The sequence below is a fragment of the Glycine max genome, chromosome 5 (assembly GCF_000004515.6).
Source record: "Glycine max cultivar Williams 82 chromosome 5, Glycine_max_v4.0, whole genome shotgun sequence".
NCBI classification, from domain to species: domain Eukaryota; kingdom Viridiplantae; phylum Streptophyta; class Magnoliopsida; order Fabales; family Fabaceae; genus Glycine; species Glycine max.
The window spans coordinates 33130980-33192206 of NC_038241.2; the positions used below are offsets into that span (position 1 = coordinate 33130980).

Below are 61227 nucleotides of genomic sequence, written 5' to 3' on the forward strand. Positions count from 1 at the left end.
AGAACCAAAAGTTCTACCTCCTTCCCTTGTTCTCCCCTGCAGTATAGTGATATCTCGTGTTGCCGCGCTTTACATTTGCTTCAAACTCAAGTCAAGTTCACCGCCTATCGTGTTCGTGTGATAAGCTTTTCCTCTCTTTTCTCTCTTTATCTCTGTAATTATGGTACAGCTCAATGACATGGTGCAGCTTTGTCATTGCTATCTTGCCGTGTCTCTAGAGCTGGTTCAACTTGAGTTCCATCAGCCGCATGCCCATTGCATTCTTGCTTTTGCACTTTTCCTTTTGGTGAAGCACTTGTACTATTATGATTAGTTTTCCCATTTTCCTTCTCCAGCATGGTTGGAGTTTCCGTGCTTGGGTTCACTTCAGCCAAAGTACCCGCTGGTAACTGTTGAGATGAATTACCTGAGCCCGGCGGAGGTAGGAAGACTCCTGTCCCAGGAGCAGGGACTCGAGGAGGGGGATGCCTTGGAGGAGGTGCTCCTGTCCATCCAGTAGAACCGGGTGGGAATGCCACAGGTGCAGGAAATGGCATGGGAGGTACAACTGGCGCAGTAACAAACAATGGTTGCATGCCAACTGGAGCTGCCATTTGTGGTCGAATGGGTGGAGATGGCAGTACTCCAGTTGTTGGAAGTGTAGCATAATGCTTGGAGCCTACGTGATGACGGACATGATTGGGGGATCGGCTTGGCAATGGACCCCAATGAGAAGATGTTGCTGTCGAGGCAAGCCGTTGAGCATCACTTGATAGTGACTTTCTTGGTTGGGACTTTGTGAAGGTAACAAGTATGCGTTGTTTGCGTACGGAAGGAAGAGCATGCTTAGCAAAATCACTGGATTTACCTTCCATAACCAGAAGGGACCTATAATAGCCAAAGCCAAAAATCATATCAGATATCAAGTATAGAATCAGTATAGCAGGTAGACGGTTTGCAGATTGCAGTACTAGTGTAACACATTAAAACAAGTAGCTCTCCCTTAACAATGAATTCTGCACACCCAGAATGCAGAATGCACATAATGCTGCTAGAGTCTACTCCCAAAATTAATAGCAGCAACAAGCAAGTAAGCATGCCCTACAAAGGTTTTCCAACTTAATAATCACCTCCAAGAACAGAATGACCCAAAACATTCAAGTCCCACAAACTCCCGCTTAACAAACAATGAGGACACCTTGTGATAAGATTAAGTAATAGTGGAAAACCTTTTAATTGTAAGGTTACAAATAATGACAAAAGACCAATATTGTCACCCGTATAAAATGGAGAATTCTCTTGTGCATTACACACATATATAATCACGGTCACCAGAGCCAAATTACACTCATTAATTGTAATTTCTCAAAAAACAATATTATAGAACAAATATCAGGTGCATTATCATAGTGAAAGACAAGGTTAACAAGCATTACCCAGGAACTAGAGAAAGCTTGATACCACCCCTATAATCCCCAGGATGCTCTGAGGCAATTACTCTTCCAAAAGTCATTTCACATTCAGTCAGAAAAAGGATATAAACAGGCCTTCCATACCATGATGGCCAACTGTGGGGTTGTGAGTGATCACCCTACAGGCAATAGTCAATTGTGATGCCAGGTTAGGTTAGCAAATCCGATACCAATAAATAAAAATTTAGAATGCTAGCAATACACTGTTTACCATTCTCTTTTCAACACACCATTAATTATTAGATAAAATCCATGTGGAACCTACTAAATAGGGTTTTGAAAGTAGGACTCATGAATTTCACCCAATAATAGTTATGAAAAAATGTGTTAACTAGTGTTGCTAGCTTTTCTCATAAAAAGTAGAATAGAAAAATCAACCTCATTATAGAAATCCACAATGCAACAATCAGGCTTCACAGTCATTACTTGCGAGGAAACCATACGCTCAATAATATCTTGAAACAAGGAAGGAATAGGTTCTACATTCATATCTGCCAGATTCAATCAGTAAAAGTTGAAAAAACCATTATTGCAAGGGTGCTATAAAAGACTGCAAATAAGAAACTTTTGTGAACTATAGTAGATTGGTATCTAAAGAAAATCACATAATAATAATAATAATAATAATAATAATAACAATACAACTTGCCTTTGGAGGCTCCTGTCATATTTTCCCCTTCTGCTGGGGCATCAGCAATTGGAACACCCAACTGAATCATCTCCCTTCCATGCCCTTTCATGGGCCTTCTTGAAACTATATATGCCTGACTTCCTGCTTATAAAAGATATTCAGCAACTAATAATACATTTTTTAAAAATAAAAACAAAAACTTGAATGATCTATGGTGACAACAAAAGCAAAAATCCTTTCCCCACAGGAGAACATAAAATACAATAATCAATCTGAACATCAGCTTATATGTATTGCAAGTGCCCAATTATCAAATTGAGCATCAACCAACAGGCGGATGTCGGGAAAAAAAACAGTAATAGGGTGATATGCATTCTTTTGGCTCCTTTTCTCGTTGTCTGTCCCTAGCATACCTCATTAAGCATTCTCTTGGGTCTTCAAAAAAATTTAATCATTAACAGACATAAAACTAATAGTAGCAATAGTAAGGAAAAAGACGAATATCAGGAAATGCACTGTTCTGGGACTAGGGCTCAACACAATAATTAGGGTACCAATGAACACATTAGTGACTAAGACTAAGGATAAGGAAGGAAGTTACGAAAAGGGCCTAAACATAGCCACCTCAAGGTTTGCTGCTATCTCTCTATCCCTCACCTCTTGAATCTGATCCTCACGTACAAATACCATTGGAGAACCAGCTTACTCCCCTGACTGCAAGTTATCAGATCACTCCCCTTTTGGGCTTGGGATACTATGATTCATATTACTTACCATGAGCAAATTATATATTAGAACTCATGACTCATACACTGCTCATTGTTATTAACCGAGAATAGTGCAAGCTGATTCTATGTCCATGACTGTTCAAATACTGAGATGAACCAAAGAAAAATAGATACAAGTCAAACACCTTTTTACACAAAAACCTCGAGCTTTAAGAACATGGGCAAAGGGCCTGCCATGCATATGTCCACATCTATTTGCTATGAATCAAGTACTATTAAAAAGGGAAGCAGTAACAATCTTCCAGTCTGAAGATAGAACGCAGATAGTACATTTACCTTGTAACTGTCCTTTTTTTCCAGAAACCCTTAGATCATTGACCAATGAAACAAGATTTGCAATTTCAGTGCTATCAAATAAATCTTCATACAACTTCAGTCCATCAACCACATTCACCTAAAAGTAAAAAAATACAAAGGTACATCTTAAAATATAGAATATAAAAGATAGACGAAAAATAAAAGAAAACTTATGAGAAGGCATATACCCATCCTGAAATAATGACATCAAGAAAATTGAAGAAACATTTTAAAGGACCCTACCATCTTCCCATCAAACATTTCATTGCCAATAAAAGTTTTTGCTTTGGTAGAAAGACTTTGGCTCTGATGTTGATTTTGCACAGAATGTGAATCGTCCCCTGTAAACACATTTCACAAGAGTTAAGTGTCATTTAACTAAAAAGTATGGATCTAAAACAAAAATATTTAGAGAAAGCGAGCAAATTTAAAAAATAAAAATAAAAAGAATCAATTTCAAAGTAAAAGAAAATTAATATATAAAAATTTAAAAGTAATTATAGCTAAGATTTGAGAAGTTGAATTTAATGTAACAGGATAGTTTACATAAAAAATAAATATCAATATAAAAGAACATTTTAAAATTAATAATAATTTCAAAATGTTCAAAAATATAAAAATAAGTGCTAAATAATGGTAAGGTCATGTGTCAGTGTGTTACACAGAGCAAGAGAATATAATAAAAATAAAAATGTTTTCACATCCAAGATTGAAGACTGATTTATAAATATAAGGATTGATATAAACAAATACTAGTACTAAACAAAAAATCAGCACAGAAAACTATGATTATAAACTGCATAAGATTTGACTCTCAGTGTATGTCTAAATCATACAAGAGTCAGTACCTACATTTTTGTTATTTCACACCCAAACTTTAACTACATTTTCTAGATTCCTAAACTTCATGAATGCAATGCAACTAGCATTAGTCTGCTGCCCTAAACTCTTTTAAGTTAAACAAGATCTATAATATATCTTCACTATCATCATTGTCAGGAGGAAGAAGACCTTTAGAATTAGATATACATTCATCATTTACAACAGCTTCAGATTCTAAGTTGGACAAAGATCCTTCAGTACTCCTTGTGCTCTTCAAGCTGCCATCAGTTTGATGCTTTGTTATAGCATCTGCTCACACAAGCAAGAGAGCAAAGAAGTTAATAGACTGCAGGAATTTCTTGTGTATTAATGATCAGTGAACTTATCCTATATCTTTCCATTAATTGGATAGCAGAAGGCACCAGATCATAAGAAACAAACAAAAAAACAGCCTTAATTTAAACATTTGACGATTTGAATTTTTAGTCAGCAACAATTCCATAAATTGTCCTTTGCATGTATTCTAGTTTGACACTAAGTTAAGTAATAATAGCATGGTATTGTGAATTCCATATGCAAATTTTTGTTCTGCTAGTACCTGGCCTTTCCACAATGATTCTTACATAAGAGATTTTTTACTTTCCTCATCAAAATTGTATTTTTATATGCAAACACATGCATAAAATGATCTGATTATCTCCACTGACTTTTCTATAAATTGTTGCTCTCATTTCACTACTACTTGGATTATAATGAACACAAAACACTGTTAATATCGACAGTCACTCAGTACAAGATTCACCATGTTGTAGCATAATCAAATAAATGCATAATACAGACTGATTGACCCATTATTTACCTTTCTTGTCTTCAGCAGATGCTAAACCCTTATCCCCCACTTTCTCAACCTTTCCACCAGATTTATGTTCTTCACTCTTCTCAACAACTGGAGTCCCTTTCTCCGTGCCTCCAGTAACCGTGACATTTGCATCATATTGATTATAAGACTCTACACTAGAATTATAACCTTCCTTTACAGGCTCAAACCTCTGCCCATGCCGGTATCCCGAACCGGATTTCCTAAATTCCTTTGCACCCACTTTCACTGGATCCAGAGGCCTCTGCTGCCTCCTCCACGCCACTTGCTGCAGCGCATGCGCCACATCAGCCACAGAAAAGTATTGCTGCATCATCAGCACCTGGTTCCAATTACACCTCCTTTGCTGAATGGCCCCAATGACCATATCATACTCCCCAGGGTCACCGACAACGCGTAAATGGTGACAAAGGGAGTCTATGATGGCATTGGCAGCTGCAAATTCGCTTCGCAGCCAGCCAATAAGCCCATCCCTCTCATCAACAAACCATTGCTGGCAGTAGTGGGGCTGGTGGATCTCTCCGCCAGCACCACCGGCACCGGCACCGCCACTTGGAAACTGCATTTTGTCCTGTATTACCACATTTCCCGATGGCATTGCCATGAGAACTCACTTGCAACAATACACTACAACCGCATATAAAGCATACCCAAACACAACTAGATCTAAGCAAAGAAACAACGAGTTTATAACAAAAACAGAGCAATTCAAGAGGGCCCCACTAAAAGAAACGCAGAATTGAGAGCAAATAAAGCAAAAAGCAGCAATTTTGTTTAGAAACAAGGCCACCCCAGAAGTGATTAAGGCCAAAAAAGAGTTGAAAAACGGATAATATGAAATGGGTATGGCGTTGAAATCAATAAGAGCGAGAATTGGAGAGATCTGGGGTTTGAAAAGGGTGAGTGATGGAATGAGGGTGAAGCGGTGGTTGAGTTGGGATGACGCAAAGGGAGGGGCTTGAAGAGGAAGATCTAGGGTTGGGATTAATGAAGAATGTGGAACAAAGGGTATGGCTTACTGATCACGCATGTGTTGTAGTCTTAAATGGTGGCTCATATTCACAAGTCACCACACAACACACTCTTTCTCTATATATATTTGTTGCTGTGCATCTGAGGACTGGTGGGTGCTGATTTTGGATTTTACAGAGAATATTCTGGAAGAAAATGGGGGCTTTTGGTCATTCCCCTTTCTATATTTAGCCATGTTAGTTTGAGATTAAGCCTTTAAAACAACTACTATAGTTATTTTTAAACTTTCTTTCTTTGAATTTCTTTCAGAATAGTAATTGACTTTACAATTAAAAAATTAATACTACCATGTATATTTCTTAATTCTCTACTCTTTAAAGTCATCTTCAATAAAAATGCATTTATGAGTTATTCTTCAATGGAAGTCTTTATTAAAAAAATTATTAAATCACATTTAGGAGTTGTTATTACTCTTATGGAGATGCGGTAAAAAAAAAAATACTTTTATTGGGATACATGCTATTTTCCTAATATCATGTATTATACAATTTTTCTCTATATATTTCTGGATTTAAATTTTAAATTTTATTTTATTTAACACTGACTCAAACAATTTTTATAGACTACCTCAATGCCCAAATCCTTTTTCCATTATCTTCATCTATATATTTAATTTTCTTAATCATTTATCTTTTTCAAATTATCCTTTTCATCTTTTATTTTTAAATTGAATCTCAATATTTTTTAAAAAAATACAAGTATCAAATAGTTAAAAATAACCTTATATCATAATATAAATTATTTATTGTGAATCCAAAATATAATTTATATGCTAAAAATATTTATTTATTATAAATTTTAATTTTATTGTAAAATTTAGTTTTGCAAAGATAAATATTGATCTTTTGAATTGCATAAACTATTTTTTTATATAAAAAAACTTAACACGGATTTTAAAACGAGAATTTTGATTTTTGAGGATATTTGATAGGGAAGCAATTTTTAATTTTCTAAAAATCTTAGATTGAAAATATTAATTTTTCATGTTGATATTTATTTTAAAAATAATATTTCCTAAAAAAAATTAGAATCTTTTTATAGAGGTAAAAATCTAACTTTTCCTATCTCGGAGAAAAAAATTAATTATATAATAAAAAAACTACATTACTTCCTTTTCAAATGCAAAATATCCTAAGTTGAGATTTATCTTTATCCAAAAGTTTCAATTATCATTGTTGTTGTTGTGCTCATTCACATGATTCTGTCTTTCCTTAATTTTGAAATTTGTAAATATATATATATATATATATATATATATATATATATATATATATATATATATATATTCAGACCAAAAAGAAATTATTCAAATTTTGTAAGTAAATTAGCTAAATATCTTATTTGTAATGAACTTTGAGTAAAAAAACATTTTAATAAAGAATATTCTTGTAAAAAAAAATCTTATACATGCAGTTCTACTGTAACCAAACATTAAAAAATTTAAATTCTCAGGAAATGAGACCAATTAAATGTATTTTAACCATTCCTATTTATATATAAATTCAAATTATCATAAAATCATTTATTAGTTATTTATATGATAATTTGAATTTATATATAGATAAATTTGTACGGATTTTCTTAGGTCTATTTTATATTGCAGGTTTAGAATGTTGCCAAAACAAATAAACAATTTAAAAAAAATACTGAAATCATGATCGATTTAGAATATTATTTTTTATATAGGTTATTGTCTTAACCGATATAAAAAATTGTCATATTTTACATAATATTAATTATGGGTTACACTATTTGAGATACTCACACATAAATAGAGATTATGAGTTTATTTTATTTTCTTTGCCTTTTTATTAATGGAGACATGAGTTGACGTTGAGATGCTACTATTACTTCTACTATTGTCTCCACCAAAATCATCACTACTATCTTGTCACCACCACACTCCACCGCTATCACCTCCACCAACACCACTATTGTTGTCACCTCCACCACCACTACTATTGCTTCCACCATTCCATCATCATTATCGTTGTCACCTCCATCTTCATTTTCATTGTTGCTACTATTATTTCATTCTATCATTAAATTCATCGTCATTACCACTAGTATTATTATTATCACTGTTATCACCAACATTGTTCCCACCATCACCACACTATCGCCACCATTGTCACTATACCACCCCGCCGCCACCCATAATTTTAAAAATCAAATTGATGATGGACTCGATTAAAGAATTTGGTCAATGGTCAAAGCAACGGATCATTAATTGATTTGCATGACCCAATCTTTATTAGAAAAATCTAAAATTTTATATCAAATTTTAATTGACATGCATGAACTAGCGTGTTTCCTTTATTGAGCATGACCTGATCCAGTGAATCACCAATTTAATTACAAACCTAACTGAGTTGTACTAGGTTGCACTAGGATCAATGCATGATAGATCCAACAGGCAACTCGACTCAATCAGACCTCCAATCGATCCGGTTTGACCAACTGGGTCAGTTTGAATTTTAAAATACTAACATCCTCATTCCATTGCTACTACCATTAGCATCTTCATTCTACCACCATTGTCATCATCGTTGTCACTACTATTTCATCATGTCAATGTTATCATCGCCATTATTGTCACTCCCACACTGTTATCTTTGTGACTACCATTATTTCATAGTAGAGTGAGATGAAATAAAATAATTGACTTAATTTATTTATCTTTAATTTGTAACCGAAACTCAAAACTAAAAATAAAAAATAAATAAAAACTAAAACTGATTTTTATTTTTAAAATAAGAAAACGAAAAACCACCCGAACTGGACTTATGTTTTTGTTGAGACAAGTTTTGATGTCCAACATGACGTATAGAATGGAGAAGTTAGGGTATGGCATTATCAAGGTGCGGTTCTTCTGGTTTTGGATTCCGCAAATTCGTTATGCGCCACAAATCAAGGAGAAAAATGAAGTACTTGAGAAATGAGAAAATTGGTATGCTTTGACAGAGACAGAAACGTATGGTTGAAGAAGGGAACGCATTGTGTTTAAAATAAATATACATATGAATTATATACTTTTTTTTCTTTTATACCATGTAGGTGTGAACTATAATCGATTTTATTAATCACTATATTTTTACTGCCATTCTAGCTAACAATCAGTAAGATATTTTCTATCAACCACCCTAAGAATCCAAACTCAGCCGCAACAAGTCGTTGGTAAATTATATACACTTTATTTTATTGTATTTATCAAAAAAATTATCCTTTCGGTTTTACATTAAAACATCACTTTGATTATGTAATCACATGTACTTACTTTTGCTGCAATACAAACAATTAGTGAGTTATTTTAAAGATTTAAAATAAAGAACGGTGTTAAGATAGAATAGTTATATATGAACGTCCCAACAATGTAAACATCTTATTCATATTAACTATTTTTTACAAGCTATTTCTTTCTTTTATCATATTATAGTATCATATCCTTTATTATTATTATTATTATTATTATTATTATTATTATTATTTCTTTTTCTATCTATTTCTTTCCTAGATGTTTACAAGGCCACGCATCATTTTCCAACAGTCAAAGATCAAAAAAGGTTTATCAATAGCATTTTACATTAGAACGTATATTTTTTTTAGACGGATATAATGAGTGTTTTTTAGCATGATAATTACACCAAAACTTGTGAGTGCTCATTTAATTATGAATTGACTTTGATAAGAAAATCCACTTTGACCAGATTCAGCTTCGTTTTTTTTTTTTCATGCTTTTCAAGAGTGGAGTTGGGTTTGTATATAAATACACACCTCACCCTCATCCCTAATGAGTTTAATAACCTCACATTTGTAAATAGTTTCTTGAACAATCCTCCTTTAAATGCTTACAATCCAAAACTCAACCTTCTTAAGTGCATGACCAAAACTACACCATATTTGAGCAATTCATCTTTGAAATCACTTAACCTCATTATGGCTATCACCCTAATTGTGATTTTTTTATTAGTTGATATATAAAACTTTCCACACTAACATCTTAAGAGCATTAAACTAAAATAATTTATAGTTTATGGATGAAATTCTTCAAAAAGAGAGAGTGATATTTATATTAAGAGTACTCACAATCTATTTTATTTCACTAATCTAACTCGGCTTAAATTTAATCTTACCATATTTGAATTAAAAAATAAATAAACCAATATATTTTGAGAATAAGTTTTAGTTATATTTTGAGTCATTCCACATTTCCACTAGACCTATTGATCTATATTTTTATTAAATGTGTATTAATAATTGCATACTAATAATAAAATATATTCACTTAAAAATAATATTTGACATAACACGATAAAATGTTTATATAAATTTTATTTATTTTTAAATATATGCTAATTTTAGTTTTATATTTTTTTAATTTGTGATTTATTAACAATAATATTAGTATCAATATATTATGTCAATAAATAAAATTGAGCCTATCTTATCTTATATATTATCAAATATTAATCCAGTTAAATTTAAATTTAAATAATTATAAATGTAAACTAAAATCACAAACACTCCTAATTTGTACTAGTATATAATTTGAATTGGAATATTAATTGTGGCTACTCTACGTGATTGAGCAAATTATAAAGGGAATAACTGGTGTGCTTATGACGCTTATTCATTCATACCGTGTTGAGAATAATAGTAAATTAATTAGCCGTACCTTATTGAGCTCTTCTGCAGGAACTTCTTTGGAAACAACCTTCTCAGTGCATGCTTGATTTTCAATAAAATAAAAAAAGTTATTTTTGAAACAAAAATAATTTTATCAAACTCTTACTTTTTATTTTTATTCATTAAATTTACATTAAAACGTGCATACAATATTTTAAATTTCAATTCAAACATTTACTTAATACTTAACGGTTTAAATAATCAATTGCGATTTTTTAGGACACTCTTTTAAATAAGACTTACTGTACATTATACTCCCTTATAAATTTTTTTAATATTTAATAAACAAGTACGAAATTAAATATTAAAATAATTTTCATTACTACTTAATACTTTTTTTGGCGAAAAAAAAAACTAAGCTAAGACGAATGGTTAACGTGATTCCAATCAGGTTGAGACCACCATAAAGTTGTTTGCTGCATAGCCCGAATCCAATTACTACTTAATAATCATATGACATACATCTAATTATATTACTTAAATCATTACAAGTGTACTGATACAAGTAAATGCATACTGCATACTATCTCATCACTAAAAAGGCAAAGTATATTTTTTTAAAAGAAAATATTTACAAGAACCAAAGTTATTTAAAAAAAAATAATGATCGAAATCAAATTATTAAAACCTTATTTGATAGTTATTAAAAGTATATTCAAATAAGAATAAAAAAATATCACATTAGTGTATTCATTTCCTCGTGTACAAACCTATGCATTTATCCTAGGCCCACAAAATCTCTTAACAGTGAAAGTTTATAATTCAATTGTGTTTGTGTACCAGTTAATTCGAATGGAGAAACTCGAAACAGAGCTTCATTTCATTAAAATATATGTATAATAATTTATGAAAATAATAATAATAATAATAATTGATTTTCCTTCATTAGGATAGTTATTGATTTTATAATCATTATGCTAATCTTAAATATTTTTATTTCTCTTTCTTCCTACTTTTTTCCAGTTTTTTTCCATTAAAAAAAGAAATCAAACATTAACAACCTATACATTAACCTAATGAAAACGTGTTAAAACTTAAAAGCATCTCTAACATGCATGTGTTTAAACTACTTTAGTAAATAATTGTACCAAAAAGGGTTTTTTCTTTTTCTTTTTTAGCTGATAGTACCAAAAAGGGTTATTACATCGTTAGCGTTAGTTAGTATAACAAAACGCATTACACATATATAAATAGAAAGGGTTACTTATATAAGTAACACTTGCTTAACTTAATTAAAGTAGTATTTGGCTAATAAAATAAAAAAATAAAAGTAGTGTGTGGAGCCATTTGCGTTATTTATTAGATTTTTTTTTGCTTAAATTACATGAAATTAGAAAAGCCAATATACCATAGTTGGACCCATTTAAAAATCATTAAAATATTAAAATTATGCAACTTCAATATATAGATTACTGCATTGAAAATACTGGCATTGTCCTGTATATCATAAAAAATGTGATGCATTCGCATGTGGCTTGTAATCTTGTATATAGCAAGTTTAAGCAAAAGAACCAATAAAAAATAATTTTTAAGAAATATATAGATTACTAATTTTAAAAATTTTAATCACTTAACGTTATAATTATCCTATTTTTAATATTTACTGTTTCTCTTTAGAATTTATTTAGAGTAATATTATTTATATAACAATTTTTTGTAATTATTTATTTTACATTTTTTGTCTTTATTTATTTTCATCACATTACTTTCATATCAATCTCTTTCTTTCTTTTTCCTTACATAGAAATATTGTTATTATAAAATTTTATTATTAAATAATTATCCTTAGTCTCTTGTAAATAAGACATACAGCAACGGTTTTATTATATAAAAAAAAATTATTGCTATATAAAAATATTCTTTAGGGTGGTTCACATTCAATTCAAATAATCCAAAGAAAAATCATAAAATAGTTAAAAAAATATTAATAAACTGATAGAAACTGATTTGTTTTTAAATTTTGTACACCGTGTATAACTGATCGGTTCAGTTGGATTTTCAGTTAATATTTTCAAAACATAACCAATAATATTAATACTTGTGTGTTTTACATATACAACTATGTGTTCTATACTTTTATGAGTATAAAAAAATTACAATGTTTAAGTAAAAATAATAATTTGTTGTTTTATACTATACATTATTAGCTCAAGAATTCATGTAGCTAGCAGAATTTTTCTAATAAGAGGAATGCTAGCTATCTACATTCTAGTTGGTATTTTCTTTTTAATATTTTAAATCTAAGTGATTAAAATTTATTATAAATAATTAATTTTGATAGATCTCACTCTTAAATCAAAAGAGAAAAATATTAAATTAAAAATTAGATTCATCACACAATTAATTATTTTCAATAAATTTTAGCTAATAAAAATGTTAAAAAAAGAATATCAAAAGAGAGAATTACTATTATTCATCTTTCTATCACTGCTCATAGTATTACATGTTGATTTAAGTTTATGAACAAGTATAGATGATTTAAATGAAACAAGGAAGACATTTTAGGATCACATACTTGAGTTAGAAACATTAAATATAAAATGTAACTGTGATCATGCTATAAAATATAACAATTATTAAAGCTAAAGACATCTAATAATAGGTAATTAAATTGTCGGTAAGGATGTATCAGGAAAAACCAAATCATCATCCTATTAATCTAAGCAACATTTTATAGGATTGGATCAGTTTTTTTTTTGTTATTATTTTATTTTAAGAAAGCAATACAAAACGAATCAAATCACAAATTTTTTTAATATTTTGATTCAAAGACTTTTTGGCTCAAAACTGATCTAAACCAATACCTCTATTATTCATATTCTATTATAAAATTGTCATGATTCAATTTTATGAAACGTGACCAATTAGAAATTAGGTACACCTAACAAGTCATGTGTTAAAATCAATACCGTTTACAACTAAGGTACCCACATGACCACATCACTTAAATATAACAACCTAATTAAAATCTTAGTTAAGTCTTCTCAAACGATGTGAGATTTCCCATTCAACATATTCTGTGCAGGACTGATCATATCATATAATCGTGACCCAAACGCAACCCGAAAAATAGGTTATTGGTTGACTGCACAATCTTCATGTCTCCTTCATTTTTAGCTTCTTTTTTTTTTTTTTTACTGTGCTGGTCAATCAGTAGGCATTTATTGCTTCTAATTCTAATTTTCAAGAATAGACTAAACATATTGACAAAGACTGTCACACTGTTTTGGAGAAACTTCAGTCAAAGTTTGTTTTCATTCTTCTCAAGCAATCAACTTGCCAACTTCACTAAGCCATTGGATTCGACCCTTCACTCTTTCTTTGCACATTTCCTTGCTAAGTTGAGCGTGTTAAAAAATACACCCTGAAGCTTGTGCGGGGTATTGGGAAATGAATAACGGTGTTTTTGTTATTTTTTGTTGACCATTAGTTTCTTTATGGTCAGAATTAGTTACACCAGCTAGATTCAATTGCCTTACTCTACGAGAGTTGTGCCTGCATATACACGTACATGAGCCATGCATGTATTATGAACTCAGTCAATTCAATCATAGAATTCCTTCTCCCAAATCTTAATAGCTTCACTACAATTATACGACTGTGTGTGTGACACATCAAATGACAAGAGCATTTGTATGAGAGGCTAAAAAGAGTAAATATGATTTTATAGATAAGATTAAAAGTTATTTAATGATTACATGACCACTTAAGAAATTTACATGACTATTTTTTAATCTGAACTTTTCATGATTTGATATATCTAATGATTATGATTGGCCTCTATTCTCACTCTCTCATAATGAAGGTTAACTATAAATTTCATTGTCTTTGTGTTCTTTGTTTTCTAAAAGTAAATTTTAGAAAAAGTAATCTTTATTTCCTTTTCATTTTAATCACTATCTTTCCTTAAACAATATAAATCCAAAATTTTCTGTGGTACTTATAAATATTAGAATAGTCTTTGCAATGACCCGTACACAAGCCATTGCATACGGTTGTGGAACTTAGGCCAAATATACCTTTGTTAATTTGTTTGGTGTGTGCATGGGTTTGAAGTGCATTGGCAACTTTTGGAGGTGATCCTTCTAGGATTCAGCTAAGCCTTTTAGTCATTGACATATTTGGTGCATATAAGTTGAGTGTAATATTTTCTTGATATATTTGTGTGTTGTTCATCATTACATTTTACTGGTGTGTTAGAGTATGCCATTATGAAGATATAAGGTGGATTGAATGTTAAGGGAGAAGGAAAGAGAGAAAAGGTCACGAATCAGGTTTTATCTGTTAATAAAACTAACATTCTCACAACTAACAGTTTGTCGATAAAAAAAAATGTCATTCTCTCTTGTCATGGTTAGTTTATCAACCTACGAGTAGAAAGTTAATCAGTTATATAGCTTATACGTATTCCCGTTGAACTACGATGAACGTGAATTCAATGAGACACAAGGATTCACCTAAAACAAACACACCATTACTCGTTTTCGGCTTTACAGTATACTTCCAACGCGAATCCATGTCTCTGCGGACTGTGGTCATTCAGATTCAACTGAACTGAAGGCCAATTCAAACATATCTTTACTAGTTAAGACTGGTGATATATACAACTGTAGACAATTGTCATAAATCATAATACTATGAGTTGGCTTTGTGACTAGCTAGCATAACTACTGACTCTGTGGTTTAGTTGAATCAATAATCAGTTTTCAATTGCCTAATTTCTTTCCCTCTTTTTCTCTCTTCTACCCTGTTTCTATTATGGTTTATTGTGGTTTCTCACAGGTGGAAACTTGGGTTTCATTTTTCAGCAGCAAGCATATCCTGCATTTTAACCTTTATCATTTTTTCGGGCTCATTTTCTGTTGGGTCAACCCTTACATTCTCCTTTTGATGTCATGCATGGAAAAAAATTCTTTGGTGTATTATGATGAGAATGGAGAAGATGGATTATTTGCTGGATCAATATTATCAAAGTAGGGTCTTATTTGAGGTTTGTATTATGATATTATTTGTTGCTTGTAATTTTTAGATATGTTGTCATATAATTGGTTGTTGGATATTTATTCAGCTACTACATTCTCTTCAGTCTATTCTATTCCTTAGTTCTGACATTGTTTGGCCTCATTGTCTCGATGTCATTTTCAGTGCTTTCTTGCCTCACAGCCTTGTCATTGAAAAGGAGACATTTCCTGATGAAGAACAAGAGCCTAGAGGTAACAGCTTGGGTAGAGGATGTTCTTATATTATAATACCAGAAACATAGGCATCTACAGGTACCTTCTTGTAGTTCCTGGAGGCTGCTCCATTAATTGTCTTATTCTGCACTAAGATCAACCAACATCTTATATATCAACTATAATATTCTACTATTTGTATCAGCATAAGTATACAACGAATCTTGAACTGAATGATGGGATGTTTTAGCTTTCAATACATAGATCGAACATAAAAGAATATCCTCCTACAAAGAATAAATTAGCTTTGAGTATTGTTACTTGATGATTAATTTATCAGTTTGAAGCATACATATAATGGCTAAACTTACCAAAAATGGTGTGGTGTCAATAATATAGGAGAGGATAAATTATCATCATGCTATATATAAAAACCTGAAGTATTTTTGTCAGCTAGCCTAATAAAGTAACTTATTCTCTGTATAACTTCTGTTACTTGCTAGTAATTTTTCTAGACGGAACAGATTTTGGCAAATAACTTTATTAAGTGGTATTCAATACGAACTTATCACATTAGAGCTTGATCTTAAGTTTAACTGTGAAATTTATTGAAATAAGTTTCAAAGAGCTTACATTCGTAAGCCTAAATAAACTCTTATAAGTGTAATTCCCCCTAGTTTAACCTATTTGGTTACCTGTTTTGTCAAATTAAATCTCTTCCAGGAAATAAATCATTATTATAGTTAATAGACCCTTTTTTTTTCCGAGAGGGCAAGTCTTTGGACCTAGAAGTGAAAAATTCAAATCATAGAAACTTTCTTTGCACTAGGGGGTAAGGTTGCATATCCACCATCTCTTAAACCTTTTCAGGTAAGTCATGCTTTGCGCAATTAATAGGCCTTTTTTATTTCAGATCTTTCCAACCCTATTTATCTTGTCCTCCTTAATTCCCTTGTTACTTGTTAGTGTATATAGGTTGAACTCTTAGTATATGTGCTTTGGGTTAAAAAATAAAGAATAGGACGTTTGGTTACTTTGATGGTTTAATTAAGATCACATTAAATAAAATATTCACCTGAAAGTCTGAAACAGTCCTAGCTAGCTGTAAAGAGTTACTCCACATGATTTAAAGTTCATTCATTTTTTTTAACCTGCCTTTATCTTAAATTCTTAATTTTACATATTACTGTAATCAATTATCGCTTAAGTTTCACTGGTCTTTCAAAATTACATGGAGTACAATTTCATCCTAATAGCATTATATAACAAATAAAAAACGAAGGCAAGGCAATTGTCCATAAGCTTATAGAATGAGAGGAAGCTAGTGGTTCATTGTAGAATATTGTGGCCTTGGGTAACATTACATACAAGCCATAAGGGAATAGTTTAGTCTAACTCAACCATAATAGCACTGTATTAACTAATGCCTGCTGTAGAATAAAACCTCAAGCTGAAATGTATGTAAATTCTACAAAAACAAGAGAGAGAAAAAAGTTACTGTACAGTTTGAGACGAAGAAATTCATCATACTGTGATGTCTTATACAAACGAATGTTATTTAGGATGACAAAACTTTTAGGAAGCCAATTACGAAAAAACTGGGGAAAGAAATAAATATTGGAAATATTGTGAAAGAAAAGAAAAGATTTAGAAATGGATTGAATGCAACAATTTAAAAGGCGGGTAGAAACAAAATATAAATCAGATATTCTTTTTTAAGTTTTAACTGATGTTATAAGAATATGCTTCTTTGAACGAAGGCTTCACTGATGAATGCAATGCAATATCACTAGAACGGAATTGAGTATTATAGTCACAAGTTTAAAGGTCCAAATCTTTGTGGAGGCCATGGAATTGATTCCGTGATAAAACTTTCAAGTTGGCAGTAGTAGTTGAAGAGATTTTGATTTCGTCCCAGTATGGAAATATGCAGTAGTAGTATTTGGCACTGCAAGGATTTCAGTGACAATAATATATGATGAGTGATTCATATGTGGCTCATGAGGGATGAATATGACGGAAGTTGACTATTGCCTTTGCCTCCTCCAGTTCAAACCTGGTTGGCAAACAATAGGATTGAGGTTTACAAATGGATTCATTGCAACTATTAAAACTCCACTTGTCTATAAACTTTTCACAAATTGCATTCATTTGTAATCAATTTAATAATTAATGATAAATCATGAATAATTTTAAAAGTAAAAAACCTGCATAAAGTGTTATCAATATAATCGAGCTATAATTTCTATTAAGAAATTATTTATTAACTCCTCAATTAGTAGTACTTTTTATTTCATTTATTTAAAGTAGGTGTTATTTAAATATTTAATTAGTCACACATATATATTAAGCTTTAAAAAAAACTTATAGGGAAACTTATTTCAATAATAACTCTTATAATTTTTCAAAATTATTTCAATAAATTTTGTAGTGTACTATCTCTTGTCTCAAATATAAGAAAAAAAATGTGTCACTAATTAAGAAAGTTAGCTAATCCTATTTAATTTACAAATTTTAATTAATTTTTTTTTCAACTTATTTTTCATTGAAACTTGATATCAAGAATAAAAAATAATCATTAAAACTAGCACATTAAATAGATATTTTACATAGTATTAAATAAAATAAAGTTAATTAAAATTTTCTTATATTTGAATCAAGAAAATGATGTTTTTTTTATATTTAAGATTAGAGGGAGTAGCTTATCAAAATGATTTTTTCTTAGCTTATTTCAATAAATTCCATGCTCAAATTAATAGCAAACCCTTATGTGATATGTGATGAAGATTTAATGAATAAATATTTAGTTGAGTATTTTGCCAGAATGCATTATTAATTAAAAATAATTTGAGATGCAATAATTTAATAGTAATTAGTAATGCATAATACAAGAAAGAAAGAAAGAGAAAATTTTGATTGTTACCTTTATCTTACATCGTATCCGCTTGTACTTCATACCTACCCGCGGAATTGACTATGCAGAACTAAGCAACATATTTTTTATTCATTATATGATATGAATGATGTCTTTCAAATTTTTTAATGCTTTGACGAAAATATTTCTTTTGTTACATTAAAAAAAAATCTGCTTACGAAACTTTTATATGGTGTTAATGAAGACACGTTGAGGTTGTGTCAGAGTTATGTTTCCTATTCAGTATACTATATAATTTAAGGTTAGATTTATCAAATAACAAAACATGCACTCAAGTCACAATTAAAATCTTTATCCAAAAAAAAATAGTCAAAATTAAAATGGTCGGTTCAGAATTTCGGTTCGGTTTGTCGTCTTTCGGTAATTATTAGATTCTCTCCCAATAATAAATTCATACGACTTAAATACTACCAAATCAAGTGGATTGATAAATTGGTATTGGACTGTTTCTAGTAATTTTTTAGTTTGAATTTAAATATATTATTATATTAAATATTTTAAAAAAATGATTATAATAATTTTATCCAACTTAATCAAAATTATTTTAAATAAAAAATATTTGAGGTCTTTACAAAAGTATAATGCAAAAGCTTGCATGTAAGTGAACATGAGTTTTGTCGATTACCGAGGCTAATGAGTTAGTATTTTTTCTAGAAGGATATTTAATTGTTTAAGCATAGGTAAATACTAACCAGTAGTATCGTAAGAATATTGATTAAAAAATTTAAAGTAAAAATATTTTTAGTAGGAAGTGAAAAATTATGTTGTTCATGATCTTTTTTATATTCTTTTATGATTTACACAAAATAAATTTTTCTCTTTTAATTTCTTAACCAATATGTTTAGGACACTAGTTAACACAAGACATTTTAAACTTATTATGGAAGTAGAGCTGTCAATTTCATGTGAATCAAAATATTAAAAAAAAAAACTCACTTAAAAAAGCCTACAATGTCCCATGGGCCAATGGCAACCCAAATTAAGTTTTAATAATTTTATATTTGTTTTTATGTTATCGTATATAAGTGTCTTGTAGATAAATCATGTACATACATTATGAGAGTTAAGATAGACACATCTTTGGGTTGAATCAATAACTTGAAAATGTCTTGATTGAGACTTGATAGGAGAAGCCTTAGTTGAGATTAAGTAGAGATACTTGATTGAAAGATGTTTTGTCCAAGGTTAGGCTAAAAATGTTTTGATTGAGACTAGGCCAAAGATGTCATGATTAAGGTCAAGCCAAGATGTCGGGATTGAGGATGTGTTGGTTGAGGCTGGGCTCAAGATTCCCTTATTAAGGTTGAGCCAAAAATGTTTTGACTAGAATCAAGTTAAAAAAGTCTTTCCTGAGATCAAGTTGAAGATGCGAGAGAAATTAACCAAAAATTATTTTGTCCAAAGACGTTGTCAAAGATGTTAAAATAAAATTAGATAATAAACATAAGTCACTTGATAATATTATATATTAAAATAATGAAAGTAAAAAACATAAGAGGTGAAAATACTAATATAAAATAAATAAATAAATAAATTTAAAGTGTAAAGTAGTACTTGAGTGATTAGGTAAGAAAATATTTTATATATATATATATATATATATATATATAACATGTGACAAAGAATTGAACAATTTTTATATTATTAATATAATGAAAGGGGAAAAAAGGTAAGTAAATCATTAAATTTCTCTCTCATTTTCCTAAGAAAAGCGTAAAAGAATGTCTACAAGGTAAAGCACAAGATGCCGGGATAATATTTGCTTCAGTATGAATCAATCTCATTAAAGCAATTGAGCAATGTTGCTTTTCAAGGAAAACCTTAGATAAAATCGCCTTATTATGAATTTTTTGGATATTCTACAGACAGGTCTAATCGCTTTTCCAAATTGCTTTAAAAAGAGGAGCGGATCACCTTTTAGTTACTTGTCCCAAAATTTTTTATCATTTACTAAGATATCTAACAAATTGATATTTGATAGTGATGAATCACAAATATTTTGGCAGGCCAAAAAATGCTTAACATTAAGTAACCTGCATTGATAACCTAAGGACGCAAAAAACTTATATTGAATTTACCATATGTTCTTGAAATTCATAACTCGTTTCCCCCGTTTCATAGTTCAGTCTATTATAATTAACTTTCTACTTGATAAAAATTATTGTTGTGAAATCTCAATTAGTAATTACCAAGATGCAGTGAGATCAGAGATGCCAAGAACAATTGTTAAAAAGTGGAAAATAAATGTTTTTTTTAAAACACAAAAGACACACAAGTCAACAAAAACCAGCCTTAATGTTTCCATAATCTCAACTACCGAATTCAATCCATCATAATACACCAGAACGTTACAAAAGTACCAAAACACATGGAAGAAAAAAAAGTGAAGACATAAACTGGTCAAAATTAAGTGGAGGACCTGCAGCAACACTTCATTCTTCAGCTTGACCTTGGATTCTCATTAAGATTGATTATAAATAACTGTCATGTCCAAGTCCAACATACAAATATGACCACATAAACTATCAGACAGGTGTGTGTATATTGGACAATTGTGGACGAGAGAAAATTAAAAAAAATTAGGTTGCACCAACATTTTATATACTTGATGATTAGCAGTTAAAAGAAATAATTCATACCTAACATTCCATAGATAACTGATGCTAAATAATTTATTGAAACACTGAGGTGTGGTCTAACTACAAAAATCAACGGATTCAATTTGTAAACCATAAGACATGAATAACAAAAACAAATTACCTGGGAGAACCTACAGGTATGAACTATACACATACCCCACCACCAGCAATAACCACCATATCAAAACTATCATCATATTCAAGAATAGAATTGTATGCTCCTCCTCTCTATACACCAAAGTTAAAATTAGAAAATATAAACCCCAGGTAGTGAAACTAAATCAAGGATGAATGGAAGTTATGGAACCCTCTTAAAATGATGAAGCAGAAGTTTCTGTCTGGCTTCCTCTGCTGCGACGGTGTCGTTTTCCATGGTGACGGCGGCCACCACCGAACGTGACGGGATCAAACCTCCTCAGCCTCTCAGCTTCTTGGGAATTGATGACACACTCTGAAGGAGGGACTTTGTATCTGACTTTGTCATAGCAGTAGGAGTATGTCATGTGCTTCTTCCTGAAATTCTCCATTTTGATTCTTTGTGCTGGTGTAACACCAGAAGGAGGAATTGTTGCCTCAGAGCTTTGAGCATTGTCACACGTGGCCACGTGCTGCTCAATTGGATCCACTGCACAACCGTGCAGGACAAGGTCAGAGAATTCAGCAACATAGGGTGCATACTTGTAGTTAACCCTGTATTTGCCTCCATTGGTAGCCCAATCAGATGCATCCCATATTGTTGCATACAAAGTCATTGGCTTAGAAGGGAAATCTCCTCCCATAGATTCTGTTCGCGTCACTTCTCTAATAGGAACATTGTCCACATAAAATCTGCACATGGATAAACAAGAACGCAATTATGAAAATAAGTAAGCAACAAGTGACATCCAAAAGTAGAAATTAGCATAGTTGAATAAGAAAAACAAAAATCCATGCAAGGAACATATTTGGTTACAGCCTTATGAGTTTAGGTAGACAAAACAAATTATTCTGAGTGCTAAAAGGATATATACCATTTAAAATTGAAAATATTAGTTACCTTAGTATCTGGTTTTATTCATTATTCATAACCAAGTAGCCAAAGCATCACATATAATACAAAATACCATTACAGGAGGGGGGGAAAACAGGTTGTTTGATCCAACAGGGGATTTAGGTAAAGGGAACAAGAAAACTAGAGGAAATTTTTTGAATATAACATCACCAATGAAAACAATAAAATCTATCAAATTACTGACATGCAAAATGAGAATAAGAGGTAATAGTAAAGTAACATAACAAATAAGAATGACGGAAAAAAGTTACTATAACAGAGAAGATGTAGATACAATAGTCAAGTGTATAACATGCAAAATAGAACCAAATATAGTATATGTAGATAGAGATAGAGACTCACATGATCTGAGAGTCTGTCCAGACAATAGTGTACTGATGGAAATCATCTGCAGGGTCAAACCAGAGACCATATCTTTCCTCTCTGCCAATGTTGGTGCTACCATTGCCATAAACATTGGTCTGAATCCTCCAGTCTTTGCCTCTAATGTTCCCCAAAAACTCAAAGTCGATTTCATCATGGTTATTCTGGAACATGTCACCATTTGACATCTGCAAATAGATAATGTGATGAAATAAATTAATTACTCTTTTCCCATTTGCCGGATATGCAACTTAGACTTCAACCCAAAACCAGAAACAATGACCCTTTTGGTTCAAACAAACAAAACTGCACACTTTTGCCAAGTAAGAAGTCCTTAAATTTTGTTTTGAAAAATGTCTGAAAACCCCTAAATTTCATTCTACATTAGTAAAAATGAAAGTGAAAACTGAGAACTACGTGATTTATTATCAAATCACACATACAAAAAAAAAAACTACTAGTTAATTGAAGTATACTGGCAGTGATTTAAAATACACAAAGTAAAAAATGGTAAAAAAAGACAAAAAAAGCTAGGTGATTGAGGTGAAGGAGAAATCTTTGTTGAACACACAAATACGTATGCTGGTGATGACGATGGGTGATTGAGTTTTTTTAAAATGGGACATAAAAAAGAAAAAAGGGGTATCACTTTCATATAACCACCGAATTGAGGCAAAAATACTCACATAGAAGGCAACAACAACTCCTGCAGTGTAATCAGAAGGCAACTTAATAGAAGCGCTGAAATACCCGTGAAGGTAAAGATCATGCGACACAAATCCTGAACCTGCAAACACACCCCAGAAATGGAAAGGAAAAAAAAAAGGTGAAGACTTTAGCCACAGAAATCGCCATCTCAACTAAAAAACAAACAACCCCACATAGATTGTCAAACCAAAAACAAACGATGGCCAAAAAAAATGGAAAAAAGAAAAGAAAAAAAAAACCTGTTCTCTCATCGAGTGAAAGATGGACCGATTTGCCATCCCTATGGATGACCAAGTTGCTGTCCCCAAACAAGGGCGCGTAGCCTTCATCAAAGGGTATGACGGGCAAGTTTCTGGAGGAGGCAGAAGGGAAGGCAGCAAAAAGCATGGAAGAAAAGAAGAGCAACAACCCCATGTGAGACCCCTCCATGATTGATTATAGTGTTTCTCCTCAGAGTGATTTTTATGAGATAATATAAGGAGTGGTGCAAGGAGGAGGAAGAAGAAGAAGAAGAAAAAGAAGGAAAAGGGGGATGATGAGAGAAAGAGAGAGGGTTGGAAAAATAGTAATCTCTACAGCTAGAAGCGATAGAGAGAGGCGAAAGGGGCTTGGTTAGAGAGAAAGACACAGCCAAACGAAGCTTATTTGTATTCGTGAGACTGTGTTGAGCCGTGTCCAAATCTAGACAAATACTACAGTATTTATTTATTTTAAATGAAGTTCCTTTAAGAGAAACTCTCATTTTCATTGATGAATATTAAATGGATGTGGAAAATGAGAAATACGTTACAAATTGTACAACAAGCTCTCAGCTGTATGATTTATTGGAATTATTCTCTCTCTCTTTTTCTTTGTTGGTGGGTAATGTATTTTTCTGGTTTGTTTTCGATGAGTACAAAGACTTGTTGACAAAGGCTTCGACACGCGGCTCTGTTTCTAATGTTAACATATCCTCTCTGTCCCCTTCTGCCTTAAGCCACGCTCATTTCTTTTGACCCTGTTTATCTTTCTGCAAAAAATAAATTTATCAACTGAAACAGAAAATGAATCTGGACAGGGAAAATTGTTCTTCTGCAGTTTTTTTATGTTTCATTTTTTCTCAAATTAATTACTAAACGTTAACTTAACTCATGCATGTCAAAAAAGATAATTACTAATTCTTAGTTAGCCATGTGTACATTTGTTTGTAAGTAATGTTTTAGATTTTATATTATGTAAAATATTTTTTATATAATCATAAACATTTTCTTATCCTCTCATTTCGTCACCGGAACATTTTTTAATAATTAAAACTCAAAATAAATAAGTATTTTTAAATTACATCTTAAAGTTATAGTGAATAAATTTAGATTGTGATATAAATATTTTTAGTTATTGATAATTTAACTTTAAACGTTATTTAAATTCAATATAAAGTTGATATAAAAGAGGATAAATTGAGAGAGACAAATGTTTAAGAAGATAAAGTGTATTTAAAGATGAATATTAGAGAAAGTAATTTGAGATGATTAAGAAAAAATTTATTTTGTTGTTTGTAGAGAAAATATATGAAATGTACATTAAATGAAAGAAGAAAGTGACTAAGAGAATGTAAATTGAGGAGAGAAAAAAAACAAAATCTCATTCTATAAGTGATGTATTTCAATTTATAATTAATATACTAAAGCAAATAGTTTTTCCAAAATTAGTTTTAGAAATGAGGCTAAAACTAGTTATAGCAATTAGCAAAAATATTTAATTGACACTTGAATATTTGGAAAAGAATTTCAAGTTTAATAGTATACAGTAAGGACTGATGTTCAAATAAATAAATGTGATTTATGACTTGTGAGTTCAACGTAGAATGTGAATAAGTCTTGAAAAAAAAAAGATGACGTAATACCCGGAGTCTTGTATTTAAATATGAATAAATAAATCCTTTATGATCTATAGAAAGACTAAGACCAATTAACCTAGTACCTTGAATTTTTGGATTTATTTAGACAAAAATTCAATAATGTACACCATCAAGTTTATATTTGTCTACTGTCTAGTAACATACTCATTCAATTCTTTGTTTAATAAAACTAGCTTTTTTTTATGCAAGTGGTTAAAATAACATGCTAGTTGACTTAAAGTATTAAGTATAAATAATCATTTTACTTTTCAATTTTATTTTTTTCAAAATTTGAACGAACTACTATTTTCATAATTCATTGAACGGATGAATACACTTGTATTTTAGCCCCTCCAAAGATTTCTTTTAGAGAAAATGATTAATTAGAGCATTTGTGAATGTGATTTATGATGCTTTAAAATAAATAAAAACTACTGAAAGCTTGGAATTTAAATTTTGAAGGCTTGGGGGTGGGATAAAGTGGCAAAACCCATGATAATAATAATAATAATACAAAAGTACTAAAAAGGAACAAATGAAGTAGAGGACAACAGATCCATACGAATGATTATAGAGAAAATAATAATATTCTAAAAGCTTTTGGCTCTCAAAAAGGAGAACCACTTTATACATTACATTTTTTTAATTCTTAGCATATTTAAAGATCAAATTAGAATATTATAATTTTGATAATTATTATATTATTTTATAATTTTTAATTGAATAATAATTTTTAAAAATTTATGAATTAAATTTTTTTCACATAAATTATATATATAAAATTTCATATAATTTAAAATCATTTACTATCTCATTTATATAAATTTAAATTGATATTTATATATATATGCATATTTTAAAATATATTAAAATATAAGTTGTTTAATTTTTTTATAGTTTAATTATAATAAAATTTAACACGAATCATTTTAATAATATATATATAATTTAATGATTTGATAAATTAAAATTATATTTTATATTAAATTATAAAAAAATATAATAATTATTAAAATTCGATTGATATGATATAATGTGAAATCTCATTCTTATGATTAACTAATAGTATCTTTATAAGGCTAAATTTGGAATTAGTGCATGTGGGTGCACTCTGGATGAGGCAATCAGAACCGACCCTGAGGTCCTGTCTCCTAGCGTGCCACAGTTGAATTCAAAGTAGAAAGACATTAATGACCCGTGGCAAATGCGTGAATAGGAATGATAGGGAGGGCATTAAATGGAAGGAAAACTTGAAGGCTCCGAAGGAATGAGAATTGCGTGGGCCAGCGTTCAAAATTCGGCGCCTCAGTGAGCTCGCCACGCGCCACCCAATCAAAATGCATGATTCATATACATGTCAGTTAAGCATAAGCTTAGCTCTAAGCATTATGATTTTATGGAGTATGAAGTTCATGATCAAAATAATTTTAAGTCCTCTTATTATATCTTATTACAGTAATTCTTTTTACCAAATTAAAGAATATTAAATAAGTAGCCTCTATACAAATTTATAAATTATAAATTATTACTGCTTAATTAGTTCAATTATAAAGTTATTGCATGTAAGAAAATGAACCAATAGTTCATTTTTAATTAAGAGATATGTTTATATTTAACGTCTAATTATATTTAACAAAATATTTCTTTTGAAACAATATACACATTTGTATCATAATCATTGTAAAAATCATGTTTATAATAATTCCTAATTAAGTAATAATGTAGATTTTTTTTATGTTAACATTATTAAAATTGAACTCGGTTTACTTTATGATTTATTCATCTCATATCATATATCTATTTTCATGTTCTAATTTGTTTCAAAATATTTCTTAAAAACAATTTTAAAATATTTTTTACTTTAAAAATTTAAGAATGTACTAATAATTTGCCATAATAATATTTTTCATTTATTAGTATCACTAAATTTCTTAAATGAAATTATAATTATGTTTTACCTTTTCAATAAGAATAATTATAAATTATGAAATTAATGGCTTCTTAAAAATATACTAAATTATGTAATTAATAACTAAAACATATTAATAAGATAAACATCATAGTAAAATAAAAAGAAAAGAAAAAACATTAAATAAGAAGAGAGAATGTTTTACGAATTGAGTTTTAAAACTCAACAGAAAAGAACATATTTTAAGATTTATTGAGTTTATAAAAAAATATATAAACTATGCGTCAACATAATTCTTGCATAAACAATGAAATTTAAACTCATAGGGTATAAGTTTAATTCTTATAAGATGGGCAACTTTCATTTTCATGATCATTAAATTCAGTCTCTTACAACTAATTATATTTCATTTTACTTTTTTTTAGTATTGTGTTTGACAGCTGACATACATGCTGTCTCCTCTATACCAGGTCATCACCCAAATAGCCGTTACCCGTGTTGGACCCCACCATCCACTTCAATTCCCGCAATCCAAGCTGGGTCCCGTTATTCACGGAGTCTAATCTCACTCCCTCTTTCCCTTTCTCTTCATAACGCCGTTACCCTGCAAACCGGAGTGGGACCATCCTAATAGGAACCACCAAAAATATTTTAGACAAATACGCATAAGTATTAATCAAAATTTAATTTTTTTTTATTAAAATACATAAAATTATGTTATTTATAATATTTTATGTTCTTATAATTTTTATAATATTTTTTTAATTTTTAATTAATATTCTAAAGACACTTAATAAGATTCAACATTTTATTTCTCCTTTTTTTGTTAGTATTATTTGGTATGGTAAGACTAAAAAGTTGTCCTTTTTCTCTCCATTGGCAAACTCGCGCTCCGTGGGAAAGGAGCCCACTGCCGGCGCATTTTAGACCATACAAACGTAAAATTTCTAACCTACACGGGGAGCGAACGCCGCTTCCAGTGACATGGGGATCTTCACTCACTGGATCCCAAGATGCATGATTCTGTATTGGGTGGATGGCATGTACGTGACTTTAGGTGGAAATCTCGAGGGTCATCAATCTTGGCCGTTCATCTTCAAACAAAAATCTTCTCTCTGGTTATTTCGGTTTGATTGGAAGGAAAAAAGATTACTTTTAATCTTTTATTCGCTGAACATTTTCAAATGACATTAATTATGGATTATAAAAGTAATGATTAAATTCACATTTAGGAATAACTTGACATTTTTCTCTTAAACTTAAGGTGTGTTGGGAACATAGTTATCGAATATCGAGTGGCATTATTTGTACTATTAAAAGCGAGGGTCACGGACAGATTAGTTGCAAGCAAGCAAGTTGCCGAGCACGTGTAATAGAAATAATGGGGGAAGGGGTAGTTTTGTCCTTTTAGAAGATTGTGCATGCAGAAGTCTCAGTTCTTGAAGATAAAGCCAAACAAAGGGTCTTAAGGGCATGTTTGGCTGAGGGGGTCCAACCAACACGCATATCCGCCACGTCATCAGGTCACTCTCGCGGATCGCGGCATCTTTATAGCTATTATTATATTTGTGGTTTCATTTATTCCCATCCATTCAAGACAAATCTATAAATAAATAAATATGAGCTTTATCCATTTCTTATTTCATATGTGGCCACTGGCCAGCCTCCTTAACAAAAATTTAAAATGAAATATTTTAATTATATTGAGCCAAAATATATATATAATATTTAATATAATTTACATATTAGTTGATGTAATTATACTGATTTATATACAAATAATCAGTTTTTTTTTAAAAATAATTTATATATTATTTTATCAATGTTAATTATAAATTTTTAAAGTAAAAATAAAATAGGTAAAATATTCAAATTAAAAATATATAAAATGATATAAAATAAAACTGAAAAATATTTATACATTAAATGTTTTTTTTAATTTGTAAATTTTTATAATTTGAAAAAAGTAATAATTCTTTGACTAATTATACATACAAAATAGTTTTTATAAAGTTAAATAAATAAAACAAGTGTTTCAGTGATTTTATACCTTAACTATAGATAAAAGATTATGAGTTCAACTCTTATTATTTTTTTTTACTATTTAACATCTTGTCATATAATTGTCATAGAAAAATATCACAACAAAGTCAACTTCTGACTTTGGATGATCAATTCACAAAAATATTAAAAAAATTTATTCTAAAAAATATGGAGACTAAATGTCTTAATTTAGAATTAGGGAGACAAAAATTGTAAATTTAAAATTATAGAGGGATCAAAATTATAATTTAGTTTAAAATATATTTGTGATGTAACTTGTTAATGTATTATAATTAAAAAAAAAATAGGCTAAATTATAAATTTAGTTCTCTTATAATTTTTATGATTTTGGTTCTTCTATATTTTTCCGTGATTTAAGTTCTTCTATTTTTTTAATAATATGCAATTTTTGTCCCATCTTCAATTTTGCATACACTTATTTTATATTTTAATTAATTAAATTATTTTATATGATATCTTAAGTTAATATATTAGATCTAAGATTCAATTCGATCAAAATAAATAAAAATATGAAAAATTGAGGATTAAATTAAAATTACAAAAAATAATTAAAATTGTGAATTAAAAATTACAAAAGGATCAAAATTATAATTTAATCTAAAGATAAATGGTATATAATAAAAAAATTCAATTTAAATAAATAAATTTTTTAAAGAAGAATTTAAATAAATAAATAGATATATAGAGAAATTAATTCTATCTTTTCAGTCATTTGTATAATAAATTGGTTTTCGTAAATTAAAATTATAATCAAGAACTACATGTTTATTTACAATCGTCCATTATAAGCAAACATGCATGAATAAACTAAATGGTCCATGTGCCTCTTAGATAATAGCAAATTATAAAAAATATAATTGCCTTCTACTTTCCCAACAATCAGATCTTATACACCACGTCATTCACATGATTAGATCTCATTATTTCTATCATATAATGCTTACTACGTCAATCTGTTTGTTTTGAGTCTTTTAATCGATATAGTGCTGTTGTTTACGTAACCCAAAATAAAGTGTTCTGAAGAAGCATTATAAAATAATTGTCATACTAAATATTGAATTAATCTTGGTAATTTGTTATAGTTTTTATGGAATTAAAATAAAATATTAATATTAGTATGATAATATAAAAATTGATATATATTTTCAATATTATAAATTAATATTAATAAATAATTTTTTTGATATAAAAACTAATATATATTTTCAATGTTCAGTGTATATCCACGTAATTGTATTAATAATTTATTTTTCATGAAATAAAAAATTATATCAACTGAAATGTAACTGTAGTGCCCTGACAGTTTTCGGTAGTGAGAAAGAGAATGTGCGAGTATGCAGCATAAAGCTAACAAATTCTGAAATTAGTGACAAGGTTATAAAGTAGTATATTCAAGTATTTTTTTTTATATATACACTAGAATGGAAATCATATTATATATATATATATATAAAATAAGAAAGAGACCACGTACCTTTCGGTGCAGCATTAACTGGTTAAAGTCAAAGGTTATAACTTATAAGCTTATGGCGCCGCCCGTGCTATTTGTGCAATAAAAAGCATATTAAAAATGTCAGTAACTTTAAAATTCAACCAACAGATAAAGGCATTAGTTTAAGATTTAACAATTTTGATTTGTCATTAAATTAGTATTAATGAAAAATATTAATAATTAATTAATACATAAAATAATATTAAATAAATATAATGTTATAATTTTTTAAAATTAAAAATTAAAATAAGATATCATTTTTAGATTCTTAATATTTATAAAAAAATAATTTGTAGATTCTTAATATTCAAAGCACTCATAAAAGTCTAAATTAAATATATTATAAAATATCAATAAAATACAATAATATTCATTAAGAATAACAAGTTTATATCAAGAAAAAAATTATTATAATATAAAATTATAAAAAGTTATGATAAAAATTATAAATTAATATAAACAATGGAGGATCCAGAAATTTTTTTAGTGGGGGCAAAAATAGTCTAATATTTTCTCAAACAAAAATTTATTAAAAATGGTAATAAAAAATTAAAAAAATAAAATTTAAAAGGATAAAATGAATAAAATTAGTATCAATTTATTTTTTCTTTTATCTTTTATAACTATTTACATTCATCTTATTAAAAAAATAATCTTGTGGGAGTAAGATTTATTTTTTTAGGGGCAAAAAAAATTATTCAATATATTTAATAAAAATAATTTACTTTGTGGGGGCAATTACCCCAGATCCGCTATTGAATATAAATGACTAGGTTTTATATTTTATAAGAAAAAAAATAATAATTGGCAAACAATTTATACCTATTTTTAATCTTCATTAAATATATATTTCTATTTATGTTAAAATTGTTTTAGATTAAATTTAAACTAGTTTAAAGTGATTTTTTACAGTGATTTTCACTAGCTCTCATTGGTTTTTGACATATTTTCACCAATTCTAAATTTGTACGATCTTTTAGAGTTAATCGTTGATCACCATGTTGGTTCTTAGGCAAACAGGTCAAACTGCCGGTCAGGTTCGATTTCGAAAACTAAAAATATAATTCTAGTTTGGGATATTATAATTCATGCAATTGGTAATCAATCTACATATTTTTATAAAACAAAATGTATTGACTATGGAATACAAGAGAGAGTCCTACCCAATAACAAGAAGATTTGATAAAAATATTTCAACACGTTACATGCACATTAACACGGAAGAAAAAGTTAATTTTTACATTACATGTAATAAAACAGGTAAATAAAATTATTCTTATTAGTGGAAAGTTTCACATCATTTAAGAGGTGATGCTAAAGATAATTTATAAACTACCTCTTCCCTTAACCTATTGAGCTTCCTTTTACAAATGATAAAATTGTGATAGATAATCAAGTACCAAAGTAAATATTATGTTGGATGAGGTGACCCTAATAATGCTTAATGATTTGAGGTCGAAATACTAACATTAGAAGAAACACTTATATCACTCTTTTTCCTTAGTCTCAATTGAAGGTTTATTTCAATATGTTCAAAGTCTCAGATTACTTAATAGTCAAAATAATGATGATTTTTATATATACCCTACTTCCTTAACCCATTATGGTGCCTTTTTTCTAATGACAAAACGGCGATGGATTACCAAATACCAAAATAAACAATACCTCAAATGAGGTGACGCTAATGATGCTCGAAAATTTGAGGTAAATTTTTTTTTACTATAATAATCCATTATAACATTTTTAAATTTTGCATAAATTTATAATCGATTGTTAATTTTAGACAATCATAAAGATTACATCACATATTACTATAAGGGTGTCCAAATATTCTTGTAGTCCTTATATTTCTTGAAACCAAAATGTGACTGAAAGTGAGAATTTACTCATCTTGATAGAGTCATAAAAACCTTTCATAACCAAACATAACAATTTTTCCTAATACCACATATATGGAAATAAACATGTAAAAAATAAATGATTTGTTGATTTAACATTAGTGTTAAGAAGGCAAAAAAACATGTGAATTTTGAAATGAAATCTTTATGTTAAGCAGATTGTTTTTAGTGAAGAGTTGATTAAGAAATTTATTACAAGACAAAAAAAATAATCTTTAGTTGTGAGTTTATTATAAAATACCTTGCAAGCCAAAGCAACAACTTTTGGGGAGCAACAAATGACAATAAAAAAGAATCTTAATAGAAGATGAAGAATGTAGACTATTCAAATAGATTGATCATAGTAAGCAAATACTTACATTTTTTAAGCTCAAGACTTGAGATATTATAAATTATTTAGATCAATCGGTTAAACATAACAAACACTTATGTCTTTTGAACTCAACACTTAATCAGAATGGATATGCATCATCCTATTAAGGACTTCTCAAAACAAATAAGTCTTTGACATGTAGGTCTAATCACATTCAATAAATAGGTGTGACCTTTTTAATTAGATCACAAACTCTCTAGATTTCTCATATATATATATATATATATATAATTTGTTATGATTAATTACGTGTTGTTAGTGCTCAATAGTATAACAACACTATATACATTCTTTTCTTATCTTTTATCAATCAATATTACTATGCGAGGCTTTTTCTCTTTTCTTGACTTGTGTATATGATCTTTAATTATCCCTCTTGATATCATTGTTATAGAAGAAAAAGATAAAATAGTATATGATCATGCACATTTGTGATTAGATTCAATGAGGCCGAAAAGGAGGTAACAATCTCTACACCGTGGGTGCATTCATGGTGGGGTAGTTTTCCAGGAATGCTAGTGTAGGCCCTCCCTTATTACACATCATTTATTCCTGACACATCTAACATATAAGATAACTCCAACTCATACGCCAGGTCAGCTGTCCCTGTTCTCTCTTTTGTAAGCCATCATATGCATTGTAGTTTGTGGTACTCTATTCCTTGCTTAAATCCCAAGTTAAATGATTGGTTCTACATGTGGATGGAGCTCAATATGTAAAATGGTAGTAGTACAAGATAATTAATGGGTGGTTTTCTTGTCAAGGATGCAGACAGATGGGGAGCTTTGGGAAAAAATAGTCTCTTAGAATTGAGAAGGTTCCCTTGGTAGGGCTAGAATTAAGAAGAATGATGTTGTTGTGCTTTGGTGGGGAATGCATATACGATCACTAATATGTTGTGTCTATATTTGCATATTATGTATACCTTGATTGGGCTGGGTCCATCTAAAAGCAAAGTTCGTCTTATCCATTGCGTACGTCGACAAATTTGCCCTCTATTGTAATCTCCACACGTTATATATATGGCAAGCATAGGAGGCACGGGAAAATTAGTTTCAAGATATATACTTGTATTAATTAGTTAATTGTATACGATTCATACAACACTAACAGTAAAATTATAGTTCCTGGTGCCCTTATTACTATTTCACCTTGTTTTATTTAAGTTAATTAATTAATTCTTTTAGTACAAAGCCTTCCATATGGTATCAGCAGTCAGGTTCATTTATAATTCATATAATGATAATAATTATATCTACACTGGCTGATTGACCAAAGGGGGTTTAACTAAAAACTTTTTTTTTTTTAACATTATACAAATGCGAACGAGAAATGTTCTGTTATAGATGCGGGTTTGAAGGATAATAGGGATGTGTAGTGGTTGCATGTCATTTTTGGATAACTCAATATTTGTGAAAATATGTTAACATTATTAAAGTATCGCTCACCTTTATATTCAATATAACGATGCCTAGCTGGTGTTTGATAGTGTATATTTAAATATTATATTTTATAGTGCTATTGGTTTATGTAGATAAGTATTATTTCATGAATTTGAAGCCATCATATCCATATTAATTGAGTGGTGCGAATGTCTAGTACATTGTTTTCTCACAACTGTCAGACAAGAGTTTGATAATGAGATCAGTATCATTTAACCCTCTCAAGTTTGGCATGAGACTGAAGCTAGCAGCATTGAACCCTGGCTCTTTCGACGAAAAAGCACAAATTAAAAAGGACATTGAGGTTGATATGGTGTATGTTGACATATATGACATTATGACTGACACCAGCTGTTTTTATTCATATTAAAGTATGAAAAATAAGTAACCTCCGATTTTTTCACCCAGCATTACTCAGATAGTTAAGTACTTTTAAGGCATTTCAATAATTTCATATATTATTAATTATTTCCACTCTTATTGAAAAGATGTTTCCTTGTTTTTTTTTTTGGAACCCAGATTATTCTCTAGCAGAGAGTTTTTTTTCCCAAAAATATTTCTGTCAGAAAGATAACAAATCATCTCTTGAGACATTAAGATTTATTTAAGAAGTTTTCTAATATTTATTATTGTATATAGATAGATCTAAGGACTAAATCACTGAAAACATATTTAAAGAATTTGGTAATTTGTGAATTATGCTATATTATATTTGTCCAGTACGCTTTTTTTTTTTGGGCTATGGCCCAACCAGTACTCTTTTTTTAGTATCTAAAAACAGAGTTTAGTAAATATGTATGGTTAATGTAAGTTTTTACATTGTCAATCTATTAAATTCATGTTTAATTTAATTTTTAAGTTTTTTTAATACATTTAATTTTTAAGTTATTATTATAAAAAATTATGTAAAAAACTTTTACAATTCTACACATTTATTCTTAAAAAATCCCAAATAACGATTCATAGTATATACTAGTATAATTTAGAAACCTTCTTGGTTTCTTTTTCTTTGGCCAACTGAAATGCTTGATATATATCCATACAATGAGAAATGTCATAAGCTGCCACTAATTAATGTTTATGTAAACAATGCGGTAACTGTGTTGAGAGTTGGTCATTTATATTACAAAATCTGTGGCAGTTAAGAGGTTGTCCACCCTACACACAATTTTGGAAACAGTTTTATATTACAAAACTGAAAAATCTAAATAAAATATATATTGCATCCATATTAAATACTAATATATTAACGTGGACTACAAGTTTATGTATTGTAGGAAACCATTCCTAGATACTACAAAATTAACCTAGAAACAGAATTTATATCATTTCTATTTAAAAAAGCAAACATTTCATGTCTAATGTCTACAGAGTATGGCACAGAACTATAGAAGATAATTATTACTAGATCGAAAGCTAGTATATTAAAGCAAATCTCAGTAGATTAAAGCAAAATGTCTCGACCAGAGTATTTATGTTCATCTGACAAGCAGCTAGCATATTGTATACGCTTCTCATAATTTTATTTGGCATTCCCATGATATAACCAAAAAAAGGGAAATCTACATGCATTCTGGGTCCAGCCATCTCTGCAATGTTTGCATGCCCTTTTTTTATTTTTCTGAAATTGATTTCTTTTAAATTTGATACAATATTAGCGGAAAAAAAATTAAAAGTAAAATATCATATTCATTGTAGGATTTTCCACTTCCAGAAAATATCTGTATTAAATAAGTGTGATTGTACATGATTGCTGGATATATAGTTTTCTTATTATTGTATTATCTGTTTATCAAAATATAAATATCATAATTATGTTACTTTATAAAGCCAAAAGTAGTGAATGTCTGAATGAAGCCTTATGAAAAAGGCCTAATACTTTGGTGTCCTTGATCTGAGCAAACAAAGTGCACTACTGGTTAAGGCGACTTGGGCCGGACCCAAATAGCCCAGTTGATGAAGAGGTTTCAACAACCAAAATCATATGAATACTCTTCCATACACACAAAAACAAACTTGCTAATCCACTCAAAAAATAATTGCTACTTAAGTTTTAGGAAAAAAAATGTAAATTTCTATTTCTTGTGTACAGATGGAGACACTTGAACTACTATTGCATTGGAATCATCGAAAGAAAAAAAAAACTATAGCTGGCTGCATTAAAAATGGGAGGTTGCATCTTGGATCCCCATTCTTTTCTTTACCTTGCTCACTAGCCTTCTCTTTTTCTTTGATTCCTTGTGCCTGTAAAAGCTTGCCCTTTGTCTGATTGTGGGGCAGTTCACAGTTCACATACATATTTACATTGTTTTATGTAAAGTTGTATGGAAATTGATCACCCTATCAACACTAATAAATTGATAATGAAATTATTTTTATTTTTACACATTTGAAATACATACATACATATATATATATATATATATATATATATATATATATATATATATATATATATATATATATATGATGTCTGTTTAAATCAATTTCAATAATAATAGTAAAATCCTTCGAAACTTTCAAAATTATCTATTTTGATGTTTTGTGGTTTTAAGGGGACTTTATAACTTTATCTAATCATTATTTCTCGACCTTAAATTTAGTCTCGCACTGTCTTTTGTTAACAAAATATCATAATTCACAACTTCATGGTCGGCTCAGACAGAAATAACAAAAAAATCTTAATTGATATATATATATATATATATATATATTATGTTAAAAACAAATATTTTCTTTTTAAAAAAACAACTTCATTATCCTACTATGTTAAATAAATATTTTCATTTTTTTATTTATTTTTCTCTCTTTTAAGTAGCCGACTAAACTTATAAGCCCCTCAATTGCATGTCTTATGCCAGACACTCCTGTCATATAAAAATTAAATACTTATTATGTATATATTACTTATGATTGGGTAAGTTTTTTTAAAAAAATCATAAATCGTATTCAAGATCAATTTAATTCTAGCATAAATTTAAATCTGAATCAAATTACGGGTTTGTTAATTCTATATCAAAAATATTTTTTCCATATAATGAACATGTTTCAATATAAAATTATTATTGAAATTAATTTAAACAGACATCTCAATTATATTCGAACGATTTAACACCAATTTTATAAAAATTAATTTTTTTCTCTTGAAGATAAAGAAGCACTTAGTTACCATGTATGGGTAGATTCCTCCTTCTAGTCATTCCTTATAGTTGCCTCTTAGGTTGATTTCCTTGTTAGTCTCTACTACTTTTTATGATTTATCTTTTTTTTTTTTGACAAAACTTTTTATGATTTATCTTGGAACTGGTAAAAGGCAATTGTAACATCCCAACCTCTGAATCTGAATGTGCGTTGTGTAATGACAATTTTTTAAAAGAAAAAAAACAAAAGAACTTAACATGTTGATCCACAAACATTCAATTAACGTGCTAGAATTGAGAGCACTATATATGCAGAGGCGTTGAATGTAGTAGAATTTAGAACTTGTGAACCACAAGTGGAGAAAGAAGAGGGGCAAGAGAAAGTCACGTGACTTATTTTAATCATTTTAATCTCATTAATTAATTTTTTGATTGTAATCTAAAGGTTGTAATTGATTTTTCTCATTGTATATATACACTAAAAACACATGATAAATGTTAATTGGAGAATAAAGAATATTGGTTAACAAAATTAAAAAAAAACTAAAAATATTATTAAAATACCTTTAATTATTATAATTTTTAATGCATCTCTGACAAGATTTTTATTCAAAACCTTATTAATATTAATTTTATAATCACAACTTTTAGAACATTATTTAATAAGACGAAAAATAGTTTGGTATTCAAATTTTTATATCATGTGAGTTCAAAAGTTGCATTTTTACACAGAAATTAATTTCATTTACACGTGGTTTGTAGTGTATAATACTGTGAGTCTCTGACACTGTGGGCATCAATCCCTATGCAAAAAGACTATATAAATACATAGTAGACAAAAATTGGAAACCATTCTAACGTAAGAATATATACTTTAGAAACTGCTAGAGTTGGCTTATGCCAAAAGTTTCTTCATTCAAAATTCCAAAACCAAGATATCAAGCAATTCCTTCTTTTGTGAACTTTATCTAAAGGTAAACTCTATAAGACTGAACCACAGCAGAATAACACCATGTCAGAACCAGCAAAAATTTGTACTACTCTATTACTCCTTCCAAATTTTCTCTCACCTTATCTCCCACCTAATCCATTAAGATGACTTCATACGGTACCACAATTTTGGCACACTTGTTTGGCCTTCTTGCTCTCATCCTCTTGCTTGTTTGGTTGCTGAATTATCGCGAGGGCATTGAATATGATTCTGAAAATCCACTTCGTGTTTTCAATGTAATTAACACTATTTTCTTGTGTTTCTTGTTTTTGTTTATATACAAAAATCATATTCTACTTCATATCTGAGTCTTTTTCCACCTTGCAGGTTCACCCTTTTATGATGTTCTTTGGATTCATTTTCCTTATTGGTCAAGGTATCTTACTCTCACATCATGTCCCTTCTATACTGCATTCAATTCATCATTGTTATCCCAGTTTAGCATATTTGTTTCCCTTCACGACCTAACTTTCCAACATTAATTGTTCGGGTCGATCCAAGCTAAAGTAACTAAAATTTAAGTTTCAAGTCAATTAGTAAGAGAAAATTGCTATTATTTCTTATAAATTAAGAAAAATGACATATGTTAAAAAAAGTCACATATATATTAGTAAAAAGATTTAATCTGTAACTCTTTCATTTAAAATAGTCTCTTAAAATTTATTTTAGATCTCATTCAGATCTTCCTGAACAACATAATAAGATGTGAACAACTTAATGTGTGATACATGCATACATATGTACACAAGAATATAGCTAGCGTATCATTTTCTACAGTTATTAATTAATTAGGTTGGTGTGTGAAATTTGAGCAGCAATACTGTCATACCAAACGGTGCCAGGGCCACACGAAACAAAGAAGATCATTCACTTGACACTTCATTTCATTGCAATAATTCTTGGGATTGTTGGTTTATGTGCCGTTTTCAAGTTCCATGATATGGTATACTGGGAGGACGTAACCAGCCTCCATTCATGGATTGGCATTGGCACCTTTTGCTTGGTTGGCTTGCAGGTATTAGTCTATATATACAATCTTAAACTTTTTTCGTGAGTACTCGCGGGAGAAAAAATAAAATAAATCGAGTTTTTTCATAAATTAACATCAACTTATGCGTCTCAACTTTTAACAGAATTAGATAATAAAACTTCTATTAAAATTAACTACACGAGTTTGTTTTATATGAAAAACAAAAGTTTAATTTATTTTATCTTTTTATTTATAAATGCTTATGAAGAAATTTATTTTAAAAAAAACATTTATGTACATGATCCTAAATAATGAACAGATATGATTTTAACTGCAGTGACAATCTAAAAATATTGAGTAAATTATATAGACACTCTCTGAAACTCATTGAGATTGTATATAGTTTCATGCTTTTTTAATATTTACAACATTCTTTTTATAGAGGTACACTATGTAATACTATTTTTCGAATAATTAATAAGAAGTGTCATGTGTAATGTTTTTAAATAATTAAGAAGAGCTAGTGTGAGAGTACAAAAACAAAAGACATCAGAACAAATTTGACAAAACCTTAGAGATAATTTACTCAGTAATATAGGTCATATAAGTCAAAACTTTAATAATTGGGTCGTGATTGTTGGGTGCAGTGGCTTATGGGACTGGGATTTATGCTTCAAGGATCTTCACAATCAAGGAGTGCAATGGCCCCATGGCACGTAGCAGGTGGTAGAGCACTATTTTTCATGGCAATATGTGCTGCACTAACAGGGTTGATGGAGAAGTATACTATGTTAAAACCCGCCCTACACCAGAGAGAATCTCATTTAATCAACTTCACGGGTCTAGCTATTCTCTTGTTTGGAGTCTTTGTGGATATGGCAGTGGGTTTGGCCCGTTATGCCTGAAATATTACTTCATTTAATTTTCTCCACTTCCATGTACTTTATTCCAATTCGATTGATCCAGCATTTCTACATTTTTTTAATTTTTATTTTGTTATTGTGTTTTTATTTGCTGGAAATGGCTTGTGTAATTTTATTTTTCTTACTATCTTTTGGACTTTTGTGGGATATAAGTTGACTCTTGTGGAAATGATTTGTTTTCATACTAAAACAAACAAGTTGGTTCTGTGTGGTCCTCTGTATTGGTTCTTGTAGCATTCATGAATAGTTAGCACTTAGCAGTGAACTTAAGAACTTATGCTATAAGCCCAACCCATGCAGGTCATATAATTAGTGCATGGTTCAATATATTTTAAAGAAATAATAATTATGGTTTAGATATGGTTTCAGTTATCAAGTTTATATATTATTTTGTTACGTTTTAAAATATTGTGTTTTTGAAATATTCAATTTTTTTTCCCATTAATCCCTATGGTGTTAGTCATCACTGGCGATTGAATTGTCTAATAGTATCCACATTACAACAACTCACAGTAGTTGCTTCCAACAACATCTGTTTGTTCACATCATTCTTTTTTATTTTTTTTTAATACAAGCAACCAAAGCAATAAATCTCTACAATGGAACAACTCTCTTTTGTTGTTTCCAATAGGTGCCACCAAAAAGTTAGGAGGGTACAATATTAAAAATTTGTCATATTTAAATTTGGATTATTTTGTGAGTTTGATAAATTTGAGAAATTTTAAAAATTTGGATTTGTAGAAACTTGAGAATTTAGCATGAAATTAAATCACAAATTTATATTATGGGAATTTTGGTTTGGATCCATTGCATGAAAATAAATAAAAGTAGAAATTGATTTTTTTTTAAAGACTAGAAATATATTCGTTACATTGCACTCTATTTTAGAGCTTTAGCTTTTTATGCACCAAAAAAGTACTATCTGCACAAAAAAAGAGGTTTTGCTTCTTTTTTTTGTTGTTGTAAATTTAATTTATCATGGGTAGCAATCTTCAGGAAGCAATAGATGTCTCGCTAGCAATCGTCCGTACGCACCTTGCAAGCGCATTGCTTCCCAAGCTTGCGATAATGATGCTCTAAAGAGTTAAAGTAAACCAAAGAACCTTAATTATAACAATTAATAGTAATTAGGAGGTTCAACTTACTTAAACAAATATTAAAAGGTTACATTATGCATGAAATATGATAAATCAAGTAAAAATATGAAAATGTAATTGTATCTCCTTAGAACTTTGCTTGGTGGAATCCTCCTCCCCCATCTTATCTTATCTTTAATCCTTAACTAATACTAATAACTAGAGGTGTGGTCCCCTTCATGTTTATTATTTTAGTTTACATCAAAACTCACTTTGCTTAAAGTCTGAACTTACCCACTTTTCCGTATTCTCCAACTGGCAAACTACCCACTCCACAGTTCAAAGAATTGTTGACTAATTCACAAAAAGACGATGCATTATTTGGAAAGAACTTGACACATAATCTGCTTCCTCACTTCTCAACGCACATATCCTTCGTTTCCTTTTGTTCCAGATTTTGTTTGCTGTTGCAATCACCATAAAAATGTTAGCTTAATAGCTGCCACTATCATGATTAATCCCATAATATGGTGAATTCGAACCAATTCAAATCGAAAAATTCATATTAGTTCGGATTAGATTGAAAAAATGTAATTTCCATGAGTTTGGATTGGATCCCAATTTTTTTATTTTAAAAATCCAATACAATCCAATTCACTCAATTACTTATTATGTTTTTTTTTTAACTTTTAGAGTTTGAGCTTTTTAGTCCAATCTAATTTTATTGTATTTTTTATTTTAAGGTTATTGATAAATGATTATTATGATTGTAATGTAAGATATGATTCAATTTTTTAGCTTGAAATTTAACATGTTTCATATTAGACTAGTAAATAAAAAATAGATTGAGTTAAATGTATAAAATTAGATGATATCATAATCACTTTTCTATGATTTTCATTTTTTTATTATTTTAATAGTAGATATAATAGTTTGATTATGATTAAATTGGTTTGGATTCAATTGAAGACTCAGACTAAATAAATTCGATTATAACTGAATCTATCTTACCTTCTACAAGGATGAGAACATAAAGAGTCCGTCATAACACCCATTTATCTTGTTATCATGTTTCCCTTATGTATAAATATTCATGTTATGCATTTATTTTATGAATATATTGAATGATATATTAGATGATAAGAGAGTAAATTAAATAAAAAAATATAATATTATTTTAAAATTTATTAAAGTTATGTTATTCATTTAATGTGAGAAAATATGTAATTTTTAATGAAATCATATTTTTACTTTTTTTATAAAATATATTCATATTTTTAAATACTTAAATATAAAAGAATCCAAGTTAATTTTTCGTCATGAATTCATCATGAAATCTTAGAACTGACAATGCGTGTCCACCCTAACTAGAGGGGTCCAAATTAATTTTTTCCCACGGCATTATTAGTACTATTAATTCAGTTCACTTTGTTTTGCTAAAATGTGTTGTACTAAACAATATAATGTTTAATTTTTTTTAAAATGAAATATTGCAAGTTAGATAAAGATGGGCAGGATAACAGTTCCATTTTTTGTCACATGATAAATCATACAATATTTCATTTGTCTTAACCATAAAATACTTAAAAGAAAAAATATTTGTTTTTATTTATAATTTAATTAATCATTATATATTCTTTCTCTTCTCCTCCTAGTCTTTTTTCACCATCACTATCACCATCGTACTAAGATAATCAATATAAAATATACTTTTCATTATTTTTTTCTTCTATCTTTTCATTTAATTTCATTCTGTTTATTTTTTTTAATAAGCAAAGGTATATTTATATATTGATAAAAAAAGCACCAGAAGTGCCATGTTACATACTATTGTCTCCCAGTGCTTAAAATATTCACTGAGTAGACCACCAACAGAATACAGACAACCCTAGAATTCCACATCTTAGCAGATAGCTCACAAACTTTCAGCACGGAATAGCATATAAAAAGATACAAAAAAACCTTTAAAATTAAGCAAATGTTGACCAGTGTCTTAAAGATGATGTTCAAGAAACTTATAATAAAAATGTTTCTATTAGGGTGTAAAAAATTAAGTTATTCATGATTTTTTTTATACTTTAATTAAAATAATAAATATTTTAAAATTCTTTAATGAATGTCACTGAATTAGTAAGACCCTTACAATTATCCTACACCACGTACTGTCATTCTCACAAGATCCATCGTGAAGATATCTAGAATATACAAATATCAGGACGCATCATCAACGTATGGATATGCAAGTCTCTCGTAGTACCAGTCTTGAATTCTGTATCCATACGCTTTCAATAACCCATTCCGCAGAAATACATCACTGATTACATACCTCTTTACTGTTGTAGGCATGCTCCAGGATTTGCTTCCCATTGGCTGAAACAATATTCGAAGGTATTAAATATTCAAACATTCTAGAGATAGTATTTATCTCAAAGTGACTTTTAAGATTGTCAACATATAATTATTATAAAGTCTTATTATCAGTTGATTCAACTTTGATATTTTTTTATATGTACTCCCTGTCCCTGGATAAATTAGTCTTCTAAAGACAGAGAGATTGATTATCGAAATGGATATAATCTTTTTTTATACATTCAATCAGAAATCGAATCTTAAATTAGTAGAAGTCGAATATTAATCAAATAGTTAATTAACTCAATTATCTAACTTGTTAGTTATCCATTTCAATTTGAGATGTAAGTTCTTTTTTAACTCTGATGTAAGTTGCTATTAAGCGTTATATTAAATCATACTAGTAGTTTAAAAAAACGGTATTAGAGAGTATGATGATTACATTATTCCTCAAGCATGATGAAAATTCGATTCTACCTTAATATAATAGCAAATTGAAAATGTTTGCTGAAAGTCACCATTACACAACCAGCTTAGTGCTTAATAAAAAAAAAAAACACAACCAGCTTAGTGATCAGGAAATAAAATAATAGTAGTATATAAGAATAAAACGAATGGAATCCAATTAGAGCTGATTGGTTGGATGTCACACACTAATATGAGTGTATACAGATTCCCTTTCATTATCACCTTGGTGGAACTAGTTCCAATGCTGGTAGTGGCAAAACACAGCATAAGCACAAACAGTTGCAAATTATGGTTTAAGAAACCGCAATCAACGGTGACCAAATAAACGAATAACCCAAATAATATTCAAGCAAAGTTCTTTTGAGCACTGTCCTCCTTTATGCTTCATCCAGCAAGAGTAACAAAGTTAATAATGTCAAGCTTTCTCTCTGCTACTTATTGGAGGATCTTAGTATAATAGTAACATGATTGAGAAAAACTTCTTTTTCTCTCTTCGAAATCACATGTATCCTTAGCAAAGGATAATCTTACTGGAGTTAGGGGTAATTAGCATAGGCTGTAATTTTATTTATTTTTAAATATTTAACACAGTCGGATATAAAGTTTAGAACTCGAAATCACTTACTAAACTAAAATAACCCCACCAGTTAATCAAGGCCCTTCAGTGGTATGCTTAAGACCTACTTAAAATTGTTTAATCTCAATTCTCTTAAAATTTAATAAAAAATAAATTGTTTTTAAAAATAATATGATCTAAACATACAGATAGATGCTTAGTATATAAAATAGAGAAAAGGACAATTCAATTTCTTAAAGGGAAAATGTTATCATAAAGGAAGATGCAAATCTATGTGCAACAATGATATGTGATAACGAAAAAATTTACAGGTTTTATAGTCTCATAAGTCGTAATATAAACAGTGACAGGAAGTGCAAAGCTTTCATACCTCCGTTTATGAAGGAAAAAGAAACAAAGATGAGACACCAAAAAACTTGTTTTTATCAAATTGAAAACCATCCATTCTGGGAACCACCTCAATACCAACACATCACATATCAATAAATTACACATTTAGCAGTATCCTGAATAAGAAAACATAAGGAAAAGCAACAAAAATAAAATTAAACCCATTGCTGCTTTGTTGCCTCCATTCTCCGCAATAAACCATCAATCTCATCTTGCATTCTCTTTTTCATTTTATAGTAATCAAAATAGGAATTTTCCAAGACTTTCAGTTCATCCAATTTCTTCCTCTGCGTTTCCTCGGTCTCATGCAAGCAGAGTTTGGAAAGCTTTTCGGCGTACTCTTCTTCCATCTGCGCAGTCTTCGTCCTGATCATCCTCTGGAACCCTTCTGCCTCTCTTCTTGCTTCATCTGCCTTGGTTTGGAACATTCTGGCTTCTGCCTCCTTTATCCTCACAATGCTCTCCAAACTTTCAAGTCCACCTTTCCTTAATAAAGCCCCCAAATGGAAATCAGCCTCATTTTTCAGTTCACTTAAGATGGAAGCTTTGAGGTCTTTCTGAAGTAGATCACTTGACATGGCATCAGGATGTGACCTAGAATAGCCCATGTCATAACCATATTCTGGTAATAGAGAATTAGGTTTTGAAAGAGATGGTGTATCCTTTGTAAGGTTAGATTGAGAGGCTGGCAAATCCTTTGAAGAAATACCAGAAGTATGAAAGTCTGACATGCTGTCTGCATCTGTTTATCAGAAAAATCTCTCTCAACAGTTAGATATCATTGTCAGTAATTTAATTAAAGAAAACATGCTTTCATCAAAAAAAGATTAGCAATAACTAAGCTACAGAAGGAAAAGGGCGGCCTTCTACACAAAAGGACATTCGATAAAAAATCACAGGGTCACATGTAGTTTGAATTATTACATCAAACATATTCAACAAAGCCAAAGAGATAATCGCAGCCGTACCATACAAGTAACAGTTATATACGCATCTTTCCAGTTTCTCCCACCACTGCAATTCTCAAGAACTAATGGCATTCCATTGCTTCCTATCTCATGAAGTACTTCAGTGCAAAATGCCAATGCTAAGATGAAAATATCTTAACCAGGAAGGGAAGAAGATGCAAATAGTTTCATCAAACACATAATTCATTATCCATGCAAATTGAGCATCAGAAGACCATAACTAATTGATGCATAGGCAGTTCAGTGTTAAAAGCAACATTCCTCTTCCTTTATGTTTTCAATCTATCATAAAAACTTATTAAACTTTATCAAATGTAATACCGAGCTCGACTGACTTAAAAACTACAAGATGATTCCTGGATCTGTTAGGGGCATCAAATGCCAGTAATATGTGCTCACCAAAAAACTACACAAGAAATAACAGGCCTGGGGTGGGGGGGTAAATATCCAAGCTGAATAGTGAAAGTGAATTGGTTGTGGTAAATAAGCAAAGCCTGATTGACTAACAAAGAACAACTTGACGTTGATAAAACATCCAGCAGTCTCAAATCACTTTATAAAATGATATTCAAATCCCCCATATAATGATGTGTGCTTGGATTAGCTTCTGTTTTTTTAAAAAGCTTATAATCAAAATGTTCTAGAGAGAGAGGAGATTTTGGCCTAATTTTCCTTTTTGGGGTAAAATAATGAAAAGCAAACCTGCTTATAATCCATTTTAAAACATTAACTTTAATGGTTCTCAGTTCTCATTCTTAAAGTACAAATCATTTCTCAACTTGCCCTGAATTTCCTGCTTCAAATAAAAAAATGTTGCAGAAAAGGAAAACTGAGGTTGGCTATCCTCAATGTTATTTTACTTTTTGGCCTTAGACAGCCAGACAATAAGGAGCATAATTATTTGTTGGTCAAGTGGAAATGGGGTTCAAAGTTCCATAATTTTGAGCTTCTCATTTTATCAATATGTGCCATACTGTATCTCTTATCTGTCAGAAGCACAATATAATTTATCAACAGTAATCCTTCTCTCCACCAGAGCATATATTTGTTCCTCCCTTATTCAAAATCCTACCAAATCACATAAAAAAGCCACTGATTTTGCTCACTTCCAATAAATAATCGTACTACAAACAAACCCTTTATATCATATGAAAATGTTTTCATGTAACTATAACCCTAGAATATTTAGTATTAAGAGCTGAAAGACTAACATATCAAGTTTTTTTCTTAACTCAATCCCATTGAAGATAATGGACTGATCCTTTACTAAGTTTAGACTAAGCATATCATGATGTATTCATAGTGTATCCATAGCACTTAAATTCTGTATCTATGATTGCATCCTTAGCACTTAAATGCCGTATTTATGAAGTACATATATACCTTTTTTAAAAATTAACACATAAATTTAAATATAAATTGGAAAGACTACGGTCCAGACACTTACAGCTGAAGAACTGCATGATGTAATTGCAGGCATCCAAAGGAGATATCATTTTAGTTTGAAGCTTTAATAGCATGTCATCAGTCTTAACATGCAATTCCTTCCCTTTGCAATCTTCACTTCCCCTGAAGATCTTCCTTACACAGTCAAGCTCTTTCATCAAGGTTTCAAGACCCCAATCCTTAGCACAACACACAAACACGTCCTTAACAAAACCAAACATTTCCGAGGCATGTCCACAGCCAATACAATGAAACTGCATCTCTGAGGTCCCTGAAGGCCCCTTCAAGCTAGGCCCAGGCTTGATAAGATTCTTCTGAATACCACAAGTAGCATGGCACCAATGTGAACAAACATCACATCCAATCCAACTACAAGTGTTGCTTGCACAATCAAAGTTCAAACAGACAGGACACATGCAAGAACTGCAAAAGCCCTTGTTTCCTGAGCAAATCTTGCAGTCACAATCATCAACAGGAAGCAAATGCTTGCAGGTTACATTCCTACACCTCTTAAACAAGAAAACCTCTACCATCTCAGACAATTGAATTTTATTAGATAGGAAGCTAGCAAGCCCCATCTTGACAGCCACTAAAACCTCTAATTGCACTTTATGGCACTTTGAAAGACTCTCCTTAGTAAGGTCAGATCTTCTCTCGAGCCGGTTCTGGAGGCTTACCAGTTCCTCTTTCTTCTCGGGCTTCTCAATGAGATTCCTCAAGTATTCCTTAGTTGATGCTATGACATCATCAGTAAGCTCCTGAATTGTCAATGCCATGACAGGTATAGACTCTGAAACAATTTCCCTAACAATTCTCTCTGGCCTAGAAATCTTCCTTACCTTCCCATCATCCAAGCCTTCCAAGATTCTCAGATTCTTAGAATTCCTCCCCCTTGAGTCCCCTGACTGAGCCTCAAACCTTGACCTTGCAGGCAACTCTGAAGGGAAAAAAGAATGGTTATCTGAACTAGTAGTTTTATACTGACTATTATTACCTTGCATAAAGGAACTAATACCACCAGCAGCACCACCATGGTTGGATAAACCAACCAACCCATCTCCAATTGGCTTGAACCTACTATGCACAGAGCCATTAGTCCCCTCTCCACAGTTCCAAATTTGGTCATCTTTGCTCACTGAGTAATCAAAATTATCAGTTGAATTGCGGGTGAGTGAACAGCTTGGATTGTGAGAGAAAGGGTGGGAATAAGAGTAAGACAAAGAAGCTGCAGTGTAGTCATTGGAATATGAAGTGTGAGTAGTAGTGGATGGCCTGCAAGGTTTGGTCCTAATTGGTTGTTGTTGATCACCGTTTTGCAAGGCGTTTGAGGCAGTGAGGGAAAGTGACACATCAGGCAAAGCAAGAGAGAGGTTAAGTGTCTCCAGTTTTGGCTTCTTCTCCCTATTACTCTCCCTCTCAACAACTTCCTCAAGGGATCGCTTTGAAGAATCTTCCCTTGGCTCACTCAGGCTGAGAAAATCTCTTTCCACCCATTTCCCATCTTGATTTGAATTCTCACAGATCACAACCTCTTTCCCTTTGTGGCTCATTTTTTCCAAGGAATTCAGCAGGCTTTTACCAGGAATCTCTTTCTCAGCAAGATTGAATTTTGGGTTATCACAAAGGTAGCTGAGGGTCAACTCTTGAAACCCTGAGCTGCTGCCACCACCACCACCAACAACAACAACCTTGGTGGGTTTTGAGTGAAAAACCCCATCAACACCACCACCACCCACTTTTGAATCTCTCAGAAATTCAACACCTTTTTCATCTGGGTACTCCTTGTTGGCCTCAAAATTGTGCCTTGAGAGCTTGCTCCTGGAGTTTTCACCTTCAGAGTCAACAACACGATCTTTACTTCCAATCATGGCAAGAGGAAGGAGAGACAGAGAAGGCTGAGAATAGGAGGGGCAATTGAGAAAACAAAGGGAGAACCAGAGGTTTTTTCTTTTGTTTGTTACGTTCTGAACATTGGTTTTGGTTTGGGATAGTCTGCAAGCAACGGCCGGAATGCCATTATTCAAGTGTTCTTCACACAGTAGGGGAGTAATAAAAAACGGTCACAAAGGGGATGCTTTTTCTAGATGTCTGAGATTACAGTCTTAACCCTTGAAAGTGGAGAGAATTACGCTCAAGTGGACCTTTTTTTTTACCTCACCACCAAGCACGAGTGAGTGAGCGAATGAACGACCATTTCAATACAAACCTCATCCATCCATTGCCTCTTTGACTTCTTTGCCCGTTGCATCATATTACTGTTATTCGTTTACTTGACTCATTATTATTAGGACAAAATATTCTTTTTGGCATAAAATTGTCTTTGTGTCTCTAAGTTAGCGTTATTTATTTTTTATTCATGTAAGTTTAATTTTTTAGTTTTAGTTTTTCTGAAACTATTTTTTAAATTTTTATTCCGGTAAGTTTTTTCTGTTTATTTTTAATTATTGTAAGTTTTTAATTTTTCTATCTAAATTCTCATAAATTACTAATTATAGAAATCAAAATAAAAAAAATAAATTTATAGAGACTAAAAATAAACAAAATATCTTACATGAATCAAAATTAAAAAAAAAACTTACAGACACCAAAAAATAAAAAAACACTAACTTACATAAATAAAAAACATATATATATATATATATATATATATATATATATATATATATATATATATATATATATATATATATATATGTAACTAGGAGGTGTAATTCTCCGCTCCCACCAAGTCAGCCAATATTTTGATTACTTCCTCTTATCCTAATATAAGAAAAAAAATAATCTATCTATATTAATGTCAAATATAACTAAATCTCAATTCTAATAATAATAATAAAAACTTAAAATATCTATACAAGTGGAATAACACTTAGATATAAGTATTAAGAGGATTTAACTTAGTTGGCTAAATAATATGTGTAAATTATTATAAATTTTTTGTTATATTTATCTTTAACTCTTATGGATAAAAAATTCTTACATGTGCACTTTTTTTCCAATTAGAATTAAAATTTTATATTGATAATCTATGTGACCTTTTAATACAAACTTGTTTTTTTATACAATAGTCACATTGAATTTGTAATTTATAATTTCATACATATTACTCAAATCTCTTAGTAGTAATATCTCTCACTACTAAGCCTACCTTAGCACGTACTGAAATTAAGCTTTAATTCTAATAAGAAAATAATACTAAATTTAATTAAGAAACTACATGTATATTTTTTGTTATATATATTTTTTATTTCATGATAAAATTAACACAAGATTTTTTTACAAAGGTTTTTATAAATATATAGTTAATTATTAACATGGTTGGAGTGAAATTGAGTTCGGATTACTTAAAAGGAAATTTTAATTTAAGTTTTGTGGATGAAAAAAATGATTAAGAGAATTTTTTTTACTAAAAACAACTAACCAAGTTTCTTGACTAAAATTGGTCACAAACAAAACTAGTAAACATTTTACATCAATAATATAAAAAATTAGACTATAATATAGTTATGGTCCATTGGGAAATAGAATAAGTTATTGTAAGAATAATTTTAAAAAGGACACTCTTTATTCTTACATTTTATTTTTTTGAAATCTAACAATGAGAAATAGTTATTCTTAGAATCATTAGATTCAAAAAAAATAATGAAAACTAAAAGTAACTCTTTTAAAGTTATTTTTAGAATAATTTAATCCATTATATATATATATATTTCTCAACAAGTTATTTGTTAAGTCAATCTCCTTTGTTCTATATCTAATGTCCACTCCAAGTTGAAGCAAGAAGTGAGATACATGCAAAAAAGACTTTGATGTCTCAATAAGAATCTTAAGTGTTAATTAGTCTAATACTGAATGATAACTTAGTTTTGTCTTCTTTTTAATAAAAATAGTAAAATAAAATAAAAAATTAAAGTGTCATAACCTAAATCAGTGAACAAGTAACTCATTAAAAAAATAAAATGAGGTGAATCAATGAAAGAAAATGTGACAAAAAAAATGTATTTGAGGATGTTACTCAAACATTTCTCTTCTCTTTATTTATAAATAAGCGTAGCAGTTATTGAGCCACGATTGATTCCACTATAAAAATATCGGGTAGTGAAACTATTCGATTGACCGGCCAAGCAGTTAGAAGGTTCTTTATATGATTAATACAAAATCAAATTGAACGCGTATGAGAAGCTATCTTCCTAGCAATCTCTTATTTAACGCACGAGATGAACGGAAAATGGCACGTTGCTTCCTTTCGTTTCGAAAATGTCAAATGTGTATGCAAACTCAGGTGGATGGATGGACCCAAATGGCAAAATAATAACACAATAAATTCCCCATAAATATACCACACGGCGATTCATTTAATGCACCACAAACATAAAGTCAATGTTCCCAAAGTGAAAATGCTCCCCTTTTTTCTCTCTCCTCATTTTCCTTCCAATTTTTGTAAAGGGTAAATGTATTCAGGTCAAATTCAAAAGAGGATTTTTTTTTTTTAAAGTAGAAAGAGGATACTTAGACTTTTCTCTTCAAAAATTTTTTTTTTTTGTCAAAAGTGATCAGACATGATATTATAGAGGTCAATTTGTACATTGAATAGCAAGTTTATTTATCTATTTTATAGCCGAATAGCAAGTTTACAGAATACTGTATAAGCATTTTTAATTAAAATAAATTAAAAATAATAGATGTTATATTTTGATACTAAATATTTTATTTTATTGTATAATAATAAATTAAATAAATGAGACTTCTGAAATTGAAAAGGAAATTATTAAAATAAATCATTGAATCAAGATAAATTATCTATATTTATATAATCTATCAAAACTTAAAAAAAAATTGAAATTAAGATTCCTTAATGTTATCATAATTTTAAGATTTAATTTATATAGATTAGAAAGATATTTTTAATTTGATATAGTATATTAAGATTCAAAATTAAAAACTGAAAATAAATTTAAGCAAGGTGATTGAAAGAAATAAAATAAATAAATAACAAGTAAAAGTAAATACTCGTTGTATGACATATGATTTAATAAGAAAGAATATAACTCCTATTCAAAAGTGAAGATTCAAATCTATATATAGTGCTAACCAATTATATGTACACAAGAAAAAAGAGTAATCAAATCAAGTCAAAACAGGAGTAAATATTGTCAGTAGTAAGTCAACATTTCCATAACTACTTTGCAAATTATATATATTTAAATCTTTATTTATTTAATTAATAGTATAATATTTTTTTTACTGAATAGTATAATAAGTTTGACAGTGTATATATCTATACTTTTTTTAATTAGGAAAGAAAAATGTAAATGAAAGAGGGTAAAAGGTAAATAAGTAGATTTCCTGAATGTTCTCATTTCCTTCAAAATCAAATGAATGTTAATTTGATTTAATTATACAATTTCTTTTTCGATTATAATTATACAATTCTTTTTACCTTCGAACATTTCATTTTGATTAATTAATAAACATAAAATTCTTACATTAATGCATTGGCATATTTGACCAAAGCCATTCAGAAAACGAAGCATTATGGCCACATACTAGGTTCAATACACCTCATCCATGACCCAGTCCCAGGTCCAGTCCAATTCAGGATCAAGTATATGTCAACAGCAAAGGCCCCTATTTCCGGCCTATGAATAAAAGACACACCCAACCTATGGCGTTCTATTCTTTTTATTTTAGATTTTTTTTTTCTATTGGGGTATCTGTTTAGGATGAGTTAATGCTTCGTCTGAATAATTAGAGATTTTGATTGGAAAAAACAGAGTAGAAAGAAGTAAGAGACAAAAGAGAATGAGTAGATTTTGAAGGTGTTTTAGATTGATAAAAGTGAAAAAGAAGTATAAGAGAAAGAAAAGTGAGTGTGTATTTTAAACACTTATCTGTCCTTAATGTCATATTTTTATAATACAAAATTGTACTCTACTGGTTGTACATTGATTTTTGTGCCTTTGTGTATCCTTCTCATTGTACAAGGTGTGACTTTTCTTTATTCTTTGTGCCTTCAAGTTTGAGTCTTAGGTTGAGATTTTGTGTACCCTCTTACTCGTATGCCAACTTAGTGGTAGGTGATTGATCAATCCTTCTCGACTAACCACTGATATGAAGTGAAGGTTCATGGTTGAAGTAAAATGTTAGATTTCAATTTAAAATCAATTGGCATTAAGTGAAGTTGTCCAACACATATATAAGTTGACACTCTAAGAAGTGAGTCAGCCGATGTGAGACTTGGATATTTCCCCGTACAAAATGTTAACAAAGTTCTAAAGGCTGATGCGGTAATGCGGGTCTCAAAAAAGTAATTTAAGGATTAAAGTGAAGATTCATGGTTGGAGATGCTCTAAGTTTATTTTTTTAACCCTTCCTCCCTTATCTGTGCTCCTAGCATCTTTCAATCAAACAGTGTGTTAATTCAATTGACTTTTTTTGTGTTCCATAGTTGATTCCGTAATTTTAGAAAAATGAGAAAAAAAAGGGGAAATAAAAAAGGAAACAAATAAGGGTCAAAGCCCAATTGTTTAAGCTCCATCTGGTTTATATTGTAGCCGATCCACTAGGCTTTAAGCCCATCTTCTTCCCTACTTTTACACCAGTAAACTCATGCGCAAGCTGACCAAAAGAAAAATCACGTGCAACTCTTAAATATATATATACTCCATAATATATTGTAGCTTATCCACTAGGCTTTAAGCTTCCATAATAAAGTAAGGTGTAACTAAAGAACGTAATCAGAAATTCATTAATTTAACTTGGTTTCTTGTGAAACTTTATATCAAAATGATGCTTAAGATGCTCACTTTCAATTGGCATGACTTCACAACAACTTCAAGCCGAAGAAACAAAACATAACACATAAAGTCAACATAGACGAAAAAAATATATTCGTAGTTGTAATATAACGTTCACGATTGTTTACCACAAGCCAACACATACACTGCATGAACATTTCGTTGAGGATTAAATTATATGTGCTTGCTTTCAAAGCTTTATATTCCGTAAATCTACTTTTTAAAGGTAGAATTTATACGACTTACCTGATTCCTTTTTGGGGTGCTTAATTAAAAAGCTATTACTATTAGTTATCACCTTGCAGATTTTATTCTTCTATCTTTGGCTTAAATCTGATGTCCCCAGAGGATTATGTGACAAACTAGAAAATGTTATTTTCAAACAATCTCTGTAAACTATAATCTTTTTAGTTTTTAACGAGGTGAGTTGAGAAATCAATTCCTCACTTGAACATGTGACAACGTGAGCTTAATCATAGGAATTTCCATTTAGATTCGAACTCCTGCAAGAAAAATCCACCAATTATTGCTAATTGAATCACATTCATACCTCATGTTTCCGTCAAACAGTGCATCACAAACACATTTTTTTAGATATAAAACATTAGTCCATTATCCTGAACGCTGTATCATGGTTCATGAATAACGAAGTAAAATACATATGAGAGGAAACCATTAATAACATGTGAGATTAAAATAAGCTAAAATCGCCATTGGAAATACACATCTCACTGTACAATGCACGCCCTATTAATTAATAATTTCATGTCTGAAGAGAATGAAATCAAAGACTAAAAAATCTCAAGAGAAGTGATACATACACACATAAAAACTCTGATAATTAAATCCCTCACAATGAAAATGAGTGGTTGAGAAAATTTTGGCTGAATGCAAAGCAATGGATGAGTCAGTTCTTAGCCACTTATTTATTACTTTGTGAGGCCTTTGCTTGTGTATGTATCATCATTCTTAAGCCTTAAACTTAAAGCTTCAATGTGAGATCAGGAGATGTAGAAGCTTGTGGTGGAGGAGGCACCATTGGAATTAAACTAGCATTTGAACTTTGAGCATGTCCTACATTAACACCAGCTCCTTGTTGGTCTACCTGTCTGAAACTGCCAGGCCAAAAGAATCCAACATCATCATCTTCCACGAAAACCAGTGATCCAAATTGGTTTCTCTCAAATTTTGCAGCAGCTCTCATATCAGGAGCCCTCAGTGCTGCCGCGGAGGACGGCACGTGTCTTCGGTGCATTGCAGAATGAGCTTCAAGGCCAAGAGACCTGAAAGGTGAACCATGAAGAGGTAGAGATGCCAAGCTTGTATACCTCTCAGTGAACATCCCCATTCGCATTGCACGCTTAGCCATTGTCCTCTCCCTTTTGTGAGCATTTTGATGACCACCTAATGCCTGAGAGCTATAGAACTTCCTCCTGCAGTAGTTACAAGAAAAAACCCTTGGAGTTGCTGATGCTGAAGCAGGAGCTTCAGCTCCAACTTCACTGCTAGCATCACTTGAGCCTTTCAACTCGCCATCACCGGAATTAAAGTTGAGTGTCAAGTCAAGGGTAATAGAACCTGGATCAGTTTCATCCTTTGTGAGACAGGAGGAAGTGGTGGTGCTGCCCTTTTTAAGATCATGAGATGCTTCATGAAAGGATACATTTGAAGCCACTTGGCTGCTGCCTTCTGAATGATTTTCAGGTTCCAAGTTCAAGTTTGGAGTCATCATGTTTGTATGGACCTGCTATGAGTTAACTTCTTTCCCTGAAGGCAGTGATGGAACAAATCCGTCACTTTGGTCAGCTTACCATGATACCATTACCTACATTTTGATTAAATACATTATTTGCTATGTAAAGTTGGGAATTTTGATTAACCATGCAAAATGGAACAAATTCAAGCATTAACTGCATGGATCATATACAGGAGAAGTAACTGCATGGATTCCATCATGTGAGCAAAACATATACACTAGTCTTATATCAATAAAATAAAAAATAACATTGCAGGAACATAAAAAGATATTAGGATTTCTATATTACTGATGATACTTCTGTGGAACATTCCTTCCACAAGACTAAGGAAATCAGATACATTTTGAGATGTTTACATGGTCAACATAATGCGAGTCATGTTACTCAAGTGCTTCAAACAGAGAGAATACAGAGAGTTATCATAGCTCAAGCCTTGAGCAAAACTGCACAAGTAATAATTGGCATATTTGAATTTCATCAAGATGCAGGCTCGGTGTATGAAGCATGAAAATCTCAAAGAAATCATAATCACATTCACATGTAACAGTTTCACTTACAGTAGTGCTTTTCCGAACAACATCTCACCCAAAAAAAAAGTTGCCAAATTTCTTGTTATCTAACAATTATCCGCTTTCATAGACTTAAAAATCATGGATAATAGAAAGTGAATAAAGCACAAGAGAATAGAAATTCATACCATAAAACAATCCTACCACATGTATTTTTCTAAATGTCAGTTATACAGTTGTTCACACAGTCCCTTTGAATCCAAAACATTTGGTTAATGCAGAATACTTTTTTACTTTTATTCTAAAAGAATTCCCAGAGGACAAACCTAAGTATGTTTCTTCGTTATGAACCAGACTACCAGAGGATATAACAATATATGAAACAGCAAACTTATAGCAGAAAAGAACTTTGCAAAAGAGGATATAACAATATGATAAAGGGAACTTGGGAAGTAAATATAAAAAATACTAGGATATGAGAATAAGGAGAAGACATGTAATATATATAGAAGTAATAGAAACAAACATTGCCGAATGAAGGTTAAATAGGAAAGACTAAACCAAAAGAATTCTTGTTAAGGATTACAAGCATACACAAGCTTATACTTCTTATAGCAGACATGAACCATCTTTGATAGATGATCGTTTCTGCTTACTAACCAGTTCTTCATAAATTAAAGAGGGCCATTACCTCTATTAAAGAAATTCAAAAGACGGAAATCGTATTACATGTGATACTATTATAAAGAAACTAACTAGCCGATGTATTGCAATACTAGATTAACTCATTTGCTTTTTAAGTTCATTTTTTTTAACCTGATAGCCTCAGACACACCAGGTGATGAATAGTTCCATTTCAAGATTTTCTTCCAAATTGAATCTGCCTTTCAATTTTGAACCTCTTTAACTTATGACTTATCCCTTCTACTGTTATAATACCTCACCTTACACACAGAAACTTGTGTAGGCCCAACACTAATAAAAGTGAAAGCTGAGTGTAAGAACACATTTATTTCACCAGAAGTGACTGTCTAAGGAAACTTCTGAAGTTCTAGTCAAAGGAAATTATCCAATAAATAAAGAAGCACTTTGCAGACAAATATAATTGCTTCTTGTTGCAGACCCTATTTTACAGAAAAATTTCAAGAATTATGCTATGCATTGCCACCTTACCCACATACTGTGCTACTAACTAACAATCACCATTAGTTGGTTGAACACACACTAACTCAAGAAACTCACCAATTATCAGTTACTCATGCTAGTTAATTGTTTTCTCCTGTCCACCAATGTTATAGGCCACTGTTGCAAGCCAACTAAGCAAGCATTAACAAAAACTAACAGCTAACAAAGTAGCATTTGTCGAAAAAAAAACGGATATAGTTTAATTCTCTATGGAAAACCAATATGGATAAAACTTTTCACTGAAAACTTTTTTCTGGAAAAATAACTTTGATCTACAACCGGCATGAACACAAATACTCACCTAAACTACTTAAGGAAAGGAAATAATTATGCTTGGGGTAAAAATTAATTATATTTACCAAAAAGAGGAAATGACCTTCAAACTATCATATTAGCAGTAACCTATCTTGCTAGGGAATTGGAAACTTAAGTTACAACAAACAAAATTTGGTTCTTCCCCTAAAAAACAGGGTCCTTAAATGAGTCCAGATGTTAATTCATGCATCTATGACAAAGCAATTTAAAAAAAGTAAGCAAATTGAGGGGTTGGGGGAATACACAATCAGATTCTACCTATGAAGAATTATAATGACTTTTTTATTTCATAATTTTTAAGCTTTTCATAACAACAATACAACAGAAAAGAAGCATATGTTGTATACAAGACAAGACTTAAATGCAAAATGTACCTTATGGACCTTATCACACACGAGACTTGAATGCAAAGTGTACCTTATGTTCCTTATCATATACTTAAATGACTATTATTATGTAATGCATTTCATATTTTTTTTCTAATTAGTAGAATCTGGCTAGTCTCTTGATGTTGAGCACCATTTTAACATTTTTATTTATTTATTTATTTAAGAGCGTGAATAAGACAACTCCAAGGGCTATTTAGTTGATCATAGCACAGTACACTCCATTGCTTCCAGACACTGTAGATTCCCACTTCATGTTTTCCTCCCTTTTTGCTAATTTAAGTTGCCTCTATGATGCACTAAATTAAGCAAAAGCATAAAAGTAGCATTTTGCATTGTCGGTTGTTGTGAACTATAACTATTCTGTCTTTCATCATTAGTAAATTGCAGAATTGTCATTCTCATATCACGAGTCTTAAGGTAGAGTACCATGCCAGATTTTACAGACATAAACCCTTTATCTGCTGGCAAAAGCAGATTATATTTTTAAAAATATACCGAGATGAAAAGGGTCATGTCAAGAAGTTTCTAGCAGTTGCTCCATGATAAAATTAAGATTGAAAAATGTATTGTTTATATCAGATAGGTTTAACAGAAGTTACGGATTAATCAGATGGAGTTATCTCCATAAATTTGAAAATTTTATCTCTTCCATGCTTTCATAGAAGTAAATTATATCCAGAGATTAACCACATAATTACAACATGTGTTATCAATTGGCATGATATACTCACTAAAAAGATAGATTTTCTTATAATAGACTAACTAACCACACAAAAACAGCTCCAAATCATGGAAATCAAACAGGTAATTAAAAGATTACAGACACTCATAAATTAAAGAAGGTAATTAACTATGGTCTAGAATGGTTATAGCAGAAAAGAAGATGAAAAACAGTAATTAAGAGTTACAAAAATCACTAAGCAATACAAATTACAGAAAACAGATGCTTTAAACATCAAATCAGAGGCTTTCCGTTGCTCCTTAAATCATAGATCTAAATTTTGATACTCAACTAGCTGGCTTAATCCTTCTCTTTCGTCACTAAGCTGACAATACTATAATTACCCATCTCAAAAACGGTTTCAAATTACCACAAAAACAAAAGACACAAAATCCTCAACATTAACAACATGACCTTGTAATTTCTTGCAAGCCAAAGTGGAGCTCCATGAAACTCCAAAACACAATAAAAGGAAAAGCAGCACAATAATTAAACAAAAGTGAAACAAAAAAAGAAGAGAGTGAAGGAAAAAAAAAAGCAGCAGAAGGATTGGCTTAAAATGCATGGAAGAATTAAAAGAAAGTGCATAGCCAAAAACAAATCTTTAGGTGATGAGATGGGTGAAAAAGAGGCACTTACATAACAAACATAGTACAGTACGATAAAAAAAAACTGCAGGCTCCTTCACTCACATGCTACTGCTAGTCACCTACTTTGCGACTATGAAGAGTGTCAGCAACAACCAACAATAGAGGGTACCATGTTTTTTTGCATCAACCAGTGTAAAGGGGTGAGTGAATAATTAAAAGGAGATAAGATCACAGAGAGAGAGAAAGAGTTATGTAATGGGAAAGAAGCATGGAAGAGAGAGAGAGAGATGGAAAAAAGTCAGATAACATGAAGACATGAACCACGTCTTTTGTCGATTTTGAGGTTCTATTTAGCTTTAACTGATAAGGGGCTAATTATCAGTTATGTTATTAGTGTGAACGTGTCTGTTGTGTCTGTCTCTCTGTCTCTGTGACTGTGAGAAGATGTTGTTAAAAAAGACCAAACCAAACATCATACCTGCCAAGACCCACCAGCTAAGGTACTCGAGCAGAAGACGCATGCTGCTACACAAAACGTGAAACAACTAATAAAATCAAATCGTGGCTAATAATTTTATCCATGTTTTATCTTCACAAATTCTCAGCATGGTCCCACTCCACTGTAAAGTCTCCACTTGAGCATAAATATGTAGTATCAGTATTTATTTTCCTAGTAACAATGATGTGAGTTTCATTTTTGTTGCCCATAATAATAGATCTAGTTTCTTTCAAGGTGGACAAAGGCACCTCTTTATTTTAATAAATTTATATGTATTTTTTTTAAAAAATTATATTTTGTATTTCTAATTTTATATGTTTAAACCTCTTAACTTATTATTTTCATACAAGAATAAACAAAATACATCTATTTATTTTAATAAAATTATGATTATTTATCTTAAAATTTTATATTTTATGTATTTGAATCATTTCCTCTTTTTATGTTAGATTTATTTTTTTTAAAATAATTTGTTCCAACTAACCTCAGGTCTTACATATGTCTTTGGTCGACTTAATGTGTAAATACTTTTATAAGTGCTGGATGAGTCTTTAAGTCTATTATGATCATGATGAACTCAAGTTGCCTAAACTTTCTTTCATGAAAATGCATTTTATTTTTTTATTAATAATAATAAAAAAAAAATAGGAATACCTTAA

The 61227-nt window shown here is 30.3% G+C and overlaps 5 protein-coding genes across 11 annotated transcripts in view; 1 reads left to right on the forward strand and 4 right to left on the reverse strand.

The window, feature by feature from the left end:
* The window catches only part of LOC100809865 (RNA demethylase ALKBH10B), a 6107-nt gene extending 87 nt beyond the window's left edge, over nucleotides 1–6020 (reverse strand). Inside the window, exons 1-8 of one of the 2 annotated variants that reach the window (XM_003524094.5) lie at nucleotides 4849–6020; nucleotides 4179–4298; nucleotides 3411–3508; nucleotides 3147–3264; nucleotides 2101–2223; nucleotides 1830–1942; nucleotides 1416–1570; nucleotides 1–867 (exon numbers count right to left, since the gene is read on the reverse strand). The exon at nucleotides 1–867 is cut by the window's left edge and continues 87 nt beyond it. In XM_003524094.5, the coding sequence (XP_003524142.1) occupies nucleotides 171–867; nucleotides 1416–1570; nucleotides 1830–1942; nucleotides 2101–2223; nucleotides 3147–3264; nucleotides 3411–3508; nucleotides 4179–4298; nucleotides 4849–5470 (2046 nt within the window). In that variant the 5' untranslated portion in view covers nucleotides 5471–6020 and the 3' untranslated portion in view covers nucleotides 1–170. The remainder of the gene's footprint in view (nucleotides 868–1415; nucleotides 1571–1829; nucleotides 1943–2100; nucleotides 2224–3146; nucleotides 3265–3410; nucleotides 3509–4178; nucleotides 4299–4848) is intronic. The other variant, XM_006580028.4, reaches the window with a different exon arrangement.
* Nucleotides 6021–20969: 14949 nt separating this feature from the next.
* LOC100819680 (probable xyloglucan endotransglucosylase/hydrolase protein 28) lies at nucleotides 20970–24176 on the reverse strand. Its single transcript, XM_003524802.5, has 4 exons — nucleotides 23694–24176; nucleotides 23433–23533; nucleotides 22726–22934; nucleotides 20970–22160 (listed from the first exon to the last, which is right to left on the reverse strand). Exons 1-4 carry the CDS (start codon nucleotides 23881–23883, stop codon nucleotides 21644–21646), a joined length of 1017 nt encoding a protein of 338 aa, XP_003524850.1. The 5' UTR covers nucleotides 23884–24176; the 3' UTR covers nucleotides 20970–21643.
* Nucleotides 24177–38702: 14526 nt separating this feature from the next.
* Nucleotides 38703–40661, forward strand: LOC100305990 (uncharacterized). The gene is given in 4 exon segments (NM_001249037.1): nucleotides 38703–38875; nucleotides 38967–39015; nucleotides 39455–39654; nucleotides 40257–40661. Coding segments are annotated over 4 exon segments (639 nt in total). The 5' UTR covers nucleotides 38703–38743; the 3' UTR covers nucleotides 40515–40661.
* A 4743-nt stretch (nucleotides 40662–45404) lies between these two features.
* Nucleotides 45405–49880, reverse strand: LOC100820216 (protein OBERON 3). The gene is made up of 2 exons (XM_003524803.5): nucleotides 47808–49880; nucleotides 45405–46134 (listed from the first exon to the last, which is right to left on the reverse strand). The coding sequence occupies exons 1-2, from the start codon at nucleotides 49672–49674 to the stop codon at nucleotides 45548–45550; spliced, it is 2454 nt and encodes an 817-aa protein (XP_003524851.1). The 5' UTR covers nucleotides 49675–49880; the 3' UTR covers nucleotides 45405–45547.
* A 5414-nt stretch (nucleotides 49881–55294) lies between these two features.
* On the reverse strand, nucleotides 55295–60663 carry LOC100775305 (zinc finger protein 4). 6 transcript variants are annotated; one of them, XM_014775659.3, is made up of 2 exons: nucleotides 60548–60663; nucleotides 55295–56428 (listed from the first exon to the last, which is right to left on the reverse strand). In XM_014775659.3, the coding sequence occupies exon 2, from the start codon at nucleotides 56333–56335 to the stop codon at nucleotides 55586–55588; it is 750 nt and encodes a 249-aa protein (XP_014631145.1). In that variant the 5' UTR covers nucleotides 56336–56428; nucleotides 60548–60663; the 3' UTR covers nucleotides 55295–55585. The 6 variants fall into 6 exon arrangements, with proteins under 6 accessions (XP_014631145.1, XP_014631143.1, XP_014631144.1 ...); XM_014775657.2 differs by having other exon boundaries at nucleotides 60119–60627; XM_014775658.3 differs by having other exon boundaries at nucleotides 60172–60620.
* Nucleotides 60664–61227: the final 564 nt, after the last annotated feature.

Bases quoted from the DNA above. Each gene is read 5' to 3' on its own strand.
- LOC100819680 (XM_003524802.5), bottom strand. From the start codon at position 23,883: ATGGAGGGGTCTCACATGGGGTTGTTGCTCTTCTTTTCTTCCATGCTT. The intron at 23,534-23,693 runs GTTTTTTTTTTC...GTGTGTTTGCAG, and splicing joins TTCACTCGATGAGAGAACAG to GTTCAGGATTTGTGTCGCAT. The intron at 22,935-23,432 runs GTGAGTATTTTT...ATCTATTTGCAG, and splicing joins GAGTTGTTGTTGCCTTCTAT to ATGTCAAATGGTGACATGTT.
- LOC100820216 (XM_003524803.5), bottom strand. From the start codon at position 49,674: ATGATTGGAAGTAAAGATCGTGTTGTTGACTCTGAAGGTGAAAACTCC. The intron at 46,135-47,807 runs GTAAGTGTCTGG...TCTGATAAACAG, and splicing joins CATCATGCAGTTCTTCAGCT to ATGCAGACAGCATGTCAGAC.
- LOC100775305 (XM_014775659.3), bottom strand. From the start codon at position 56,335: ATGATGACTCCAAACTTGAACTTGGAACCTGAAAATCATTCAGAAGGC.